The sequence below is a fragment of the Acanthochromis polyacanthus genome, chromosome 20 (assembly GCF_021347895.1).
Source record: "Acanthochromis polyacanthus isolate Apoly-LR-REF ecotype Palm Island chromosome 20, KAUST_Apoly_ChrSc, whole genome shotgun sequence".
NCBI lineage: Eukaryota > Metazoa > Chordata > Actinopteri > Pomacentridae > Acanthochromis > Acanthochromis polyacanthus.
Genome location: NC_067132.1, coordinates 12,043,683 through 12,115,771, shown reverse-complemented (window position 1 = coordinate 12,115,771; position 72,089 = coordinate 12,043,683). Strand labels below are relative to the sequence as shown.

Here is a 72,089-nt window from a genome sequence, read left to right as displayed (position 1 = left end):
GTGCATACATAATACATGCACGATGCAGCGCCGATGTCCGTCTGTGTTCCGTGCTCCGGTCGGACGGAGATTTCTATTGCATTGCGCGCTCACTTCCACTTTTGATGACGTATCCTGCTCAGACGATTCGTCGACGCGTCATTAGTTGCAGCCCTATTATAGCCATAATGACACTCAACGTGAGCTTACTGAAGTTATTCTCCACATCACCATTTATATAGTGAGATTTTCATTTCTTTAATTATTTGTTACATATTTTGCCATTTCATGAGTAACCCTAAAGTTGTACTTTATTATACAATCTTGTGAAGATAATTAAACTCAATCTTAAAGCTGCTGTCCGGAGTTTCCGTTTGTTTTCAATCTATGCATCATTTTTTAACAAAGCTTAAATGTGTTAGTCTAGTTCGATACTATAATATAAAGTTAGAATAACGCGATATGAAAATTTATTCCTGAGCTCCGCCTTCCTCTCATAGACCCCCCATGTTATTCCAAAAAGCGCCGGTTGCTGCCGACCAATCAAGTTCGAGCTTCAGGTTTATCATGCTGTCAATCAACGGTTACGCGCACAGCAAGCAAGCCCATGCAGAGGTGGGCGAGCTACGCACTACGCAACCACGCGCACATTTGTTTTGCTTGTGGAGGAGAGAGCATCAGGGCTCAGCAACTTCCAGAAAAGTTACCAATCCCACGGCTTGTCAGGCCAAGAGACTGCAGGACGTTTTCTGGCTCGGGGTGCTCGCCTCGCTCCCCGACCACGGCCTCCATAGCCCGCCTGACGGCTTCGTTTAGATGCCCGACCTCTGGAGGAAGATGTTGGGGCGTCTGGGACATACTCTTCGTCAGAGGAGTCATGCAATTCTGAACTCTAGATAGAAATAAATAAACAATGTAACACATATACACGCGTAAATGCACTAAGTTTGATAAACAACGTCATCGAGAGGGATACACGAGTGTAATCACATATTGAAACTTTACTAGTTCGTCCTAGCAGATTCATGTTATTTTGGTATTAGGACAAGTTAGACTCAATACAGCATTCTAACGTAATTCCTTTATTATTTACTAAATGTACTAAATGTAGAAGAGGGGAAAACAGCAAAACAGGCGAGATGCTGCAGCACTCCGGGCACTTCTCTCATGTACTGCGCGCGTGCACAAATAAAGGGGCGAAATCAGAGGGAGGGACCAACAGTGTTCTGGGAGACGCTGCGATTCAAACTCCGGACAGCAGCTTTAAGTCTTGAATAAGAAACCTACATCAAAGCAATGAACACTGATCAGCCACAACATTCTGACCACTGACAGGTGAAGTGAATAACACTGACCATCTTGTTATTAAGCAATGCTCTGTTGGGAAAACTTGAGTCCTGACATCCATGTGGATCTTTGACATGTACCACTCACCTAAACATTGCAGCTCAAGCAACCCCCCCAACCCAACACCCCCCATGGTAACAGCAGCCCTTGATGCCAGTTGCCACTCTCAGCACGACAATGCACCACAACACACTGCAAAAACTGCTTAGGAGTGGCCTGTGGAACATGACAGAGCTAAACTGTTCACCCGGGCTCCGCACTCCCTAGATCCAAATCGTACTGAGGATCTGTGGGATGTACCAGGATAAACCTGATCTAGGTAGGTCCCACCTTGCAACCCACAGAATTCACTGACATCCCCAGAGGTCCTGTGTCCATGCCCCAGTTGGTCAGAGGAGTATTAGCAGCACAAAGGAGGCCAACACAATATTAGGCCTAATCAGCGTATACACAATGGGAGAGTGATATTGACAAGCACGTTGATGATGCATTCATAGTCTTTAGTTTTCTGCAGCTTTCCGTCTTACTTTGGCTGCAGCCGTTGTGCTGTTTTTAGTTTGTATTATATGCTAGTATAATTAGTTTTACACATTTTCACAGAGCCTCCTATACGATATGGAAGTCAGTCTACTTAGCATGTAGAATTATGTTTTTATGTAAATGTTCTACTTGCTTCCAAACCGTGTAACACAACCAAGGTTGCAGCTGAAAGACTAAAACGGTCTCAGGGTTCACACCAGAATAGCACACCTAAATAACAAATTCATTTACCAGAATATAGAACTGTAGTGTTAGTCACATCAATTAACACATTCACTCAATTTACAGTTGTTCATGGCAGCTTACTCTCATGCCTTAGCTGCTCTATCTTTGCATTTTTCTTATATTACAGTTTGTTCTTCTTTTGTAATATATGCCACTCTAGTGTCATTGATCCTGTCCATGTTTGTGATTGGCGATTTTTAAATTGCGAATGTATATTAAAAGACAAATTTGGCTTAGCAGCTTAATGAAAGTCAAGTTTGGCTTCAGTGGACACAACATAACTGCCCCCTGCTCATATTGGTTTAGACAAATATAGTCCTTTTGTAATATAGTTTTAATACAGGTTGATTAACTGTCTCTCCCCCACCACAGCAGTTTTAATACACCTGAACAGGTTACACCTTTTTGCAGAATTACAACATAAAATTCCTGGCTACTTTCATACACCTGCTGGTGGGTCGGTTAGATCATTTATTTCTCCTAAATAACCTGAAAATAGGACAGTTTGGGTACTGTACACCTTTGCTGTAGTAAGACAGCTTAAATCAACAGTCAAAATTCCATATTTAAACATTAAAAGCAACTCTCCTGGGGCCCTGTTGCCAACCCAGCAACACGGGGGTTTGCTTTGGTCATCTCTGCTCCCTCACTGTGCAGCAAGCACCCTGCAGTTTCTCTCATCTCAACTCAAAAGTTGATCCTCAAGGCCATCCCGTTTGTATTTGAGAAGATTTGAACTGTGGGCCCTTTTGAGCAAGGAATGACAGCTAACTGACATCAGTTTTACATATTTACTCATAACTGCACAGCATGATGCATTCAGTTCTTTTCTTTTTAATGTGTCAGTTATTACATGGTGTAACACGACACCGTTCACTTTTTTTTTTTTTTTACTTCACTTCTTTGGATTCAACTACAGGATTAAATCAAAGATGTAACTCGGATTAGCACGACAGTGACTGAGTTGAGTAGTTGTACTGACCGGTCAGATCAAAGTGGCTTATGTTCCCCCCATCTCATTAAATCCATGCTACAAGAACTAATATTCTTATTAATTTGATGATGTGTCCAAATTCCAGACAACATACTCCTACTTATTGTAACTATACAGCATTCTAATGTTTAAAGTAAAGGAAGGTTACAGCTCAGAAGGCAAAAGACAAGAATGCTTTGTTTGGTACACAGTGAATTAGGTAATAGTTAAAATCCAGAACCTCTCATTTTTTATCAATTTGACTCAAAATGGTTTTGAATTAAAGATAAATTCTGAACAAAATATTAGATTTTCTCAAATAACTGCGTGTTTCTTTTGTTTCGCTCTCTCTGGAGCCATACTAGTGTATTCCACCAGGTTATGTTCATTTGTTGTAGCTTTAAGTACCAACTCCACTTCTTTTGTGTTCTGTCTTTCTGGACAAGTAAGTAAAGATCAGAAGGGATATTGACTTAGGTCTACTTTTGTCATTTTTCTGGTAGGAACGAACTACATACTTAACCTGCTTACAATTAGCACACGCAGCTTTGATCTTAAACTGACGACAAACCAAAAAGAGATTTTTAAGGAACTGAAAATGAATCTGTAATTTTCAAAGAGAAAAATGGATTCATTGCAGGGCCTTATGTCGCCTAAACCATCAAACACTGCGTCATATATAAGCTGGTCAAGAATTATTAACCTCATGTCATTTCTTCCAATTAAGTCTTAAGTCCTGCAATATTCAAATGGCTCATGAGGACTAATATAAATTGCAGAGGCATCTATATTAATGAAAGATAATACCACTGTCTTAATTTCACAGAGACCCAGGTAACTCGACATCAAAGCTTCAAAAGTCGCACTGTGAAACCGCATGTCATATGTAGTGATTTTATTTCTTGAGTCCAAGTCCTTCACTTGGTTCGAGCCATCCTCCAGGAGCTGATTACCAGTTCAAGGAGGGACTTTGTCTTCCTCAGAGCAAGTAAAGGCCATGGCCCTGTTGAACCATACAGAAGAGGAAGTGGACTCATCAAAGCCTCCCAAGCTCTTTGAAGATACCTTGTTCAGCCCAGCCCCAATCCCTTGCAAGATGCAGCACAGAAGACGAGATGAAAAGGAATTGTTTCAATAATCTCCCTCCTCTATGAAATACAGTAACATTTGGTGCAGCTATTATGTAAAAATTGAGGTATTTAGATTGATGGAGAGCTCAAAGTGTGGTATGAGTGTAATATTTAGGATCTTTGTGTTTCACCGACTTTTGTCTTTAAAATAATGCACGACTCAGAGTATGCCGTTCGTCAGTTTGATGGAAAATGAGTAATTTGTGCAGCTTCCTTCTGGGATTACTCCACAGAATTTCAGCTTGGAGACATTTCCCCTCATGTTGAGGTGTTGATTACCTTAGCAATCACCTCCTGTTAGTATGTAATTCATTTTTGTGTGGCCCTCAGGTAATAACAAGATTGTCTAATATTTCCATCTTTACAGCCTCAGCCTCTTGTACACTTAATCACTGCAGGCACTACCTGCTTTCTATCCACCCACATCTCAGAGTGACTCTGAAATCATAATTTGGCTACTTTTGCCTCTTCCTGAACTATGTTTAGCTATAGTTCACTGGTTATTTATGGTTACTTACATGATACCCCCACACACACTCACACCCCCATCATGACTAAGTAGGCAGCTAAATATTTTATTCATCTACAATTCTTCCTATCAAAGTGTGGCGAAAAAAAGCAACTCCGGAATCGGGAATCATCCATGATCCAGGAAGAGTGATAAAAAGGAGGCTATATATAGATGATGAATTACTGTCCCAAGGAAAAACAGCTTTTTGAATATTTCATGGGATAGACTTTCATTTCTCTGGTGGAGAGAAAGAAGAATTCCCTTCCTTCATCCAGAAAAGTTCCAACATAGATTAGTTAATTACTTTATCATCCTTGTCATGTGTCGTCTACAGACTCATTAACTCAAAACAGAGTGAGACACATTCACATTGTTCTTGTATTTTATTATTTTTGAGCATCTCTGTATGTCCCTCAACTAGATTCTTCATTTTGCAGATTGAAATGGAAGTAAATTTGTGTAAAAACATCAAAAGTAAACAGGTGTTTATAAATCTGCTGTCTCTTGTCTCAAGACTTAATTTCCATAAAATAATGCATTAACATTTTCACTGAATATTCAGCCCTTTCTACAGGCACCCACTTGGTCGGACTTGTTAGTCATTCAAATTAAATTATAAAAAATGCAGAATGGTAGTGTGTCCAAGACACAGTGCAGTGTCCTACACATAGGCAGCATATGGTATTGGGAATACCACCCATTCAAGTGGTTGATTGATTGGTGTGCCATTGCCATTCAGCTGTCAATCACACTTTTGCTACATTAAATGAGACCGCTAGACTCAAAATGACTGTAAATATAAATATTCATGACAGGCCTATGCTTTTCTTCAGAGTTCTTCTTGCTTTGTCTTTGTTCTATACCGCAGTGACTGCTGGCTTTCATTTGAATGTCAGGATAACTTAGTTTCACTCTTTTTTACTCCAAGCTACTTCTATGAAAGTTGTTTGTTGCTATTCATGCTACTGTAATTCTTCCTAGTTTGCTAATTTTTATAGCACCACTGGTGCCAACAGCTCCAGATGGTAACATGTAATCTTCAGTTTGTAATGGTTTTCTGAATATATTCCAAAATATTGCTACTTGTTTACATATCAGATGGAAAAAATAGTTGCGTGCATGTTACCACACAGTAACACATGCCTCATCAGCCTAATACGGTTGCCTGCTAATGTGCAAAGCATGGCACCCTGTGACAGTTTAAAAAAAAAAAAAAACTTAAAAAACCTCTGTCAGCCCCCATGATTACACAGTACCGCATTACTGCAGCTCTCTGCGTACTGCTTTCTCAGCAGCCTTGTTAAAGCCCAGTACATCTCAAGGTACGATAAAGAACAGTTGAAATGCAAGGAGTCTGCTCTCCTTCATTGGCGTGTAGTGTCAGTAGAAGGCAGTTTGCAATTCACCCAGTGGGCACCAGCTGGAAGGGCTGTTTGATTAAAACAGCTCCCTCTGTCACCCAACACTCCCCGCCTCTTTGTGCATCTCCCCCGTTCACACTGCATGCAGGTGGTGAACATATGGGCCACAGACTAGCTTTTATGAAACAGTATGACGTAACCTGTTGATGCCCACTCCCCAGTCATTCAAGGAAAATGAAAGTCACGTCATCTTGCACTGTATTATCTGTGTGAAAAAGGTGATGACAGAATATAATCCTGCAATTTCATAAATAATATCAAGGTCCCCAAAAGGGTGCATTTCTTGTCAGTGATTAACTGTCACTCACGAGGCATTTACCATTATCCATAACAGGACTGATTGCACTCAAAGAAGCATAAAAGCCAAATGTGGTTCTGCTTTGCATTAGGTTAACCTGACCAGAAACAGAACATTACAAAGAAAATTATGCTTTCAAATTGTTAGATGGCTCAAAAATATCGTCATACAACTAATAGAGTCAAATTTATGGGCATGGGTGTGCAACGAATCACTAAGTTTTGGGGGAAAAAAGCCTTAATGTCTGCTGTGGGTAGAGCTGATAAAATTTCTGGGTTTAACTGATCCTTTCAATATTCAGAGACACTTCAGTTTGTATTGTAATTGAAGTTTTACATAGATACTAATCCCCTAAGCTTGAAACATTTCAGTCTTTTCTTATGCAGTTACGTCAAAACAGCAGCCTTTGAAATTATGTAAAAGATGATGACAGTGTATACAGACAAGAAATGGAGATGCATTCTCTGCTTCAGGAATATCTAAAATAATCAACATAATCAAATGTTGGAAAATAATGACTCACGAATGATTCACACAAATTCAGCCTCTCATTAATTGAAAGTAGGCTGCTTGTTCATTTTGGCTCCATCACACATCAAAGTCTTGGCTGTCTGCTTTCTGGCTGTGAATGAAAGTCGATAATGTCTACAAAAGCAGTTTTCAAAAGGTAAAATAACATGTAAGCTCTAGAACTGAGTCGTGATCGGCCTTTAATGTCACAAAAAGGCTACGTTGCTTCACAGTTCAGCTCAAAAGAAAACTCTTGAAATGTCTCAGTGCATATTTGCTGTATTCCATTGTTTTGCTTCCCTATGATGGCAATGACTGCTTTTTTCACTGCCTTTAGGTTCTACTTTACCTTATCACTTGCCAACAGAAAAAAACCCAAGAACATTTGGAAGGAAAAGTACTGTCGCCTTGAATGGTTAACATGGGAATAGCCGCGAGAGCTGTAAAGACAAATGTTATCCATCACATTGATTAAATTCCTCTTAGCTGGTGTCCTTGGCCAAGTAAGTTTGTGTGAGCGGCTCTGGTGCTAACAGCAGTCCCATGGAGAGTTAGTGGATTAATTAGAATTGTACCAAATGGCCAGTCTTGGAAGAGTTAATCTGCTTCAATGTGCATCACATGTCATCCTTCCTCCTGCCCCTGGGGTGTCCCATGATTGCCTCAAATGTAACATACAAAAGCACAGTGGTGTCTGGGATTCTGGACTCGTCTAAACCTTATAAAGTTTTTAAAGACCTCAGAGATACTGTGGAGGCACATATACATTATGCTGTACAACAAAAACATGTTTGCAAAAAGTTTCTGACCTCGCTGACAGCTTGCCAATAGAAACAGCATACTGGGACTACAGTAGACTTAAATGTGAGTCCTGTGGTGGTATGCAATCAGCTGCTGTTAATACATCTTATTCATATTCTCAAGAAGGTTCAAAGAAAAGATTTCCTTTACACGATTAGTCTTCAGTGGGTGTGCCAACTCCACACGAATATTCCGAAGGCACATCTTATCGCAACCCCAATCTCCATCTTTAGTGCCCTCAGGTTACGTTCATATTGAATTAGCTCACATCAAAGTGACTCCACATGACAAGCCTTTTAAGATTAAATGCTTTTTAATTCTCTGATTACAAACTATTTACTCCAATTGGACACTGTTACCCAGATGAAAAATAAGGTCCCTACCTGTGGTTGAAAATGAAAACAAATAATTGGAATAATGATTTTAGCAAACAGAGACCACTGTCAATGCCTCAGACTGCAGGACTTTGTCGTTACCACTGAAAGCAGACAAACTGTGTCAAAGATTTAAAGCATACTGCAACCACATGCCACGTGGTTGTACAATTGTACACAATGCACTCCATGACAGTAGGAGACATTTAAGCATATCTCTGAAAGCAAAGACAAGAAAGGACACAAAGGGGGGTTCAGCATCACATTAGACACTAAAGCTGGAGACTGCCCTCTTGTGATGATCCTTCATATTTTGATTCATGATAGCAAAAGTCAACGATTTATAGAAAACCCTGGTCTAATAGCCCTTCTCAAAAGGCTAATGCTATTAAGTGCCTATGATAAACAAATACAAATGGATGCTAACGTGATCGTCAGTGTTGCATTCAACAGATGGATCACTTAGCTGTCTAATCAGTGGTTTAATATGAGCCTTGAAAATTTGTCAGTGTTGGTTATACAACGAGTCACTTGGACAGTCGGCATCAGTTGTTGCAGGCATTCAGTGAGATTGATTCATTTTAAGAGAGAATTGGGCTCCAACAGTCACCTAATCTTGATAGATGTGACAGTTTTGGGAAAGCTGAAGAAAAGGGTCCAGACAGATTAAAATGGATGATTATTTTTAGATGCTGCTTTTATTGCAGACCAACAACTGAGGCACTTGCTAACATACATTTAGGGAAAATCATGTTGAGATTAGCCACAAAATGCCCTGACTCCTTCAGCTATTCTCCTCCCCTTTGTCATTAAGCTGCCAATCAGAGTTAGGGAGTGGCTTGGGATCCAATCAATCAAGCTGATTGGGAGTGTCAGGAAGTAGCTGCTATAAGCAGCCAGAGGTTGTGCCTGTTGCAAACATCACTTAATCGACACAGCATGTTTAGCCAGCATGATAATTAGGGAAAAGTCCTTGCTCATCTCCCCTCCTAAGCTTTGAACTCAATGTAGCTCAAACTGCAAATGGCTCAGACTATGTTGCTACAAAGGGTAACACTTTTTTCTTCCAAGTCAGTTTATACTGAAAGAAATACTGAACCTGAAAACAATCATATTTTGGAAGTTACAAGCAGTCAAAGGAGAACGGCAAATGCACAAAATGTCTGATCTTTTCCCAAAGCTTCATCTGAATACTAAAACAAAGTTGTTTTAAAATTGCTGAATATTTGTGTGTCTCTGAGCCACAGTGGATACAGGAAATAGTTAGGGCAGTAAACTTTAAAAGATAATTATTTACCAAAACAGAAAAAAGGATTGAGCTGCTTTGTGTTTAGATAGTTGCAAGATAGAATGGCAGCTTCTACACAAGTCTAACAACCCTTTAAGAGCAAGATAATCCATCATGTATTGTATATTCCACATAAGCCAAAAACTCCACAAATATCATCCTCCAGTCCAATCCAACTTCTGGAACATTTACAAAAAGCTGATTTGTAGTTGGCTCTAAATAAACTGACAAGATGTCAAAGAAGTTCTTGGTGTGACTGAAAATGCTTAAAACTAAGGCTGAAAAAAAAAACTTTGCAAAGAGGAATTTATGTATCACATCTCAACAACAAACATCTAAAAACGGTAGGCTAACCCATCTATGTTCTATTCCTCACTAGTTCTTGTGCTCAGTTCACAAATTCAAATAATCTGTGCTTTGAAACCACAGGAATATGAGCAGGTGCATGCTCGCCTCATCCAAATCTGTTGTTGTCATTATACAACAAAAAATAGTAGCTTTTATGTTCATTTATATTTCATTTATGCTCATAAGGCTGGTAGATAGAGTGCATTTAATTAATCTTTTAATCTTTCTTCTACGACCATTTGGGTTCAGTCAGTGTGGCTGCCTACAGCTCTACACTGTGTGCTTTTCTAAACTATGTCTAAATCATTCCATTTGCCACACGTGGGCTCAGATCAGTTTCCACACATCACGGAAAAATTAAGGCAAATAGGAGGCATGTGACTACAATGTGAAGCCACAGCAAGAGATCTGAATGCTTGTAAATTTAAGAATTTTTACACAAAATGTATTTATTTATTTAAATTAAAGATGATTTGCAAAAGCTTCAATTTCATCCAATAAAATTATATCTATGACACTCAAAAAAAGCATGCTAAAAGTAAAAACTTGGGGGAAAAAATCCCCTCTTGCTGTCTTTGGCTGCTGGGGCTTCACTGGTATACAGATTACCAGATTAAAAGGTCATAAAGTTTGCTCTACCATCTCACTGCACTTGAAACATCTATGGCTCTGATTTACCCGTTATTTACAGAAATGAGACAAATACCACCATAACAAAAAAAGGCTTCATAAATGAAAACATTGCCAGAAGCCATGTTTTAAAGTACTATCTCTCATTTCGCTCATTTCTTCTCCTATCCAGGTTAGGGTTTGATAGGTTCATAACTGTAGAACAGGTACTTGCAACAATAATATCAAGGTTATGAACAGAGCTTCGAGCCAGAGAAAGAACAGGTTTGCATTGATTACCAGAGTGGCCAGCTTCAGAGGAGAATATGACCCGAGCCCCTAAGCCACCTCTCCGTCACTCCTCCCTCCCATCTCAGCTGAACCAATGCTGTCTGTCTCCCTGAGCTGTCAATAGAGCCTGATAGGCCTTTTAGACACTTATCAATATTTAACCAGCCTCCCCCATTGACTCAGCAATTACTGCCTAATTGATCTGAGATTGATTATCATTAGCACCATAATGGCAGTGTCGGTCAGAGGCAAGAGCTGATAAAAATCCTCAGTGTAAAATTAAATAATCTTTTTATGCAGCCAGAGTGTGGAGAGGAAAGTGTGTGTGTGTGTGTGTGTGTGTGTGTGTGTGTGTGTGTGTGTGTGTGTGTGTGTGTGTGTGTGTGTGTAAAGGACAAAAAGTGACTGTACCGTGTCGAGGTGGAAACCTCCAGACCATTCTCAGTTGCTTCCAGTCGCGCATCCTATCCGTGATAAAAATGAGAAGAAGGGTGGAACTTTCAGTTTAGCTTGTTGTGCACACTCTCCACATATTTTTCCCTCTGCTACTTCATAACATTGAAACAAAGACAACTTTCCATGAGAAAAGTTAACTCTACGAGAAGACCTGCTGTAAAAATAAACAAAAAGCTTTAATGAAGCACAACAAATATGGAAAACACTGCCTTTATTTTAGAACCTAAACTGTACATTCTTGATGGACTGAGGTCAAACTTTGAGCTATGTTTGCAAACACTGTATGTTTAAGAATGAGTATCCAGCTTGTGTGTTCAAACTATGTCACTTTGTTAACAAGCTAGCAACTGTATCCATTCAGCTTTCACGCTGGTCTTACAAACACATCCTATTCATATCCATACTGAAACACCTACCATGTCACAATAATACAACTTATTAGGACTGCAAGTATTCTATCATTTATTCTGGCGATTAATCGAGTAATCGGATTCCTGTGCAACAGAAATAACCATCCTGGTGGAACACGTGGATATCTGCAGTGTATTGTATATATATATATATATATATATATATATATATATATAGTAAATCTGTATTCAATATTCAACTAAAGCTCAAAGCCAGGAACCTGACATGTATTTATTTGGCAACACAGAAATCTCATAAATATGCTTTTATAGTTGGTGTATTTAAACTGCTGCTATTAAAACTGCAGTTGATAGAACACATAAGAAAATTGGTTAGTTTAGTAGTATCTATTACAAAGAATTGTCAATCAGTTAACTTTAGTCTCATTTTGATTTTGCCACAAATTAATGTGATTCCCTTCATTATGAGACAGTGTCAGACCTACATGCACTTCTATACAAAACCATGTTTGAATATATGAAGTTTGATCGTTTTATTGTGCAGCTGTCTGTTAGAAATAATCAGCTGCATTGATGAGTAAAATAACAATAATGCAGGTTTAACAGTTTTCTATCAGCATTCCTATCTTCTCCAGTAGCAACTTTTTACCGTCATACATTTTTATATTCCTCGTTGCTCTCCACGAAAGTAACTTATTTGTGATTGGCTCTTTTTGTGCAGAAAACGATTCAAATCATGCCTTAAACGCTCCTGTTTGTGTGACGACTTTGATGCTGAAAGTCTGAGTTGATAAAGAAAGTTGAAAACCACCTTCATACCTGTTAACTGTGACTGACGCTTTGGTTTTGGTTGACTTAGACAAAGGAAGTCTGACTATGTTGAACTGTCTTTGCAGTTCAGCCTCTGATCTGATAAATGACGTCAACACTAGAAAAGCTGCAGCGGTTAAAATAAAAGTGTTCCGTCAAATTAAAAATTTCCTTATGATTTACTGACTCTCGGTCCAGGTCCGTATAGGATGAAGTCTGGATCTGGACCATGGTCCACCCGTCAGTGGTCTGGGGTGTAGTATGTAGTGGACTAAATGAAGCCTTGATTCTGAGAATTTTGCCTCAAGGGATTTTAGTAATCAAAGTACTTGAATAACTGAAGGAATTGTTTCAGCCCTAAAACATATTAATGCAAACTGTTGAAGCAGTGCACCTTTAATTTACAGTATCTATGTGACAACAGCTCATAGTGGCAGTTTTAAAAAAATATTGATTGACTGGAGCATTGATGAAGTGGTTCATGTCTCGCAAGACAAACTGGACAATTAAACATGGCTGTGGAAGTTGACTGAAATCTTCCTTTTGATCATTTTTCATGCCGACTATCCATATTGTAAATCTACTGTCGCTGATCTGTACACACATCATCTATTGCATGTCCGTCTCTTCTGAAAGATGAGTCCCCTCCTCAGCAACTCCTCCTGAGACGATTCATGCTTTCCTTGATACGGAGGCTCCTAAATCTACTCATGATAAACAAAAACTTCTACCCACATTGTTAAAGAGTGATCCCACGATCAACTAAATCCAAATGACAGGGCGACATCACATACTTTTACAAAAAATAAAATAAAAATAAAATATTGTCCAAGCTGGGTCATTTCATCTGTGAAAGAGCTCCAAACGACTGATGCCAATAACAAGAATGAACTACAGAGGGCGATACAACTTCTGACTAATCAAAGCTTTTTCCACTGCGTGACTAAGTGCATCTTATGTGTGATCGAACAGCAAAGAAAGGTGGGAGGAGGCTTTCCAGAAGCACAGCTCTCAAAACCATTCAGCCCTGGCCAAAGCTTTAGATGCACCACTGGCGTTCCCTCTGAAATCTTTCTGGACATCATGACTGCTTACGTTCATCACTTCAGCAGAAATGGTTTTCACTTCCCCAGTTATTCATGAAACACTGTGGAGGCAAGTGACTGAATGCATTGTGAAATAAATCTCTTCGTGATTTTTGGTGCAGAAGAAAGTGAAGGTCTAATCACATTTTTATTTCATGTTTTCTGGCCAGAATTGTGCCAAAGAAAGATTCATAGACTGCAAATAATCTCATTAGTTCACACTGCCTAATAAAAAAAATGAACAGCTGTATTTTTAATCACACTGACAGAGAACTCTTTCAAATGGACTCCTGAGCTGCCATATTGGTCACATAGAGGTAAAATGAACACAGGCCAGTGAATCAATCAAAATATGTCCTGTTTCCATAACTCCTAATCCGACAAATATTCCAGCATGTTCATTTCAGATCCCATATTTATTAATTATATACTGTCAACATTACTCAGTTGATTAATTATTAAATTGCCAAATTTGTTTCCTTGGTTATAAGGAGGTTTGACATTTGTCTTCCCTTTCTTTTTTTGACAGAAAATTAAATTGCTCGATTAAAAAATTACTAACAGAGGAACTAGTTATTTGTAAAATCAATTTCTTCCCTATTTATGGGTATTAAATTAAAATATTTAATGCTATGTTCAGACATTCGGTCAAAATGGTACTTCACACATATGTGCAACTACATTTACACATTACACAACAAATTATATTCAACTATTCAGTAATACTAAACACTGGTATTCTACATCCAGGACATGGGCGAAGGTTTCCTGTGAACACTGGTGGGGACACATTAAGCAGAGGTCTGACAGTCCTCCCCTTGAAAATTCCTGCATTGCGGTGAATTTTTACACACTAATTTGTGCATTGGAAATGCCTTTAGGCACCAGGTGATAAAATATATAATTCAAAATGTAATTGTGGTAGTTCAAGCCCCATCCAAGCAGCCACTGTTGGGTTGGATATGTGAAAAGAGAAATTCCCCTTGCGGGATCAATAAAGTATAACAAATAAAATAATGAATAGAATAATGAATTATGCATTCTGTATTTCTTTCAAATATTCTCCTGTAAATTTGATTTTTGATATTTTATTATTCCTGCTGAGTCAACACACAAACATACACACATTCACTCTTCTGTCCTCTGTTGTATATTTAGTTTGGGGCAGTAACCTCTGTGAATGTGCATGTGACACCTTTTCACATCCAGGCTAAATGAATTCATTTTAACTAATATATCTGTATGTTTTGAGATGTTTTTAGGAACTGTAAAAAAAACTTTGGTTATCAACTTTTGAAATCACATTTGGTTTTCAGGACTTTTTGAAAGAGAAAAAAAAACACTCATTTTAGGAAAACTAATTGAGATTAAGAAAAAAATGTGTTTAATTAGGTTGCTAATAAGACTTACAGAAAGGTTCCCTGTTTGCTAGCAGGTCATTTGAAATAAGGGAAGTGCAGAAGACAATGCAACACAAAAATGAAGCTTCACTCAGAACAAACTAACTTTAACTGATGTTACCAAGCAACCACCAGTAGACACTGACGCAGCTCAAAGCACCAAAATATTACACGACAACTGACGAGAAAAGCACTAAACAGCAAACACTGTTGCGAATCTTCCTCCAACAACATTTCAAGGCCAACAATTACCTCAAATTGACTGACCATGCTACCAAAACGCCGCCACGTTTTCACGCGCGAAGCTAATTATTATGTATCAAGCTAGAAGGAAATTTTACACTAACACAGCCAAAAAATAATACTAATAGAACAAACACAAACTTATCATGCGTTACTTACATTTTTATGGAGCACAACGTCGTGTTCATTCACGTTTAAAGAGCGCAGAACAGATTCAGAGCAGGAGGAGCTGGTCTTTAAACGCCACCTGTAGCTGCGCTCTGATGGTGACGACTCACGTGGTGCGGAAGTGGAAGTTTTTTTTTTAATTGAAACAAAGCAGCATCAACAGTCGTACAAGAGGTACGAAGAGCAACAAAAAGTACGTACAAGATAGAAAGAAAAAGAGTAAGTAAAATAAAAATAAAAATAACAAAATAAAAGTAGTCTGTCCGCATGAATATCCAATGGGTTAGGGGTTGTCCATGAGTTTGATATCTTCAATCATGTTAAAAAGTTTCACAGCAGTTCGTTTTTTCATATGTTTCAGTGATGAGAAGAATAGAGACATTTCTTTACGATTAGAAATCTGCATTTGTGTATGAAAAATTTCCCTAATATTACAATGACATTCCCTAATATGTCTAGCAAAAAGTTATTAATTACAAATCCATACAAAATATTTTCACATTCAAAAGCAGGAATTGGTACATACTTAGATAACCGGTGATGTACGTCATCCCAAAAGGCTTCAGAATACATACATTCATAGAATAAGTGATCTGTAGTTTCAGTGTGTTCATTACAAAAGGAGCAGTTATTATTCTCAAAACCAAATCGTTTGCTTAAAAAAATCAGCTGAGGGATAAATTCTATTCAAAATTTTGAAATGATTTTCTTTCATTTTGGGGGCGCGGAAGTGCAAGTTAATTGGCAGACAGCAACAGCAGCACAGGTGGAGGAAAAAACACTAAATGACAACAACAGTGGGAGGACATAGATGTATGCATCATAAGAATATGATTATAATAATACATTATCATAGTATTTTAAAGCATGTATTTTACCTGACAATATGCATTTTCTGCTGGTTGATAGGCACCTTCTACTTCACTTTATTTCACAAGCGTATTGTATTTTTCACTATACTTTATTTATTGAAGTGCTGTTGGGCTTACTTAATTTTGAAATCAAACTCAGAATTTTGGACACAATTACAGATTTCTGAGAGATAAAAAGCACCAGGATAACTGAAGTGCCAAAAAGGAAAGGGTTTTAAGCCATGTTATTTTTCTTTAGTCTCCTATTTTGCCTCTAACCCTTTCTACTTTACCTGTCTGCTTACATTGATTTGATTTTGCAGATTTCACCATCTCCCTCTGAGAAAAAAGCTTCCTCCTTTCCAGATTCCTGAATTTGAAGTCAGAATACTTTAAAAAGTCAGAACCCACCTTCCTCATCTTCATTCTCCGCCATACAACCTTATCCAGCTGCAGTTTTATAGTGCGGATTCGCTAATGTTTTAATAATGTAGCATTTTGCTGGGAAAAAAAATGTAAATGTAAAGATTTACTGTTTCTAATAATAGAGTAGCTTTACGTGAGTGTTCAGTGGTAAAATTGAGTATTTGTATTATTGTGTATCACTGCAGTTGAGCCATAATGTACAATACAAGACTCAGGCAAACAAATCAATGTGTAATGTTGCCATTGTTAGTGTTTTTTTAATTACATCTGTGCATTTTGTACCATGGCATAACAGAGAGTATGTATAATAGCAGAAACAGCAATCCAAACAACAATTCTAATCTTTATTTGATAGAAATGGGTAAATAATTAACAGACAAAAAAAATGCAGCAACAGAAATACAGAGAGCAATGCTCAACATGACTTTTGAAATTAAAAAAAAATTGTATTACATTTGCATTACATTTACTGCAGTCAAACTGTAAAGAACAACACTGAGATGAAAATTAAAACAAGCATCAATCTAACAAGTAGAATAGAGGAGAGCCTTTCATAGAAGCTCAATAAAAAAACATTACTGGCCATGAATCTGGCTGTTGTACAGAATGTCATAGCATGCATTGCTAGCAAGCCTTAAAAATCAAAATAACACATTACACAGGAGCACACTTGCTGGTGGAGCTTAATTCTTTGTTGTACACACAGATGAAGTCTATGTATATTTACCTACACAGCCACAGCACTTGAAAAGGTTAGGAACAAAGTAAGAGCTATTCCTCGCCCCTCTTTGAACATGACAGCTTAGTAGAAGAGGGTGGCTGTGAGGACTAGCGCAGGTCATTAGCCTGCTGAAATACCTCCAGCTTAAATTATTTCTGAAGTGATTATGGCTGCACGATAGGCTAATTAGGAACTCTGCTTAACATTTTACAGAGACTGTTTGTGAAGCATTAACTTCCACTGATTAAATGGGATGAGTGCTTGCCTGTGTGTTTGACAGAAGAACCCGCCTCGGCTGCATGAAAATTCTGCATTTAGGTGTTTATCACATGATGACTTGTGTGTGTCTCAGTTACCATGAAAAGATCTTCCTGTTTCAGAGGACTGCAACACTGTGTAACCAGAAAACGGGGATTGATTCTTCAAGCAAAAGTGCCAAAAAGGAAAGGATTTTGAGTCATCTTATTTTTCTTTAGTCTCCTATTTTGTCTCTAACCTTTTCTGCTTAACCTATCTGCTTACACTGATTTGATTTTGTCCGTTTCACCATCTCCCTCATCCTCCATCTTTTCCTTCCATCCTCCTACTGTCCTTCACTTATCCATTCTTTAAAAGTCATCTCAGGTTAGCCGGAATGTCACATCACTCAAGTGTGCCCTCTGGGGCAGCTGCTGTTATTTTAAGGGGTCATGTACATTTATCCAAGCAATGAATAAAGAAGCACCCAGAGGCTGGACTAAGAGGCTTGAGCACAGCCATCACAGAAAGGATGGAAAACATTTACTTTTGGAGAAGCGCGCCTCAACAAGGAGCCTTTTGAAAGGTCAAAGGTCAAAGACGGTCCGCCACCTGTCATTTGCAGCCTTTCGACCTGGCTCAGTGGATCTTGGACTCTTGGTCATCCACCCAAGTGGCCATAACTACTGACTTAGAACGATTTTTCAATGAAAGGAAACAGGATGAAGTGCTCTCAGTATCAGCAAGTCAACAGTAAAATCCAGTGTTTATGTGTAAACAGCAATATTGCCACCAGGAAAAAAAAAAAAAAACGGAGACAGCACTCAGACTATCACTGCACACTGAACACCACTGGAATTCACACTAATGATATTCTTTCTTTCAGGGTCAGCAGCTCGTCTAGTTGGTCTTACACCTATTCAATCGGGAGAAAAACTCTCGAGAGAGATCGATTAAAAACCATTAATTTGAAATACACGCTATTAAAGTGCTTGTTTTCAGTCATTTCTGTCTTAACTTTTAGAGTCAAATTGTATTATTTTGACTTTACAGTTACTTCAACTTGCATCATTTACAGTATGTAAACATTTTAATTAACTCAGGAGTCCTTCTCGTGCACACGCAGGAAAAAGCGAGTGACAGAAAAAGTGTAGCTTTTTTTGACCATTAGCTGCTGCTTGGAATGCTTGCAGTGGGTGCAGTGCTCATTAAGCAGTGATATAAAGCACAATCTCATAATGACTAAAGATCTGTTGTCTGGTAAGCACTAACAAAACGATTGATTCGTAAGCAGAGGAAGAGAGGAGGCCAAGAGGAAAGGGAGAAAATTATAATGAGAGTGTGAGAGAGGGAGGGAAGGAGGGAGGGAAGAGGGAGAGGCATTTAGTTGGCAGACAGTTTCCTGATTCAGCCAGGCTGGAGAGCAGGGGTAGCTGTCTTCTTCCATGTACCTCATCTATCACTGCCTATTTCTGGGAGACTCACCCGTTTCTCCCACCACACACACAGATGGAAGGGAGTGAGAATTCAATCTTTCCTTGCCTCACAGTCATCTGCAGAAATGCATTCGTTCACCCATCGCGGCAGGGCCCCAAAACCTGCCAATAATCGTCCACCAGGGCGGGAAAGAATGACTGCAGGTAACCAAGCTTTCCTCGTGTGATCTACAGTATTTCCAATCTGTAAAGTCCCACCGGTAGATTAGGGACAAGTGGAAACAGGCTTTGAGAAGTAGGAGCAGTCTTTGGCAGCAGGGATCCTGTGGCACTTGTGGAAAACACACATACAGTATACCAATCAGAAGCTCAGAGCCACATTCATCACGAGGGAATTACTTCTGAGGAAAACGGTTAACGATAATTTGTGCAATTTAGCTTACCTCTGAAGATTTTACTGAATGAAAACCTGAATAATAGAGAATGACAAACTCTTGTGAATTCTCATAAATCTAACATCTAGTCCAACCTTTAAAGAGATTTCTGGACATCAGCACGTCTTCTTGCATGTAAACCTGTTAACCTGAGGGCAGCTTAAGGAAGCTGCAAATTCAACACTCACCTATTAGCTTGATAAGGCACTTGTTAGCGAGCAGCTGGCTATTTACACATCCACTGGATATGGAATAACATTAGCATTCATTTGGAGTGGTGTTGCGCTCTAGTTGCATGTATAAGTGGTTCTAAGTCTCTGTTTCATAAAACTGGTGTTATTTTGATGTTCCCTGCTTCTAAATGTTTCAATCATTGGTCAGGAATTTGGGCACAAGGTGAAAAACATGTATTGTGACCTATGAAGGCGATTGAGTGAACACTTGCTGTAATTGATCTCTCTACACATATATATATTTTTTTATTTTCCTCTGAGAGATATGGCTGTTTAAGCTGCTAAATGCTGCTCGTTTTTCACCAGCGAGCCTCTCGTCTGTCTGCTGTTTAGCACTGTAGAGCGGTCAATGAGAGCACTGAGGGTGAAGCAAAAAAGTAAAGCAACTGCTGGTAAACCTGAGCCAAAAGATGCTAAAATGCTTAGCAAAAGTGAAAAGAACAGCAGATGATAAATTTCCTTCGCATCCAGTTTTCACGTGTTGATATAAAAACAGTGACTACAGCTGTTTTGATGCAATATAAATAGATATTACAACATAATATTAGCACCAGTGTGTGGAGCATCAGTGCATCCCAGCAAACATTTGGGTACTGAAGGTGCTAATAGGACTGCTTGCACCTGTGTTGAAAGCTTGCGAACACACAGTTCCATAGGACCTTACATCTTCTTGATATTAATTCACAGGTTCCCAAAGCCTCTTCGTAATCATTTCAAGTCGTCCTGTGGAAAGTTTGCGGCACATCACCTGCACATTCTTGTTGGGAAAGAAAATCTTTCAAACTCAAGGCCCTCGGGGGTCTACTTTGATGACAATAAACTATGCTGATCAAGATATCATTATATATATATCTTATATTTAGGTTTACACAGGTTTTTAATGTTGGTGCAAGCTGTCACGTCGGCATCTGCTGCACATCAAGATATTGGCTGAGTTATTCATAAGGAAATTCCATATTAACATGCAGTCTGGCTTTTCTGTTTGAAACAACAGCTTGCCATTACACTGACAGCTGAAAACTCCTTTCATCCCCTAACGTAAAGGCGACCTTTTCACCAGAACTGTCTGCGTCAGGTCAGAACAAGGGGAACCATGATCACAGCCACGATCCAACCCTTTCAAACAAAACTATCTCCTTCTGATGAATGCCAACACAAGTTTGCTGACGTCCAGACTCTTCTCTCTTTCCTCTCTGTCTCTCGCCGCTCTTTCTTAGTCATTTGCATAATCCCTGTGACACTCCGATTAATAACTCCTGTGTGATTTGCATATCTGTGCCTGAAATTGAGGACAGACATTCGCACAGTAAATACAGTCCGGCAGGAATCAAACTGTCGATTGTGGTTTTGGTGGGATCTCTGGGGAGAGGGGCAAATGTGGAGTATTTTTGGGTTAAATCCCATACTATGCACACACACAGAGACACACACACACACACAGGATACTTTCTAACTCTTCATCTAAAATCCTTTTCTTAAGTCCTCAGCCCCAGCCAAACATAGAAAGGCTGGGAAAAAGCAGACCTACTACTCCAGCAGTTCCTGGCACCAGAAGAAGATGCAATCCCCCCCAAAAAAATGACCAAGGCAGCTCGGCAGGCTCTGATTAAACCGTCCCTTGGACAGTGAAGGCTGATTAGGCACCAGAGGCTTGTATTTGCTTCAACAGTGCCCCCCAGTGGGAGCCAAAATGGGCTTCTCAAGATTTCTGCTTGATTTACCTTCGGATCATTGCACTCTGCAGATGATATCAACAAGTTAAATGTCCATTAACAATCTACTTAGTGGATGACAGCCATGGAAGATATACAATAGCACTGTTCTACCTTATATATTTATCTTTATCTAATTGATTTAGTGGCTCGAATGGATACATTTCCAAACTGTAGTCTTATTTTAAGTTATATGGTGCCTTTGTATTAAAAAACTTTTTTTAACTTCTTCTAGCTTAAGATAGAATATTATTTATTTAATGCCACTTTCTAAAATAGCTACAATTTTTGTTGATTTTAATATATTAACACATTATTAATGTTCTAATAGAGAGTTTTACAGTTTCCCCAATACTGTAGCTAATAGATGGATATTTTGTTTCCCAAAAATCTAAATGTTCCAGCTCCAGTACTTCGACATTTCAGAGACTTGTTATGAAAACTTTTGTTTTCCGATCAAAAGAGTGAATCTCTCAGCACTCTCTGGGCCATATGAATTTGTGATGGGTGACTGACTCGCACACACACACACACCTTTCCCCACACACAAATCCTCGCCGTCCCTGAGAGACCAAAGGCTGGAAATGACAAGCCTGCAATGAGGTAATGACATTTCCTCCCGCGTAATGTGGCCAAAGGCATCTCTCTCTCTCTCAGACGACAAGACGGAGATATCTGGCCGGCTCCGGTGACAAGCCCCGCTCTAATCTGCAGGTACAGCTTTCACTGCAGCTCAGGACCGAACCACAGAGTAGCAGCTAAATAATTGAACAGGTGCAATATGTTGAGGCAGGGTGGGGGAGGTTCAGGAGTGTGTGGAGGTGGGTGGGTGGGGGCTCAACCAAAATGTCTGCAGTGTCCTCTGCTTGGGGTAAAAGTCATCAAATGTTGGTTTGGGGAAAATGTCAAAGTACTTGCCTCACATTTTGTGGTCCAGAAACATTCTCCCTTCCACTTGATTCCCCCAAAGGCACCAGCTGTCAGCAGCTATTTTTTTTTCTTCTTACCTTTCATGTCTCAGATTCTCCACCACAGAGCCCCTCCATGCCACATTCTGCTCTAACACATGATCTATTATATTTTAATTTTGCACGTTTTCTTACAGGTTTTTTTTTTTTTTTTGTCAAGACTCTGGGTTGCCATGACAACATATTGGGATGTCATGCTGGCATTTCTGTCTTACCTCATGTGACCAACAACTTCACGGTCATACCAATTCCTGATTTCACGGGAAAGGTTGTCAGCGGTGGGAAGTGAGGGGGAATAGGTGTGTGTCTGAGCTGTGTGTGTGGTGCGTTGACTGACCTTGGGAGACTGTCCCTGTGCAGGGGGGACAGAGAGAGGGAGGGATGGATTCGGCTGAAAGCAGGCATCCACTCTCCCAGCCACACATGGCGAGTGCCACAGCAGCAGTGAGCTGAAACCGACGTGGCCTCTTTGTGAAGGCAAGGCGCTGCCCTCTGACACAAACAACAACACTCCGGTGTACAGCTACAGGTATCTGTGTGGACAGGATATTAGTTAAAAGGCTCAAAGATGAAGGGCTCGGGAAACTTGAGAAAGAATCAGCCGAAGCCAGGGCTGAGGAAAATAATGAGAAAGTTTGAAAAGGGAGAGAGCGGTTTAATTCACAAAACGTATTAAAAACAAAGAGAACGTGCCTTCAGAGCTGCTGAGTGAAACCACACTGGTAGAATTTAACACAGATTAAATGCTGGAATCTTTAAAAATGAAACATGATGCTGAAGAAATTCTACTTCTTAGTGGATTTTCTTATTAAATTATTAGAAGGTTAAAGATCCCTGTGTGTGATTTGTTATTATTCTAATCTAAAATAACAACATTTGACAACACCACATCCACTAACTGAGTAGATCAAGTAGCAGCTCCTGCAGCAGAGATTACATTATGGGTTATTTGTGGCTTTAATGTTGCCGGGCTTTTTTCAAGTCAGATTATAATTCATTCCAGCCACTTCCAGGAGCCTGACAGGGGAGTGCCTTTAAGGATGTTGATTATATTCTCCTCGGAGACTCGTTAGGGGCTTCTTATATTCTGGCCGCTATGATGAACAAGACCATAATCTCTTTCTTACCCTCAGCACGTGTGGTCAGTGCCCAAACATAAATGAGCAGAAGGAAACAAACGCATTCCTATCTGATTGTTTTGACTGATGTGAGTCCTCCCGAGAAAACCCCTGTTCGCATCACTAGATATGAATATGCACATGTCTCTTGAGTGTCCAGAAAATACATATTCTGGTCTTCTTTGCATTTGGATAAATCTGAAAATGTGACGCTACATGAGGAAAATGTATTGTAGATTTCTCTTGTAAAATGTTCATATGCTGCTAACTTGAGAGAAGATGTAGATATGACATATGATTTCAGGGAATCCCCCAAAATGGCGTTTATTATACAATTATGAGTAGTATTGTGGGCTGTATTTAAGATTAGGATGCACCTTATGAAGCTCCTTGTGGTCAAAACACAGAGTATTTAGTAAATTAATGGAGAGGTGGTAGATCTACGGAGGAATTTACATTTAAAAGAATAAGTTCAGTGCCATAAAAGCAGTTAACATTGCTGTAGCTGCTACAAACAGATTTTCTCAAATACACTGTCAGATTTCCAAATAGCAGATCAAATTCACACTAATTTGCTGCAAATGATTTTGAATGTGACTATTAGGAGACTATTAGGAGGGTAAATGGGTTTAAATTATGCTCCATAATCTGTTTTTGTTTTTTATCAGAGAGATCGTACATCGTCCAACATTCATGTCAAGTTCAAATCATTCAAATATTACACATATTTATATACACATATACACCATGTATAATATCACCCAGACACGTTTCAATGACATTGATCTTTCAGCTGTATACATTCCTGCACTAAAAAACAAATGAACAAAGAAGCTGTCATTTTTCCATAATGTAAATGTCATGTATAATTTTATACCAATCATCTAATGTTGGGGCATCTGGTTAGAACCACTTCTTAGTCAAGTAACAAGTCATATTGTTCTAAAGTATTTGTCTGCTGCAGATTGAGTATGTAGCACTGCAGCTCCCAAATACAGTGTGAAAAACATCAAACGGAATACTTATTTGAAATACAGTTTCTAAACATTTATGAACTTCTCGCCAAAAAGATGTGAGTTTCGGGCAACCTCAGAATATGTGGTGATGACTGGCTGCAGCTGAACCACACAACCTCCAACAATTTATACCAACGCCTTGATGCCTCTTTTGTGCAGGGGAAATAAAGAATCTCATGATACTTTTCAACCTAAATTCCCTCCAGCTGTGGAAATGAGTAGTTTTCCATTTTAATCTACAAATATTTCCCCCATTCTTCTTCAGATACTCGCACTCCTCCTTCTCTTTCCCATTTACTTTTAACATGTTGAGTGTTTGGGTTTGAGGAGACATGAAAACTTTTGTATAATCTGGATACTATTCCATGTCCACTTCCAAATACATAGGCTGACATTTTAGTATGTCACTGCCCAGTTTTCCTGATCCCTCAGCCATAATCTCATTTAACCAATGCCATATCTGTAAATACCTAAAAAAGTCTTTGTTCTCCAATTCATATTCCGTCTTGCATGTTTCTAAAATTTTTACAACTCCCTTCTGTATGAAACAACAGTAAGCAGTTACCCTTGTACTCCTCCATATTTAAAATCTAAAGTCTGTCCTGTTTGGCATAAAATCTGCATCACATACACACCACCACAATATCTTCTCCGCACCATGATCTGTTTTTATAAGTGCATTCAGCAAATGTTCTCTAAATGTTCCTGTATGTTAAGTATTTTACCGATAATGTCAGATTGTAACACTTGCTAATGGGAATTTAAACTTTTTTTTTTTTTTTTTTTGCAAAAGTAGCTCCACTAGCTGAGGAAGATCTTGAATAACACATTCGGTATTCACAAATGTTCTCTGGGACTCCTTGAAAATAAATAAATAAAGACGTGTCAAAGTCTTCTACGCCGTTTCTCACTCCTGAAAGTTTGACTGTGCCAATCAATCAAATTTGGCGTTATGGCAGAATAATGTGTGTTTCCTCTCAAGAATGCCCGTCAAAGGAGGCATTGTGCTTGAAACCTCCTCTGGACCCACAAAGGTGTCACAGTAAGCAAGGGTTGTCAGAGGCTTGTCACTGCCGGGTGGTTTGAAAGCATGAAAAATACCCTCTCTGGGGATGGAAGGAGGACGAGTGCAGGGAGAGAGAAGGGAGCGCTCTGATGTGTGTGTGCATGTGTGAGGACCTTAACTCACTTTAGCCTGTTGCATCAACCCCTTGTCAATCCTCCAGACAATAGGTCTCCATCCACACGGCGGACCTCTTTCACCTTCAGGGGTGACGGCTATATTATTCAGCCTGACAAGCGCTGCCACGGGGAGATCAAAATCGTTGCCTAATTGAATGCTGACAGTTTAGGTTCGCTCACACTCAGGGCTATATGGAGACTGATTATTTGACTGAATAGGATTATTATGGGGTGCAGATTCCATCAAAAAAGTAATTTTGGCAGACTGAAGTTTCAGATTCGACGTCACTTACCCCTGACAGGACAGCACCTTTCACACAGCTGACAGCTTTGTCTCGGAGACAATATCCTCCTCACAGGAGATTTAGCATAGGATCCTTCTCCATTTTTCTTGGACTTCTAAAAAGTGCATTAGACAGCTTCACATTTTTCACAGCTCAGAGCAGAGATGACTGATGACAATTTCTGTTTTTTTGAACATTTAAAGCTGTCATCATCGAGGAATCACGCAGCATAACAGCAAACTGAACGCTCCTCCTGCTCTGTAGATCTAAACATGTTTTGGTGGTTTGGCTGTAGTGCAGATCAAGAACAATTCAGCATATCAAAGTTGAAAGTTTTAAACTACACTGTACATTTTTGCCAGTGTTCCTGTTACTTACAGTTTGCCCATACTGCTGCTATGAAGTGCAAAAGCAGACTCTGCAAGCAATCTGCAGCAGATATTTTCTGTTTGTTGAACTTTGTGTGGAAATAACTGATAATTCTGACTGTAAATTCTTTGTTTGCCAATATCACCCGATGTGCTGCTATGTTGACAGTTTGTACAAACTGGAAAAGCTTCCACCAGCAAAATCCCACACATCCAACTTGTAATCACATAATTCATGTATTAATCAAAAACAGCAGCAGCAGCAGCAGTCTCAGGCTGCACATCTCCTGCTAAAACAGCTCAGAACAGCACGTTTTGAGATAGAATGTATGCGTTTCAGACAGTCTACAGTTGGAATTTAAATGCAGCTTTAACAGCAAATTGAAGAACCGTTAACAAGCAACAACGAGGAAACATTTTAAGCAAGGCCAAACTTGAAAATAACCTGAATTATTCTGTGAAATGAATGAGTCAACTATACAGCTGTTTGGAAGTACCTCCTGAACCAAGTCATATTTTGGTTAAATAAGAGGTATATCTATTTTAGTTAGTTATAGGATGGTTTTCCTCCATGCTTCAGTTCCACTTTGTGATTTAAAATGATGTGTTTTGCTTCCTGCAGCTTTAATTTTAATCAGTTATTTGTTACCACAAACAGCCTCTCCATAGCTGCTCCCCTGACAGCAGCTCGAGCGTCTGGCTTTTTCGGATCCAAATAAAATGTTCAAACTGTCCTCCAACCAGCTTCATGCCACAGGTACAGCACACTACGCCTTTTGAACCATAAAACTGTACCGTCACAATATCTGCAAATTCAATTTACTGCTGCCAACGTCACCATTAGAACCCCAGACTGAACAAGTGTTAGTAATGCAAATCTAAATTCCATTTGAGGATAAACACAAAAGAAACTGCTTTGATATTCTGATTTTTTTTTTTTTTAAATTGAAGACAATGTGAGCCAATTATAGGAGTATAATAAATGAACATCGCATTAATTATAACATATATAAAGCCATAATTATCTATTACAAAATGACAGTATCATCACAAACCAAAATCCTCCTCCTCGAGCCAAGCATGTGCTATTTTGGTGCGCTTCTTTTTTTTTTTTCTTGTCAGTTTTGATAAGAGACCAGTAGAATAGATTATGCTTCTCAGGGGTCTCAGGGGGTTGGCTTGGCTCCAGTTAGAATTCATTTAGTCAGATAGCCTCTGTGGATTATCCCTGTTTTCAGAGGCTCGCATTTCTGACAGGTCATTATTGTACATCACACTGGGACCTACTGCAGAGAGCACCACATAGTGAGTCCCACCATGCATTCACAGCTCCGCACAGCAGTGTCTGCGCACACACACATTTTCAAACATGCCAAACTGGAAGGGGGAAAAAAAAAAGTCTGCTTGTCTGATGTACGGGTAGGTCAGCGGTGGACCTGAGAGATCAAATGCCCCGGCTCTCCATGATCATTACTGCTGCTTTACAGACCAAGGGCCAAGGCGAGCACTCGCATGTAAAAGCTGCGAGCTACGAGCAGACTGCTTGATGGATGGACTTGAAGCTTGCATTTAACTAATAGGAACCCTGTGTCAATATCAAAGGACAAAGGAGGAGGGGGCTGAGGTTGACATCTCTGTCTTTCATGCATGTACTCCCATACAAACACTGTCAGTGGTCAGAGGCAAAGACGAACGGCTACATACTGCTAATTACTTTTTCCATTGCAGCCTGAATACACTGCGTTTTTGGTTTGATTGTCGCATCAGTCAATGCAGAAAAGCTAGAACAAGACCTGTGTTTGAAACTCAGAGGACAGAAGATTCATGCAACTTCTAAATTCAGAGGATTGTGGCCACTGTAAAAGTGCATTTGAGGTCTGACTCTCTCCTCAGAATTCAGTTTGGGGTCAGAGTTTGACTTCAAACTTCAAAGTCAGAATTCTGAGAAAAACGTCTTATAACCTTTGAATTTCTTCAATAAAACTGCAGCTATACACTTTCATCCTTTTACTAAGGACGAGGATTAGGAAACTGTAAAAAGTTTATTTTCGTGCAGATTTCTTTTTTCAGAAATCTGTCTTAAAATCTGAATGTCTGGAAATATACTAAGAAGCGTACTTTAAAAAGCTGAGGCATCAACATCTCACTAGTGTCGAGAACCATTGGCATTATTGTTTATAAATAACATCTGGTACTGAAAGAGTAACATTGACAGAAATCTGACTTAACAGTCATAATTTAAAATTGAGGAAAAAAAAGTCAAAACTCAAATATATTAGTACTAATACTCTTCTGTACTTTACATTCAATACAAAAGGATGAAGTACACAAACAAGTTACTACATATGCGACATGTGTAAGCTACATAAGCTGTGCAGTCATAGCAATGATCAAACTTATTTTTTCTGTCATAACCAACAAACTAGAATATGTGGAGCTGCTGCAGATTTATCTAATGTTGGTCTTTACATTTACAATCATGTAAACATATGAATATCAACCTCTTCTCTCTCGTTACAAGTGAATTATCCTTCATATTACATAAAAACAGAGATTCAAATTCAAACAAACATTTCCAGAATTAACAGACAAGCCTCAAATAAAATAAAATAATCATCAGATACGGTGAACGCACTTTGAGAAAAGCTATATCTAGGATATCAGCACCTCACTAGTGCCTCGGAATATCGACATTTTGGCTGATAAATAATATCTGGCATTAAAAGTTTAACACACAGGGGCTTGAGATTCTCATGAAACGCTGCCTCTGAGAATCAGCTCAACGGGAATGTGTTTACTCTTCAGCATTGCAAACTAAATCGCAATTACCCTTGGAGAGACAGGCAAGAGGGGCTTGCAATTCAACCAAACACGACTCCACTTGACCTCTCATAAAGTAAAATGATTGAGGCTCTGACAAAGACCTGACCTAGCTGTCTGACAGTTGACTGGCAGACCGACACTCCTGGAGAGTATGCTTTATCTCCCCAAACTGAGACAGGCTCAAGAACAACAGCAGACGGCTCATGGCATCCCTGAAGTAACGTGGAACTGGTCCTCCTCACACACTGCCTTGGCTTGCTGGCTATAGCTCCTAAATAATAAAACGGCAAAGAAGCAGGATTTATGTGAAAGCTCTATGGGAGGTGCGTACGCTGAAGGCCTCTCAATCTGCCGTAGCAGTATTAACAAGTGAACTGACGCCTATTACCAAGAATTAGAGAATTTCCAGAAGCACACACAGCTAATATTCACAGTTAATTAGTGAGTGTTGGCTGACTGTCTATCAAAACCGTGACAATAGAGTAGAATTACAAAGAGCTGCCATGGGAATCAGGGGATATCTAGATGGGATTAATGTAAACAAGTGAGAAATTGTTGATGATGAGGTTCCTGCCTGCTGTGGGACCATACCCCGACAGTGTAGTGCAAAGAATTAAGCAGTGAGAAACTGCAAATTGTGTCACTGAGTACACATCCAGGAACCAGAGCGCCTGTTGAATGCTGAATCGACTCCAGACGGTCAACCAGAGACTCTCTCTGCAAGGTCACTTTTTTCTGAACCTTCCTGGTAATTATTCTTGATACAGGGATTAATATCTAATTCAAGGCATAGGCCTGGATGACTCCTTTGTTATTAACTTTGCTACAGTGGGGAAACCTTTCAGGATTATTTCAATTCAATGATTACTTTGGACCTAGCAGCTGATTGCAGACTGTGCAGGTAGGTTTACTCACCACATTGATTTCCTTGCCAATATTGAGGGTAGAGCTCCCAAGACATATCACCCTGCTCTCCCCGCTATACTCTCTGTAAATCTTATTAGAGATGGAAGCTGATGGAAGCTCCTTCCCTGCACGATACTGAGAAGAGCACAAGGTTAAAAGAAGACACAAGTTCGAGGGAGGTTGAAAAGATGTTGTCTCCAACTTCCTTCTGTCACACGAAGGATTAACACCAACACACACTGAATGCAAACATGTAGGATGGCCTTTTTCATGTGTTAATGGAGAATTTAGCTTAAAATGTAGCTTATTTAGCTGCAGTGATCCAGTCCTGGTACCATCAAACTGTGAAGTATCATTTCTGTATTTTTTCTGAAATTTACTGTCATGACATTCACACGGCGTAACTGGTGACCCCTATTTTTGTAAGAGAAATAAAAACAAGGCTGCACAGTGACTTGGTGGTCAGCACTGTTGCTTTGACGCTACAAGATCCACAGTTTGCGTCCTGGCCTGCTGGCCTGGCTTTGCGTGAAGTTTTCATGTTTACATGCGTAGGTTTTCTCTGGGTACTTTGGTATCACAGTCCATGCTCGGGTTAATTGGTCATTCTAAATCGCCTGTAGGTGTGAATGTGAGTGTGAATGTTTGTCTGTATGTGTAGCCCTGTGACAGACTGGTGACCTGTCCAGTGTGTCCCCTGACTACACTGTAAGTCAGCTGGGATAGATTCCAGCCCTCCGTGGCCCTAATGAGGATTACTTGGTGTACAGATAATGGATGGATGGAAAAAAAAAAACAATGTTATTAATGATAATAAATTCATGAAAACATTAAAGTTAATAATAAACTGTTGCTTAAAGACAAATAAAACGAGTTAGATATTACTGGTTGGAAACTGCAACTGCAGATTTAAGTGGTTTGTTTTCATCAGCTCTATGCTAACCTCCTCCCACACAACTATTAATTTCCACTGGTGTTGGTGAAAGAATTCAATATTCAGATCCTAATGTAAAAATACCCCATTATAAGTCAAAATTCTGAACGAAAAAAATCCTAATTACGTAAGAATACATGAGTATTAACAGCATCTGGTTTGGCCCCTCTACCTGATATGAATACACATGACATGGCATCACTAAATTATCGACAGTAAAGCAGTAGTGTGTCAGCAGCATGTTATTGTAGAAGCAGCTGCAGGTGGAGCTACTTTAAACTACTTTATATACAGGGACAGGAGATCAATGTGAGGTCTTGTTACAGGATTAATAGGAGAGAACAGAAAAAAGTTCAGAAACACAAATCTGTTTGTAGGCTTTGAATTTGTTTTCTAATATTTGATTTTTGTTGAGATATTGAACAATCATTTGTACTGAACTATGTAAGAAGTTTAGAGGGAAAATATCTTTATTTGGTGCACAACTGTTTTGGAAGACATCCATCCATTCATTATCTATACACCACTTAATCCTCATTATGGTCACAAGGGGCTGAGGGCAGATATCAGCTGTAAACTCTGAGCACTTTGAGATTCCTCCCAGGTCCTTAGTGAGAACCTTCTGGTCTCAGATGGTGTCAAAACGGGCCGTCTGGATCTTGTTTCTGTCGTAATGGAGACCCATGTGACACAGCATCATGATGGCGCTCAGCAGCAGGGTGGTTGGGTTGGCCAGATCCAGGCTGGCGATTTCGGGGCCGGTACCATGGACCGATTCAAAGATGGCAACTCGATTGATTCCAATGTTGCCGTTGGGTGTCACTCTGAGTCCTTCAATCAGACCAGCACACAGATCACTGAGGATGTCTCCGTACAAATTGGGCATGATGAGGACGTCGAACTGGGTCAGATCCTGGACCACGCTGAGGCACACCGTGTCCAGGTACACCTCATTGAACTTGGCGTCTTTGTAGTTCTTGGCCACCCTGGACAGGTCACCAGTCTATCACAGGGCTACACATAGAGACAAACAATCACACTCACATTCACACCTACGGACAATTTAGAATCAGCTATTAACCTCAACATGTTTTTGGACTGTGGGAGGAAGCCAGAGAAAACCCATGCATGCACAGGGAGAACATGTAAACTCCATGCAGAAAGATCCCAGGAAGGCCGAGACGCGAACTTTGAATCTTCTATGTATGTAAGTTTATTTGTATAGCACCCTTCATGTCCAAGACAATTCAAAGTGCTCTACATAAAACAGCTTCAAGGCAAAAATGCTAACCACCCCCTTTTTGTAAAACATCCAAAACCAAAAAAAAAGTTAGAAACCCCTGGTTTAATGTTTAACAATGTGTTGCATTTTAAAAGCTGGTTCCATTATCCATTGCGTAACTAAAGCTGTCAGACAAATTTAGTGTAATACAAAGCACAATATTTTTTGAACATAGTGGAAAGTATGTATAAAATTATATAAAGAAATTACTCAAGTACGTACAAGTACCTTAAAATGATAAAACACAGCACTTGGATATAGGTACTTAGTTACTGCCCACTGCACAGGAGTCTGTCAGCAGTAGAAGGAAGGGAAACACCAAGGACGAGCTGCCAGTCCCACAGGGCTCATCCAAAAACAGACACATTTGCACCTACAGTGCAGAGATTTTTGTTGTTTAATGTTTTGTGATGTCCAACAAACATGTGAACACTTCTAACTTGCTGAATTGTTTGCAGAAGAGTATAAAGCCATATTCAACAACAAATGAGGCATTTTCTTCACTTCATAATAAGGTTGTAAATGTCCTACAGCTTGGGTCACAATATTAAAGCCACTTACAGATGAAGTGAATGACACTGATTATCTGGCTCAGCTGAGAAACCTTGGCGATGTTACTTCGAGACGTACCACCCACTGAAACACTGCTGCAGACTTCATACTCTCCTTCAGGACAATAGTACTCCTCAACAACAGCAGCCTCCCTAAGCAGGACCATTTGTCCTGCCACACAGCAAAAACTCCTCAGGAATGGCTCAAGGCACACGACAAAGAGTCCAAAGTGTTGACCCGGCCAACAAACTCCCCACATCCCAATCAGATTGAGCGTTCCCTGGGCTGCACCAAAACAAGCCTGATCCACAATGGCGGGACCCCAGAACCTACAGACCTGCCGACAGCTAACTTTTTGTCTCTTTGAGCAAAGTTGTTTTGATTGTAAGACCTACATTTAGGGTTATATTTGGGAGAATCTCCTGAATTTCCTGAACTTATTGTATCCCACAAGCAAGAAACAAAAACACTACCAGATGAACTTATAGTGCAGTGATGGAGCAGATAAGGACCTAGACATTTATCTGAAGTGTTAGAAAACAGAACCAAGTTTCAGTTTAGTTATATTTATGTATCGCAAGTTCACAACATAGGTCATCTCAATTAATTTCACATAGTAAGCAGAAGATCGTGCAGAATATAAAGAGAAAGCCAACAATCCCAAAAACTGTGGCTCTAATGTGAATGCTGCAGGGTTTGCTCAATGAGTAGGAAGGCAACCGTTTGCAAAAAAATGTATAAGTCACTTACATTCAGCTTGTATTGATGTTTTCCACACCTGTGGCAGTTTTGTCCAGCACACAGTAAGGTGAGAAACAGCACCTCTGCATATGGGATTTACTTTGCTGTTTATACATTGCTGCTTTTTTTTTTACAACTGTAAGCCCAGCTTGCACTGTAACTACAATCCCAAAACAAGCCAAGGACAAGGTGCAAAATGTGATACACACACCCCCACACACACACCATTTGCTGACTCAGGTCCCTGTTGGGTGTTAGCTAATGATACCAGCTCATGGTAGATGGATAGCCAGGCGGTGTCTCACTTCAGAGGCGAAGGCCAGCTTAGCCATATTAAAAGCACAACAGAGTCGCCATAGCACTGTTTGGCATGCTGCTCGGCCTCTGTGCGTTAGTCACATAGAGTCACCCGGGGAATACTTTCTACCTCTACTGATCACCGGCCTGCACCTCCTGGCCCTGAGAAATCAACAGCCAGGATTTATAGATTTACCTTAGATTGGCTGTCCCGCATTTGTACCCCCATAAATACTTTTACAGCTTTGCTAATGCCACTGTTGGGAATAAACAAGGTTACGGCGGACAAGATGAGGCTGAGATTTAGTTGGCAACTCGGACAGCACAGGGCAGAGCAATGAGAAAGGAGGTGTAATGTCAGAAAGGGAAGCAACTCGCACTGGGGGTGAGCGTTTTATGGCATTGCAGGGTGTACTTTTACATACCGATACAGGCTTTACGGGGCTTTGCAATAACTGACAAAAATCATGTGCTCTCGCCATATTTACTGCGTGACTTGGGATGGGAGTTGTCGCCAGGCATTACGAGCTCAAATGGGAGAGCTGGATGATTTTTTCTGTCATTTTGCATGTGCTGAATGCATTCTGTCCATAAGGCTCCTAATGTAAACAAGCCAAATATGCCATTAGGATGAATAAATAAACTTCTTTGCTTTAATAAAACTGATGACCTTGGTTGTACTTCTCATCAAAGACATTATAGATTAATTATTCAAGCACATTACTTCGCTCCAGTTTTAAATGCTACTCATTCGGACAACTTCATGAAACTTGCAAGGTTCAAAAGCATGAAATATGCATGGTCAAGCCATCACTCTCTTCATAATGAATAAGCATACCTTAGAATTGACACATTTGCTCTCGGAAAGACTTGTAAAAAAAAAAAACTGACGACACTCCAGAGTTGACTAAGCAGGGAGCGTCTTCCGTCAAAGTCAGCAAAAACTCACAGTTAAGCTGGTCCAGGCAGGAAGAAAATTCAGTGTGGGACATCAGTTGTTTATGGTTTCAGTTCAGAGAGAGGTCAACAGGACGGACACAGTGATTGTTTCATGGAGAGCTCATGTATACGCCATGATCCGATTGGTCTCGACAGATATCATGTTCTGTCTGCCTCGGTTTAACTCTGTCAGTTTGAGGCGTAAACACGGTAAACTGAAAAAATAATCCAGTCCAAAGCATCCGTAGATGTCTAAGCAGGCCGCTAAAGCAGCTGGGAAACACAGATGTTACATTACAATTACTACAACACTGAGTCAGCCACCTGGAATGAACTATCGGGGAGTTTCTGTTCAGCCTTAAAGGTGTATTTTGGTCAAATTGTTTAACAGGTGAAGGACATATTCACAGCACTGAGTCATACAATCCTAGCTCTGGGTCGCCTCTGCGGTCATTATCAGTCTGTGGGAAAGCACCGCCTTCAGGAAGAGTATCCTTCATTTAAAGGTGAGCACTGACAATGGCGTTCTATTTATTGATGTGTGTTAGCAGCTGTAGGGCTCACGGGGTCAAGCAGGTTTAAAGCATTTAGAGAAAACACACTTTGATTATCTCTCAGCCTACAGTGGGCAGAATGTCTGCAGGGTTGCTTTTTTAGTCCCACAACATCTGACTGGGCTGAATGCAGTCCAGTCATTACACACTGAGAGCTCGGTTCAGTCCAGGTAATTCCTGCCTAACAAACAAAACACTAGTACTTGTACCACAAAGGGCAAACTGTGTGTATTTGTTGCTCCAAATCCTATGTTAATACATTTAATATGAAGCTGTCAGCCGGCTCAACTTAACTTAAAGATTTTTAAAAAAGGAATAAAGTGGCCTGCACCTATCCAAATGTAACACCAGCATCTCACTAATAAGCTGATTTGTTTAATCAAAAATGTCTAATTTTTAGACAACTGACAACAATGTTTAGAGCAAGATTTAATAATGAATGAGTTGACTTTAGAGGTGGTGGTAGGTGGATTTGGTATCTTTGAACACAGAAAAAATTAAAATTTTGCAGTCTTTTGTGCTAAGCTCTAGCTTAGCCGCGCTAGACAACCCACAGCAACGAATTTAATTCTCTGCCAGGGTGGGTCTAGTTACCCTCCATAAGGCTCGAGGCTGGATGCTCCTAAAACTGGCCGGACGAATCACCATGAAGTGTAGAGTCAGAAGGCGGGTGTAACTAAGTGACGACAGAGGCGCGATGATTCTGACAGAAACAACCGGAAACAACTAGCCGTGCCGTGCTAGACAACCCACGGCAACAAATTTAATTCTCTGCCAGGGTCGACAACAAAAACAACAACAGTCGTTGAGCTCCATTAGCACCGACTCTGAATAATCTTTCTGTTAACATGTCTGTAATATACCTGAGCTTCACCCATTGACTGTATAAATAAGGCTTCACCGAACTCCCGCATCCTCTGATTTCCAGCGTTCTAGGAGCCTATTTGTTGCGCTGATTGGTTGTATACCTACCCAATTGCTGCAGAGTGATTTGATAGACAACCTTTTAGCCCGCCTCCCTCCCTGTCGAGCATGCTTAGACCCTTGCGTCTTCAGAGCATGGGTCTAGTGCGGCGAGGCTAGCGAAGCTCATATTTAGCATATAAATGTGAAATGAAATTGGTGGTGCCATTTCTTTAGTAAAGAACTTGGCATAAAAGTGAATATGTGTATTTCCTGAAACATCAAAAAGCTGTTTTAACATTGCACAATTATGGTGTTTGTAAATCCATTTGTTGAGCTATATATTCAAATAACTCTCCAGCTGTTGATTTAACACCTAAAAACTCATCTCTGTGTATTAGTTACATGGAAACAATCCATTATTGCCCTAAAAATGGCTTAGATGTTGCTCTACATGATTGCTTTACTTTTTAGAATTTCAGATCTATGAAGTCCTTACCTCTTCCCACCCATACTTCTGCAGCTCGAGCACACCGGCTCCCCTACGATTCTGCTCAAACTCCCATGAAACTGCTCTGCACAATACGACGACAAGATGTAACACTGGAGTAAGTTTGCCAAACATGTTTGAACCAGAAAGTGATTCTGAAGAGGAATAACGATACAGAATGCAAGACAGGATTGGTTGCTTATTTTGTTAGTTATCCATGTTTTTGAGACTGTCATTAGTACACTGTAGTTACAAGGTGGAAATGTTCAGCTCTGGTGTTGACTGCTTATTTTCATGATTTGTCTTCCAGCATATGGACATGTTGACAAGGTGAGACACTTGATTTAGCATAATTTATATCAACCTAAACTGGCATTTGCATATTATATAGCACACGATGCAAAATGCCAAATCAATGTAGTGTCACTGTCCAACATCAGAAGTGGACAATAAATGACAAAAATAAGCGCCAAACATCAAGATCTAAATTGCTGAAGCATGCCTAAACACAAACTGTGCATACCCATGTATTTGCTATACACCAGTTGGGGGACACGATGGGAGCAGGAGTGAAGGCGGAGGAGGAAGAGGCAGATGGCAAATAGAGGAGTATTACATCCTGAGCAGCAAAAAGAAAGCAGCAAAGTAAAAGGTGACATGTGCGCCATCAAACGAGGAGGCCCGACTGAACGCTTAGAGCTATTGGAAGTTTTTTGTAACTACATGCTGTAGGTGTTGTCTTTGTCTTGCCATCAGCTCTAAGAAACGACTTCAACAACTGCTCATCATGTGCACCCCTGCTGTTCCTTTAACTCATGTTTTCATTTTTGAAGATCTAAACACGGTGGCACGGAGATGTAATTTCCACCAGACAGAATGGGTGTGGGCGGGTTGAAGGAAATCGTGCCAACTTTGAACAAGATATGCCACGTCTCCGTTATACTGCACGGCTCAACATTTAATTGGTTAAAACCAAACCAAACAGAGCGGAGAATAACTCGCCTCATTTGCTCGGATACGTATGCAAATCAAGCTGCGGCCTATAAGAGGCCTGCGCTCCCCAACAGCTCCAGGCGATCACTCGCTGCAGGAGAATTCTACATTAATTCACTACCATTAATTCACTGAGGGAAGGCAATGTAGGTTCACACTCAGCTTTAATGTCATCCAACAGCAAGGTTTCCAGTAACGGTATGCTGACATTCAGGAAGAATGTGTGTATTATTTTTGAACCAAATGCTTTTAAAAATGTTTCCATTAAAGCGCCAGTGCAGATTGAACCAATTAAAGCGTTTTTGTGTGTTTGTTTTGTCATTATAACCTCAGGAAGGGTTTATATGTTGACCGTACGCAGCATGCTGGGTGGGAAAACACAACCAGCATTTCCATGAATAATGTTTCAAACCTACTCATGGCTACAACTTACTTGTTAGCTCAAAATATTTTAGGTTTGAACTCTGTGTGCTGAATATATAATGCAATATAGCTGTGGGAAATAAGTCACCGTCTGCTGGGTAATAGGTTAATATGAGCTTGATGTCGCAGCGATGATCAAAGTAATGATCTACAACACACACACACACACAAAACAACTGGAGAGTTTTAATGGCCATTTTCAAATTCAAATTGATTTTTGCCGTACAAGTGACCAAAGTCATTAAGTCTACGTGCTAAAACAATCATTTAATAAATCACATCCATTGGCTGCCTGCATGTGTTCTTAGCACAAACAGCAGAAATCACGTCTTTGCTAAAAATCTTCAGTCTGAACCAAATTTATGAGCCAAATTATTAACAACTGTGTATAGAAAGCATATTTAATAGACAACCTAAATATTTCAGAGGTAAAATTACGTCTGTGAGAAAAACGCTAGGTTCATTCTGTGTCATCAATTAAAGCTAAGTAGCACCAGTAGAAATGTTGATAAAATTAGACATAATCTTCTACACGGATTTCATACATTTTGCATCAACATGCAGAAGAAAACCAATTACACACTAATTTGATTTGAGCCAGTAGAATTCCAACATCACAGCATTTAATAGAATGCTTTTAAAGTTTTTCTTTCTTTTCTTAAGGAAACAAACTGCCGACGAGGATCAAGTCATTAATCTGTTCTTGCCACTAATTCCCCCTACAAACTAAGAAAGACACACCATTTGTGACAAACTGCAGTGGGGATTCAGATGAAGCACCGCATTCAAGCAGTGGATTGAAATGGCACTTAAATTATCTGATTGGCATCGGCTGTTTCATTCATGCTTCACAGTCACTGGCTCATTCAGAGTTGACTCCCAATACCCGGCTATGTTCATGAGTAGAGATCAGCCACAACATTAACACCACTGACAGGTGAGCTAAAAAAATGCGATCATCCTGTTAGAATTCTTCTTGTCAGTGGGTAGATTAGAGATCAAACGTCACAGTCAGTTCCTGAAGTTGATGTGTTGGATGCAGAAAAATGGGAAGCAAAAGGACGTGAGTGACTGAAATGAAGGCAGAATTGTACATGGGTCATTCCAGAATTGGGGGATATTTTACGTCCCACCCATCAAATTTCAACTAATCCACATACAAAATACTAAAACATGCAATTATTGTGTAAATGGACTTGTTCTGAGACCAAATCTGAAAAAAAAGGATAAAAGAATACTAAAAATGTTTTTAAAAATACCAAGCAAGTCTGGATTTTCCCCTAAAATGCCAATTTTGTCTTGACATACCCTCTGATGATCAAATTGAATCTTAAATAAAACCATTAAATGAAATTTAAATCTCCTTTATTTGGAATAATTTTGTTCATTGATGTTTCTTGTAATTGTGGGAACATTTTTTTAATCAACATAATATTTAAAATAATAATTACTGTGCATGGAACGTGTGTCCCACAACAGCCCTGTTAGCATAACCTTATTAGCTGGTAGAAGAAGAAGAAAACAGTGAATCACATGCAACTCTGGAATCATCATCATCAGTTATTCAAAAGAATGTGTAGAGCAAAGCTGTTTCCTCTCTTCTACTTTTCATATTTTCAGAACATTGTCAGCCTTGATTGAATGTCTCACTCTACTTCATATTATCAGGATAAGACAAACTCTTTTTACTTTTTTTTACATAAGTAAGTTTGTCCTCAATTCAATTCAATTTTATTTATATAGCGCCAATTACAATTCAAATTGTCTCAAAACGCTTTACAGAACCCATGTGCCTGAACCCCTCTTGGTCAGCAGTAACAGCTAGCTAAATACCTAGCTTCTACTGCTGAGAAAAAGCTAATGTTAGCATGGATTAGCAAGCCTGTTACTGTGATTAGAGTAGGGTTAGCAAACAACACATAAAAGATGAAATAAAAATGGTGCCACTGATGTGCAAACTGAGCCAATCAAACGTTCAATAATTATTTCCTATTATTGATAAATATGTAGTGAAGTTTCGTAAAAAAAGGAGGTTTATTTTATCAAAAATTCTGAAGCCCGAATGTCCTCCAATTCAGGAATGACCCACCTATCAAAGGTGGTCTGAGGAAGGATAATTGTTAAACCAGGAAAGACTCTTGATGTTGGCCAGTGAAGGTTGACGATACAGAAAAGCTACTGTAAGTGCAAATCCCTAAAAACCTAAATGTCGGCTGTGATAGAAAGGTTTCACAGTTTGCTGCATGTGGAGCTGCACACCTGCAGCTTGTTCAGAGCGCCCATGGTTACCCCTTCCACCACTTAAAATAGACATGTGAGCATTAGAGCAACACTACTGAGCAATGGAAGACGGTGGCCTAGACTCATTATTCATGTTCTCTTTTACATGTGTACAGCCGAGTGTGTTGTTTACATCATTAAGAGACAGCAACAGCATGTTCTGAAGGCTGAATGGTGGCGGCAATGCGATGCTCTGGGTAATGTTCTGGAAACCTTGAGTCCTGCATTCATGTGATGCTACTTTGACATGTACTTAAAAATTGCTGCAGACTTCTTCATGGCAACAGTATTTCCTCAAGTACAATGGCCTTTCTCAGCAGATAATGCTCCCTGTCACACTGCAAACATTGCTCAGGTATGTTTTGACAAAAAGCTCAAGGTGTTGCCTTGGCTTTAGAATTCTTCATTTCTTATTCCAGTCATACTTTTGTACAGTGTGTTGGGAAAACATTGCAGCTTCTAGTACTTAAAGGAACTGCTGCTAATGTCCTGGTGATACCACTGGAAACCTAAACGTCTGTGGAGTTCATTCTGTGTTCGGTTAGAGCCATTTTGCCAGCAAGACTTCGGCCTACAAAATACTGAGTAGGTGGTTGGTAGATTGCTTTTATGGACATGAATCATAATATGAAAACTCTGTTGCTCATGTCAACACAACCTCTTACTAGTGTGAAACTTCACCTTAAATTTGATGTTCAGGTTTGTGCTTCTTTTGCAAGATCTTCGTCATTTTTTTGATTGCAAAAGCACAGTCTTTGCTTCAAATCTATCGGTGCAACAGTTTTCTGTAGAACTTTGATTTCTAGTTGTCTTTGATTAAACCTTGGACCCTTGATATGGTGAACCAGTGCTTTACCAACACAGCACACGGGCTTGCAGAGAGGCCTGGGGAATGGACTGACAGAAACAGGGATTTATACCAACTTGAAAGTTGCCTGGCAGCAGGCCAAGCAAAACTTTGACAACACCACAAAGAAGCCCACAGATAATTCAGACATGGATGTCGTCATCTGAGGCATCTGGAGATATTTCATAGCCTGAGGCGTGTCGATGTTGACTCGAGTTTCACTGGTATTTTTTCAGAAAAAAAAACACTGAGCAAACATTGCACTCAGTTTGTACAAGAAACACTGAACACAGAGCCAGTTATTTAGCCTGATTCATACAGAGCGACTGGACGTATAGGCCCCATGTACTCAGAGACATTCAATCTACAGCCTGCAACGCTTAATATCCAACACATGCATCCAGAAATCTGAAAGCTAAGTTCCTCCCAACAAACTGCACACCTGGCTGAACCCTAAATATGAAAGACATTATCATGATATTAGTTCTGGGTGCTTGCAGTATTAAACTGAGATGGAGGCTGTGCAGAGGAAAGGCAGAACATACATCTTTATCTGTGTCCACTTACAAAAGGTTATCTTTCATATTGCTCAAATGTTACCTGATAAATGTCCTGGTAACTCTCAATATTTCCACTGTGGGTGGCACATTTGTCATCGTTGAGATGGCGGGCAGAGTAGGGCACAGATGGGAACTCCTCCCTCACTGTGGCGTTGACGTATGAGCCGCAGGTCGAACTAGACGAGCAAATGTGATTGATAACCCCTTGTGCCTGGATCTTAACCAGCGAGAGGCTGAACTCATGGGCAGGGATGGGACCTAATGAACTATAACAGACTATACAGGCAAAGTTACACACAGATAAAAATCACACTGCATGACTTGGGCCAAACACTGCATTCCTGGTGTGAGATAATCCATATTTTGAAATCTTTTCTGATGTAAACATTCCAGTAAATCTATTGATTGGATTTGCATGTCAACAGTGTAGTAACACAGTAAGTACAGTGGTACACTTTAAGCTCTTAAAATGCAGTTAAAGGAAGCACCCATAATTGTTTAATTATGGTGATTTTCCTCTCTGGAGGATATTGAAGTCAATCACAAGCATTAACCCGATACATCTGCAGATTTGAGCTACAATTCTACAATCTCCGTTAAATCAGCTGGTGGCTGCACCGTCGCACGGAGGTTAACAGACGAAACGGGACCGTGTGACGCATTCATGTTAAGTACTCATTCTCATTTACTGACATTGAATCGGCTTCATTGGCCAAGTATGTGTACAATAAATTTGCATTCCAAGTATATACACACACACACACACACACACACACACACACACACACACACGTGTGTGTCTTGCTATCATTGTGGGGACATACCATTGACTCCCATTCATATGTAACCCCTAACCCTTACCCTAACCAAAACAATGCCTAACCCTAAAGAAACGTTTTTGCACTTTTACTTTTTTCAGTAACAACAACATGGCCAAGAAAACACTGTTTAAACTTGTGGGGACCAAAATGAGGTCCCCACGAGTGACATAGTTTTCGGTTTTCCTACAGTTGTGGGGACATTTGGTCCCCACAATATAGCAAAAACATGGACACACACGCATTTAAACAAGGATAACAAGTTAATGAAAGGAAAATAAATATTCTACTACTACAGCCATAAGTTTGGAAACAAGTACCATGACGCTTGTGAATCTTAGAAAATACCACAAAATTGTCACTTACAATACAGTACACAACTCCTGAGAACTATATTAAGTTTCATATTTAAAAAAAACATCAAAAGAGTTTGGTGTCATTTTGTTATTCTTACCAAATTCGGTTGTGAAAGTACTGCATTTTTTTTGTTATTTTCTTCTAATATTATGTTTTGGGAACAAAGTTGTTCCAATTGTTGGAATTTATTGATAATATTATGTCCCTTGTTGATTTGTTGACTAATTAAACTGGTGCTGTCAAAAAATATTAGTTATGTTCTGTAATAGACATCAAAACAGACATAGTAAGTCATGCTGTGTCCAAACTTATGGCCATGGCTGTATGTGCAGCCATATGAGCAAAGCTTAAAGCAAATTCAGAACATAACAACAACTATAGTGTTCTTAGCACTTTACATACATGAGGTAAGCATACAATGTATTTGTGATTAGCAGGTAAATCAGGTAAGTTTAACCACAAAAAATCTAGGTTTTCACAAAGCTTCTCACCGACTGAGTATTGAGAACAATTTTACAATGAATTTATCCAAATCTTCACCTTCTACTGATGAATATTACGTCTAAATCCATAATGATCTCCTGCAAATTACCTTATGTACATAAACTACCGTTCAAACGTTTGGGGTCACCCAGACAATTTCATGTTTTCCATGAAAACTCACACTTTAATTCACATACTAACATAACTGCACAAGGGTTTTCTACTCATCAATTAGCCTTTCAACACCATTAGCTAACACAATGTAGCATTAGAACACAGGAGTGATGGTTGCTGGAAATGTTCCTCTGTACCCCTATGGAGATATTCCATTAAAAATCAGCCATTTCCAGCTAGAATAGTCATTTATCACTTTAACAATGTCTAGACTGGATTTGTAATTCATTTAATGTTATCTTCATTGAAAAAAACTGCTTTTCCTTCAAAAATAAGGACAATTCTAACTGACTCCAAACTTTTCAATGGTAGTGTACATACATTCATAAAATACTAAAACATTTTTTAAGCCTATCAGTTCTTTTTTTAAAGACTTGCACTGTCTGCAGCTGTCCTGTCCACATTTTCCAGATCAGTCACAAAAAAACCTCTATTAGTACAATAGGTGTACTATCAGGTTTTAGTCTTGATTTAAAACAAAACAAACAAAAAGAAAGACTTAACACCACCATAGTTTATCTAAGGCTCACATGTTACTTTGTGTGGGCAAACTGAGAAGACCAGGGGCCTTTTTTTTTTTTAGCTTGAGCTAAAACATAAAAAGATGCAGTGTTGTCACTGTAAGCAGCCAATGCATTGCAAAAATCTCTCTTCCTTCAAACCACCTTCCTACACAACACAGATATGGGCAGCCATTCCACGAAAAATGAATGTTTTTTTCCTCTTTAGATGTTTTTAACATCACACATTTCAAACTTTACCTGTGATTGACATGCACCCAGCACACTTCCTGTATTGCTTATACCCAAAGAGGACAAAAACCAATTTTATTTCCAAATTTCCAGATATTACGGCTGCTGAAGGGAGAAGTCCCCCCTCCAAGGTTTACTCTCTGTAATGACACAGATGGGGCCAGCCAGGGATTGTAAAGGTAAGCTAACCCAGTCCCAGCAATTTCCCACAGACTGCAGTCTGTTTGCTTTGTTTGCTGTCTCTTCAGGACTGTGTTTTTTTCCCCCACTGTTTTGACAACCTACCATCTGCTGCAGGGCCAATCTAGATCTCATATACCTTCCCCCGTCTGTATTTACTCAGCAGACAAGACTTTAAGTTTGGGACTAAAGATAATCAGTTATGATAGTCTGAAGTGTACCCAAAAAATGGTGACATGTGTTTGAGGCTGTGATTGGAAGAAAACATGACAAAAGTTATTTTAATAAAATATTTTATTCAATAATAAAAGAATAGAAGAAGATAACCTCTGACGAACACCACCTGAAATTCAGTCAAACACGGTAGAAATCAATGTAAAAGGATGTTTAAAAGACTCCAAAATAGCACAACACAACACAGTTCAGTAAAAATAAGACACAATAAGCTGCTGAAACAAAGCTCGGTTCTCAGTCCTTATAAATTTAGACTACAATACATGTCGAGGTGTTCCAGTTGTGCCACAATGACTACAATTCAACTGCCCACATTCTCTTATTTTTCTCCAAAGGATATGCAGAATAAGGATACAAACGGTTCTGCTGGGCCACAATATCAAGCCTTGGCATCTTGAATAAATAAAGTGTAAACACAGTTGTAAAATAATAAATTAAAAAAAAAACACCATTACAAAGACTGTAAGGCTTCTTCTATACACACAGATGCACTATGGCATGAAGACAAATCAGTAGTCATTTTAATATTCTCGTCTTACTCACCTGTTGAGGTTACCGCTGTTTTGGTCCTTTTTTGGTCTCAGTGCTATCCTGTTTAGGTCTTGCAGATCTGGCAAATTGCTGTGAATTTATAGTTAAGGTTGGTAACCAGTAATCATGGTCATTTCATAGATAAAGGTGCCATTAATAATAATAATCATGAAATGGGTCAAAATGGATTTAGGCAATCTCGCCCAACTACTGCGCACATCATAGCTCTTAGAATTGTTGAGGAGGTATTAAACCACAAGAAAGAAGCAATACTGGTTTTCATTGATTTCAAGACGGCTTTCAAGTCATCTGACGGAAAGAAAACGTTCTAAATTCTACTGGCATATGGAATCCCTTCTCCTATTGTTGAAGCAATAAAAGTTATGCATGTCAGCACTTCTATGGTAGTCAAGACTCCTGAGGGCAACACAGATCTCCTCTCCATAGACAGAGTACTTCAACTAGACCCTCCAGCACCTTTTCTTCATCATCTGCTCAGACTATGCACTGAGGAATGCAGTCTTGCCCTCCGATGTCCTGACCCTAAAGCGTCGTCCAAGTAGAAGACACCCTAAAGAAGTCCTCTCAGAACTTGCATTCACAGATGAAATCCCCTCCTGGAAAACACTCTCAGTGAAACAGAAGACCTTCTGCATCAGGTAGAGTGAGAAATAAGACTGATTTGACTCTTCCTGAATGCTGGAAAGATGAAGTTCATGCACCTTAAGCCAAAATCTGAAGAGATATTACAGCACTAGATGGGTCCGAAATCGAAAAAGTTGACGATTCCCTATATTTTGGAGGCTCCACCAACACGGCACATGACATAGACCCAAAAATGGATAAAGTTTGGGGGAGCATTAAACTAAAAAAAATGGTTATCTCCAATTAAAACAACCAAAATGAGAGTATTCAAGGTGTCAGTAGAGTCCATCTTACTATATGGATCTGAGTCCTGGCCTCTATCGAAGACTCTCTCAAAAAGAATTGATGGGACTTATACCAGAATGCTACGGAAGGTACAAAACATCTCCTGGAAATCACACCTCACCAACAAGTCGCTATATGATCAAAATGCATGTTTGTCAACCATCATTAGGCAACGTAGACTAGCACTAGCTGGACATGTGGTGAGACACAGTGAAGCAGCTGGTTGAGTACTGGTATGGAAACCTGATGCTGTCAAAAGGGTTGGCAGGTCTAGCACAACATTAAGGAAGGTGCTAGAAGAAGACACTGGTCTGTATGACAGACAACTTTTGGCTACAATGCTGGACAGAGGGAGCTGGACGAAGAACTTCATTCATGTCACCGATTTCGTTGGATGCCACTGACTGACTGAATAATAATAACAAACATGATTGTATTCTTTATGCATCAAAAACTGTATGCCTGTCTTTCAACAAATGTAATACACATATACCACAGAAAACACACACCAAAGCCACAACTTCACTGAACACGCATTTTATCCCCCAAGCAGCTTAAAGCCACGTTGGCCCTCTTCCTCCAACTCTCAATGCCTCATATGAATTTAATTTGAGAAAAGGTCGCAGGTGTTTGTTCATAAATGCCAGAAGACTACTGGCCAAAATTGACCTTATAAGAGCGCGGGTCTCTTGCTTTCCTGAGGTTGTCTCACTTACTCAGTGACAGCTTCTGCCAGTCACTCACATTGATAAAGTGTTTGGCTGTGAGACAGGTTAAATAAAGAGGGAGGAGTCAGATGTGTGAAATTCAGTCTCTGTGCTGCTGTCTGTTAATAAACCTCACATTTTAATCTAGTACGTTTTACCCAGGTTGTTCTTCCAGCTCACTAATTTTTGTAGCAAGCTGTTCGAGGACTCACAGGCTGTACTCTGAGGGAAGCAGCAGAAAAAAATCATTATGAGGAATTTTGTCAGGGACTGGCCTACATCTGTACCAGAACGAACCTCACTTGGCTTTCTCATGTTCCAAATAGACCAAAATAACAACCCAAGTTCAACTTTTAAAATGTGCTTATGCTTTCTTTTTACAACTCTTTCAAGCAGTGTAAGAAACACCTTATAGATTAATGGAATTAGAAATGACACTTACTCATTTTTTTTTGCCAAAAGTAAGATGAAAAAGGTGATGCCAATCGTAATTCCGCTCAGTAAAATGGAGCTGGAGCTAGCAGCATTTAGCTTAGCTTAGTGGAGATGGTAAACACAGAAAAAACAAACATTGCAACCAAATTTGTTACGGTGACTGAGCCCAGCTAGTCGTTTCTCCCTGTTTCCAACCACTATGCTAAGCTAAGCTAATCACCTGCTGGCTTTGACTTCATATTTCTGACCACAGAGACATGAAAGTGACGTCAATCTTCTCATCTAAAATGAAGTTTGATCTTAACCACCAAAAACAGCATTAACCAAAATGTCATATTATTGCATTGATGGGCGGCACACTGAAAAGGATTCGCAACTTGAGTCAATTAAATGCAAACAAAGACAAAAAAAGCGGGGCTACTGGCACTCTAAACACCAATTTTGAGCCATGAAAAACTCTGAAAGGTTACCATGCATCCTTAAACCCAACTTTTTCAGGCCTATCAATGCCTCACAACAAAAAAATACCAAAATCCAGTTAGCAAAACTGCCCACACAGTGACCATATCTCTATAAATATAAAGGATATAGAAATATATTTTTAACATAATGCAACACAGCAGTTCTTAGTGACAAATAAAATATTCTTAAATTACAGTCCAAGTTCTGTCGTCGTTACCTTCCCTGCAATGCAGCTAAATGCAGAACACCACCACAAATAAATGAGACCGCAGACATCTCTGTTCATTCTTTCGGCTGAAAGACTAATACACTGTCGCCAAGCTAATTGGCTACGGGATGCACATTAAAACACCGTCAAAATCAATAGCCTTGTTCCATTAGACAAGTTCAAAAGTTGATGCACAATTATCTGTGTTGAGAGGAGGAAGAGCAGGTGGTGGTTCAGAGCTGCCAGAAATTAGTCCCCGTCCTCCTGAAGGCACCGAGGGCCAAAGCCAGGAACACATCTGTGCAGAGGAGAGTGCACATGGTAAAGCCAAACACACACACCCCGCCTAACTGCCCCTTAACACCCACGCACTCAGTCTGATGTCTTAGCTGCCTCCAGGGATTCATTTTCTCCTTTACCTCTGTTGCCTCTAAGGTATTTTTCCATACCACACAAATGAAGCATTTAAAATTCAATTATTTTTTATCATAAGATGTACTATAATTTAAAAAAAAATGACCAGTGCTACTGTTTTAGTCATTCTAAATAGTTACAATACATTTTAGTAATTCTAAATATTGTTACATTGTACCGTAGTCAAAACCCACATGTCTCTACCTTTGCACACCAGTTAATTAAATCCAACCCAATACAGACCACCTGGATTTACACTCCTTATAAAATCCTTGTCCTTGTTCCGTTTTGTGAAGCGGGGATAAAAGGATACAACAACGAGGGGCTTGTCATAGAGAACGTAGCCGTTGGTTTCCCGCAGGGCTTTCTCTGCACTCTGCTCACTGGGGAGCCCTACGAAGGCCTGCCCTTTCATCCGGCCCTCCTTCATTAACACAATGTCAAACCTGAGGAGCAGAGCAAAGCAGGGACACATCATTATCACTCCGAGCCTGTGGCCTGGCCGAGTCAGCGTAAAACTCCGGCTATTCAGTGTAAAGTATTAGATGATTGTGTAGCACAGACAGCAGCAGCTGTCAGTAATGTATCAGTGAGACCCAACCTCAATGTTTGTATTCTAATTTCTACAGAGTAGTAATTTAAACTCAAGAAAACAAATAAATATGGCTGAACCGCTTCCTCGAGTTATTCAAGTAATTTAAATATGGACCTGGGAATAAAATTAACAAATTATAAAGGGAATTTAAATTTGACGGCACTCTTCTATTTTAATTGGCGCAGCTTTTCTAGTGTTTACGGCGTTTAGCAGATCAGATCACTGAACTATGAAGACAGTTCAACACAGTCAGACTTTCTTTGTGTGAGTTGGCTCAACAAAAACCTCACTCATCGTTAACAGGTATAACGGTGGTTTTCAACTTTCTTTGTGAGCTCAGACTTTCACCTATAAGCTCGTGCCACAAACTGAAGCAATTAATGCTTGATTTGACTCGTTTTCCACAAAATGAATAGATCACAAGCAGGTTGTTTTAATGGAGAACAATGAGGAACATAAAAACTCATGACGATAAAAAGCTGCAACTGGAAATTATGTAAGACAGGAATGCTGGTAAAACACTGTTAAACTTGCATTAATGTTATTTTACTGATCAATGCAGCTGATTATTTCTAACAGCTGCACAATAAAATGATTCAACTTCATACATTCAAACATGATGTTGTACTGAAGTGCATGCAGGTCTGACTGTCTTGTAATGAAGGAATTCAATTTAATTTGTGGCCAAATCAAAGTGAAAATAATGTTACTGATTGAATATTCTTTGCAATAAATACTAATAAACTGATCAGTTTTCTTATTTATGTTCTATCAGCTGCAGTATTAATAGCAGCAGTTTGAATGAGCAAAAAACATATTTGTGTGATTTCTGTATTACCAAATAAATAGCTGTGGGGTTCCCATGGCTTTGAGCAGCCCTACAAATAAACAAAGAGGCTAACTGTACATCTAACATTCAGTACAGGATGGTCACTTTGACATCACATTGTAGAAAACCTCAGACAGTGTGTCAACAAACTCATTTTGGTGTGAAAACTTCACATGTGCACACAAACAGACCTCTGGACACAACTGGAAATGTTCCTCATTTCTTCTCATTTAGCAACATCTGGTAAGCAGTGGGACAGAAAGTGTAGCTAACCAAATCATTACTTTACGGCTGACAAAATCAACATAAATACATGCTAATGACAACAGCTGTGTGATCAGCTACATTAACATTTAAAATAAATGATCACAGGAAAAATTTGTCTTCAACTTTGCTGCCACACAGTGTGACTGAGCACAAACACACACACAGCTCTATTCAACCTCTATCTACCGCCCCCCTCTCTCTGATATCAGCCGTATTTTGTTGTAGTTGTTGATCTCGTGATAAAGTTGTTCTCATCACATATTTTTCTGTTTCCGTTATCAGACAGCTGTGTGAAATACATTATGAAAAAGGCAGGGATTAAACTCGCTGGTGGACGTGCAAACAGAAAGCAGCGCACACCACAAACCTGTAGTAATATTAACTTCTCGCCCTCCTGGAGGACACGTTCTGGATATGTGCAGTGGACAGTAAATAGTATTCCATCCCTGCTTACTGCGAATGAAATGAAAATGACCCACTTTGGTTTTCCAGTGCTTGCACATTTGCCTGCTGCCCAGACTCCACTCAAAACAATACACAGGGGGTTCTCGACTTACGTCGGAGTTCCATTCCTACAGATCGAGTAAGTCAATTTCTGCCGCAAGTCAGAACTCCGGTGAAAATGTAAACAAAGCCGTTGTGTGTATCACGGTATCGATCAGTTCTTCAGAAAACTCATGAATACCAACGACTTTCATGCATGTATGAGTCATTTTACATCAAGATAACAGAAAATGTTGCACTGTTTTTACAACTGGAGTGTCTAACTTCACTTCCATGGAGATGGCTTTCCTTTTCTTTGAAGCATCAGAAGAGTCTGACTTGTGCTTGGGAGCCATAATGAAGGACAAAAAGTTAGTGAATGTAGCACAATGTAATCAAAGTGTGACGATGTATTCATCCGCCCTGCTTGCCAACTAGTTCCATGTAACCAGTTCCATATGTCGAGGACGTCATAAACCGAGGACCCCCCGCATAGTTTAATATGTTGAGCTTTGAGAATTGAAAACATTTAAGACATTTAATGTATAAGGCTTTGAGAAAATTCATTAGACATTGGGCTTAAGACTGTGAGGTGCCACGTAGGCAGACAACATTTGAACAAACTGTGCTGTCAGTAAAGGGAAGTAAATACTGGAAAAGTTTTCCTCTATCAGAAAGTGCTTTACATGCAGACTTCTCACAAACAAAGGCTTAAAGCAAAGCAGAACTGTGATCAGTTTTAGTTTGGCATGTTACAGAATTTATGTTTTCTTTATTTCCTTGTGTAAGAAATACAACTGCTGCTACATTTCAATGGTTCTCTCCATACAATGCTGATGCTATTTTTGCACTGTGCAATAAATGTGTGCAGATGTGTATGTATGCAGGAGTTTATATGTGTGTATATATATATATATATGTAGTCTGGTATATTTTTACACTATTTTGAACTTAAGTGTCTTATCTCTCCCATAGAGAGTTTTTGAAGAAGTTTCATTCAAATGTGCACCAGCTGGTGTATGTTCTGTTTGACAATAAAAGTTGCTATTCCACTCTATTCTGTACTTGTACTTTTGTCAATTAAAATGCTTCTGTACATGGTAAGAATTGGATTCCACTATTTTTGCTTCTTGTTTTTTGATATTGACAATTATTGTGCATTCTTATTATTAAATAAATAAATAAATAAATATGCACATAAACAAATCATGCAGATGTCTACCCACACCCTCCCATGACAACATTTACATCACTCAGACCTATCAGAACCTCACATACTCTTGGATACAGAAACCTTATCATCAGCCATGGTGTTATGATGCCAGCTCATTTTCACTACCTGTTAGCAGTCAGTCTGGAGCCACGTTCTCCTATATTGACATTTAAAAATGAAACATCACAAGCTAGGTTAGATGTAAAAGGAAGTTCGACCTTCTCTGGGCTGACTTATGTCACTGTTTCACAAAGGCTCAGTTTTCTTGGTAAATAAGCCAGTTTAATTATGAAGATTTCTACACTCTGGAGTGTTTGGGAAAAGTAGTTTTTTGAGTGTGAAAAAAGCAGGTTTAGTGTGGACTGAGGGCTGAAACAAGATAAACAAGTTTAATATAAATGTACTCTTGGTTGAAACTTAGTCCCTGAATAAGAGAAGCCAGAGCTGCTCGGACATTAGTTTCATATATTTATTAATTTAAATCATTTTTATCTTTTGCATTTATTTGTTTTCCACACCATAAAAACTATTAAACATTGACCTCAAGACCTATGCAACCGTAAATTTAGCATCTTATTGCACCTCTGTCAGCAACTGTTCTGCTCTTGCATTTAGCTGAAATGAAAATCTGCGGTCTTCTGGATCGCAATGGGACACCCGAGGTCTGGAAACAAACAAGTTAGAACTTCTGAGAGATTATTAAGCTCAGAATTCTTAATCACAAACCAACAAACTATACTGACCCATAAACAGTTAAAAGAAAGAAAAAAAAAAAGCACCACAACTGAGAAGCAGGTCACCAAAGGACAAACTGATCCCCTGGCAGAGCTGCACCTTCCTGTTTATCACCTACATCTGTGTTCAGAGTCTGGCCTCAACATAAGCTCAGTTTGATGACTCAGGTGGAATGTTTATTTGAAGTACTGCTGATGCACAAACATAAAAACGTCCCTCATGATCCCTACATCAGTTTAGATACTTATTAATAACACAAGACACAGTCAGCATGAATTACTAAAAACTCTCAGGAGAAAGTGACAAATTGCTAGAGTCAAAAATAGCTCATGAGGAGGAGACGGGGTGAAGCGACGCACTAGTTGTACCAATGAGAGATGAGGATTAACCCAGTGGATTTTTACATACATGTTTCTTTCGGCTTCTGATGAAAGATCAATGTATCTCCCATAGATGTACTTCAGGTCCTGAAAAACAGATGAGCATCAGTTAAAGCATCTATATATAAATGTCTGTACCTTTAATGAAGCTGTTGTAACATCAAACATCACACTCATTAACAAAGGACACTGATGACACGTGCTAGCGCTGAGCTAACTAATAAAAAAATAACTAAAACTCCACATCAAGCATCATATCCAGCAAACCAAACACGTGCTATAAATGGACTTGCCTTCTCTTCCACTTGCTTTGCGATGTTCTTCACGTACAGTCTGCAGGTTGGCTCGCCCGGTTCATAATTTTTAAACACAGACATCCTTTTTATCTCTGTTTTAAAAGAGAGAGGGGGAAGAAAAAGAAACGTGATGCAAGGTGAATTTCAAAAACAGGTACAAAGGATCACAGAGCTGCCCATACCAACATTAAAATAAATTCAAAGTCACTGCAACTCAATAGCATCCACTCAATGTTTTATTTAAGAGAGAATGGAGGAAGAGCTCGGCTAGGAGATGCACCGAGAGCGATGATTACATGTCTGATCTCCTGAGCGCCTCCCATGCAGTGTATTTTAGATATTACTTGGATGTATCACGTCTCAGCGGGCGTGTACTGTATTTGTATGGAAAGCATGCCTGAACAATGTGTGTCGGAGAAGAAAAATTACACTGCATCTCTGCTCACCGAATGAGCTAGTAAGGGGATACTTTTCTGTCATATTTGCTGTCATGCCAAACAATTCCCACTGTCTGAAATAGTCAACATGTTTATAAATAACATATTTTTTTCCACATTCCACGCCGTTTTGTTTCGATCTACATTATAGGAATATGTTAGAAATAAAAGTATCCTCTATTCTGTTAGTTTGTTAGCTAAGAGGCAGCTAAAGAAGACATGTTTCTGTCCACCTGATTTATATTTAGCTGCTAAATGATCCACTATGCTCACCAGTCACTGGCTGACACTGTCTGTTTGCTGTTTTCAGTCTGGGCAAGGAACAAATCTATCCAAAGGTTTTAGCTAAAAATTGTTTTTGGAAGTGATGCTGATAGGAGCAGTGAGTCTGATCCAAAACAGTAAAGAAAAAATGAACAAAGGGATGTTCCTGTAAAGCTGATCAGAACAGCAGACCAGAGAGATGATTCTCTATAAGTTAGTCCCTGTATGTAGTCAATAAGCTGTTTTAGCGTGAGTGTTCTCTGACCCCAAGAACTCTATCACCTCTTTACTCTGCCAAGGAACGCGGCTCGAAGTACGTTTAACTGTTATTCCGTCGATTATTCCAATGACTGGGGTTGGCTTGTCTGTTAGCAACATTACTGAAAAATGGACTAACAGATGTGGTTGAAATTTTCAGGGAAGATCAGAAATGACACAAGGACCACCTGATTAGATTTTAGCAGTGATGTTGCTTGTAGTCTGGATCCACTGATTTGCTAAAGATTTGTGTGTCACTGCCAGACAGCAGCACGGTGACACTGTAACTATGACAAGTGAACATTATGTCAGCTGCCTGCTGACGATCACATGATTGTGATCCTACTACAATCAGCCGCTGCGGACGTATTGGGACTTTTCTGTTGGAAATGATACAAGGGACAACTGATTAAATTGTGGGGGTGTTTCTGAGTCCCACCAATTCCAGTCGCCGCATATTTAGGTAACGTGATTCGGTATCCGTACATAACGTACACATACATAACACAGTGCTCAGCTGTTTGTGGGTACATCTATAACCCCTCGACGCATGAATTCATTTAGAATTAAAAAAAAAAACATTTTTTGTGTGTATTTTCTTTCCAGATGATGCTAAAACAAGTGGAGATTGTTAATCTATTGCACATTGAACATAGATACATAGTAATAATAACAGATATATAATAATTAGGTCCCACTTCGACCGGTCCTATGAGAAACCAGTGCTTGCAAAAGGTTCTGAGGTACATAGTCCATATGGACAAATCAGCATTGAAGGAATGGATACGCTATCTCTGCAGTCTGAATGAAAGTGGTATGTTGCAAATTTGCGACAATAGGCGGCAAGGGGTTAAATGGTCACAATCTCTTTTGCCGTGATTTCTGATCATCAATAACTAATAAACAAATGCTGCATTTCTAAAAAAAAAAAAAAGCTGCATTTCTGACAATGCCATATCAGGGAATGAACAGCCTTGATGGAGTACTGCACTCTCTGAGTGCTTTTCTTGCTTAGCACTGTTTTTAGAGGAGAAAAATGTACCTACGTCCAGGTAGGTACTTCTGCGTGATCCTGAAAAACTGCTGGGAGGGACTTGATGCTAACTGGCTAAACATGGAGAAGACAACAAGTGGCATTTTTTTTCCTCTATGTTCCTATCAAGCAGCAGTTTTTTTTTTTTCCACAGTCTTTAAAGTTAAATCCACCATACATGCCGATATAACAAACCCTCTATTGTTCTATTTCCTCATGGAACTGGGGTTACATCCAGCATTTCCTACATGTCACTGCTCTGGTGCACTCGGAGTGAACATTGCTGTCACAGCTGCAGCAATGCAAACAGAGAGGCTAAATGGACTGATTAGAGGCTGTTTCTTCCCTGACTTCCTGCAGTAGGGAGTCACATATTCTATCTACTGCTAATATAAAAACATTGATTAGTTACTTGAACTTGTCAGTGTATTCCTGACTCCTGACAATTATTTTGACCTACAGCAATCAATATTGCCAGTTTGTAGCAAGATTCAAGTAATATTGGTGTTGTTTCGCCTTTGACCAGATATCTAAGAGGTGGAAACCTTTACAGACCAAACTCAGACACCAGAGAAGTGTTTCAGTCAGGTTTCTGTTCCTCCACATCTCTGTACCATCCTGTCTGAACATAGTTTGAAGCAACAATCCACAACCATTTTACATTCGGTGACACTGCTAGTGACAAGCAGTCCTTGCTTTGATATTCTGCACTCAAAATTGGGCACACAATAGCAGACGGTCATGATGGGTAGCAGTGCATTACGGAAGGCCACCGACGATTTCAAAAGGAAAAGAAGATTCTACATCTTTCCTCAGTTCTTGTCATCACGGGGGGATCTTAGGAAGGTAATGCTGATGTTACATATTTACCACGAGGCTCCTCTTCCTCTGAGGGATTTATCAGTGTCTCATTTCAACTTCCATTCTTCACAGTTTGCACTTTTTCTTTTTTGTTTAGCCATGAAGACTCTCAGCTAACTGCCAGTTTATTCTAATATGCATTTCAAACAAACTACTGCCTCTCCTCTACCTGCACACCTTCTAAACAGAACAGGGTTTGTGAGAGGGAGTGTTACAGCTGTTCAAAATGGAAAATGAGAAAGATTTGTGGACCTTGATGTGGTTACTGTTGAACAGCATTACACTGCACCAGGAGAAAAAGCTTCCATGCACGACAAAGGATGAAAATTCCTATTCTAAGCATGCACTTAAGCTGAGAATTATTCCTCCCAGTGTTTTCAGTGGCTTTTATTGATTTGAGAAACTTGTAAGGTCAGGTTTTTCTTTTTCCCTGTCTCTAATCACCAGTTTGTGATAAATACTGACAATGTTCAAACAAAGGACCAAGGCACCCACTGACTCGTCAGATTTACCATCTCTTGACAGCCGTCCCTTTTCCAGCTCCTTCCTAGAGACGACTCCTGATGTGAGATCCTGCTCGTCGTCGCTGTGCTCCTCCTGCTGCTGGGATGTCTGGGTGCTGGGGTAAAGCTTCCCGAAACCTTCAGCCTTTGCCGCCTCCTCGCTCTCATCCACTAGAATCAAGGATTAGAAGGTGTTGAAGGAGCAAAATCTAGTTATCACCTTGTTACTACATTAATTCTGGGTGTATTTCATATTGTGTGCCACCTAGTTGGATCTGCCTGATTGCTTTATGATATGAAACAGAAGGGGACACTCCCTCCAGCACAATGGAAGTTTTCAAAGAGTCTACCAATAGCAGATGGTGAAATAATCACTTCCAAAATGTTTATCCTCTTCAGTAAACAACACAAGCTCAGGATGAGAGAGCGGAAGCAAATCCTCTTGGTCACAATTAGTTTAACATATTGGTATTTAGAATTTCTCACTGTGGAGTCGGAATAATGTGAGTGAATTAAAAATAATAGTTTAATAAAGCGAAAACGAGTGGCGACGATAACGGCAAGAAGACAGTCACAGAAGTGAACCAGAAGCACATTCAGTCTATTTCAAACAAAGAACTGTAATCAAAATCCACTCCTGTTTTGCAAACATGAGTCTGAAAGGCAGTGGGAAGGATAACTCTTTTGAGGAGCGCATGAATGCGCGCACACATGTTGTAGATGGAATTACTAAGAGCAGTGAGCCTGTACAAATCCGAGGAGGAAAATAAAAGCTTGTCATCCACATAAGGTGTATGTGTGTGTGCACCGGAGCAAGAAGTGTTGGGGAGCTTTTCCGCTCTCTGCAGAGAACTAGATCACTGCTTTCAAAATTATCCTCCTCCTTATCTGTCCCCCCCACCTCCCCTTTTCATTTAAATAGCTTGTTTATCGGATCCCACACCCCCACTTCCCCAAAACAAGACTAATCCAAAAAGCCACCTGTCATAGTTTATCTTTCCCCTGCCTTTAGGAAATCTTTTGTGTGTGACTTTGAGATCTATTTTATTTCTCAGAGACTTGCCAGGGAGTGAAGTTGTAGCGAGAGAGAAGGGAGATAAGGCAAAGGGGGAACTGCACAGCTGACAAGTAACACAGACTGTGCCCTCAATGACATTTGCTCGTACAGATAATGGTAAAACCTTTTTTTGGTGCAACTTTCTGCCGTGATATACCGCTGTGTAACACTTGGCACCGACTTCACCCATAGTAAGAGCTTTAACTTATGTCAATACGAGCATCAAACCAGCTCCTGCTTCAATGCGATAATAAACATGATGTATAGTAATAATCAACCCCTTAGAGTGCCTTTCCTGCACATAAGAGGAAGCATGCCCCTTTATATATGGATTCCCTGGATGAATTTGCAGGTTATAGCGTTGGTCAGATATATTTTTACTGGCCAACCATAAAAGAAGTAATTTTTTTGTATTACTTAACACAACTTACAAGGCTATTCACATTTGGATGGATGGATGCATTTCATTCATGACTTACATGTGTGGAAGTGGGCATTTGAGTACATCACACTGGTAGGTAAAGATAAATTTAAGATATATAAGTATTCCCAGTATTATTTAGCTTTGTCTCACGATGCTAAAATGTGATGCCAAAAGCGCACAAAAAGCATGAAATTATATCCTTCATGGTTGATGGATCATTTCTCTGTAGAAAATATTGTCTTGTCAAATTTTCTACATGGAAATTGTAGTTGTACTGATGTCCAGTTGTTTAATTTAACTGTAGGGTGTGGTTACAGGTTCAACAGATCACACCTCTGATCATAAATCTCAGTGATGCTTGTGTGGTGAAACAGGTGTAAAGCACTCAGAGACGGCAGAAAAAACCTGCTATCTGTTAAATGTAGCTCACCTACTGCTAACTGTAAAACAAAGTAACAAATGAAGCAGCGAATATTTAAATACAACTCTAAATTGCATATTATGTGCGGCTTGTTTTACATTATTTTATGATGACTGCATCGCATCTGAGGAGTTTCATGAGCGATCTAAATTTATCGGTTGTAACAGTTCACAATCATCATTGTCGTAAAGCTGAGAAAATGTATTTTCTCTGCTGCCACACTGCAAAAACTAAAAATCTTACCAAGTCTATTTGTCTTATTTTTAGTCAAAATGTCTCATCCCACTTGAGTTAAGATAAATTCACTTAACAAGTGACATTTCAGCAAGATGCAGGGACTTGTTTTAAGACAACACATCTTAAATCTATTGTTAGGTCAAACAATCTTGAAATTATCTTGTTTAACAATTAACCCTTGTGTCGTCCTGCAGGTCTAACTAACCTGTTTTAAGCTTTAAAATATGGGGGGGGAAAATAAAATAAAATATATATATATATATATATATATATATATATATATATACATAAAAGAGCGAAAACTTGCACATTTTCACATTTTTTGGGGAGAACCAAAATCCAGCAAAATTTGCTGGATTTTGATTGATTTTTTTCTGAATGTTCTTAAAGAAAATATTATAAGTTTTACTGATATATGTATGGATATTTTTAAGATTTTTTGGAAGATATTTATTTTTTGAAAATATTTATAATTTTCTTTTTGTATTTGTTTTTTAAATTTTTATTTCTTGCTAAAATTAGGGATTTAAAAAAAAACTTTCAAGGGAAACTTTTAAGGAATTTTCTTCCTGAAGATTTCGCAAATTTTTATAAATTTGAGATTTTTTTTGCTGAATTTTTGGACTTTTTTCGGACAAGGAAACACAATTTTTTGGTGCCGTAAATGAGGACAACAGGAGGGTTAAGACACCTAAGCTTGACAATCCTGGTGAAATATAGCTTAAAATAAAATTTCCCTGCTAATTTTAAGATCTCAATATTCTAAATATATCTTATTTCCAGAAATCTTACCAAGTTATTTTCACTTGTTCTATTGGCAGATTTTTTCACTTATTTCAAGGTAAAAGTTCTTTGAAATAAGTTTTTTTTTCTTCTTGTTTTGAGAGGGGCATTTTTTCCAGTGCATAATTTCTGCTTTGAGGGCCTTTGATCCGATGCATCTTGAGCAAGATGGGTAAAGAAATAGCAATAAATATTTCTCTTTAATGCTGTATAAGATACAACTAAGTTAAGTTAGACAAGCTGTTAAATTCATCTCCTTGTGCTAAAAGTCGGACCCAAAACTGCAGCTCTGTGAGCAACAAGTCTCTGCTCTAATTGGACATTTCCTCTGGTTGAATTCTTGCAAATCAGTATAATCCACAGAAAGACTTCATTTTACACATAATTAGTGCCGAAATAAGAAGTGGATTAATTAGTCAATCAAGAGCAGAACCAACAACAATTTTGATAATTAGGACATTCAACTCTGTAATGAGCTTTCATTTGCTACTTCTGTGAACTTGCTATCTTTACTCTTATAACATCTTAATTGCTCTCTGCTCTATTTGTCACTTGTAATAACAGAATATGACTCATTTCAACAAGAATAATCAATTAACAAGCCTGAATTCCAGCCGCATGTCTGGACTTTCAACTGCAAAACTGTGTTGGGCTCTTTGTGTTTACAGTTTTAACAGTAGAAACGATCTAATAGACTGACTCAAAGAAATGCAGCTTCAAGTGAATATCTTGGTTAAAATCTTACCTTTGCCTTCATCATCAGGCTGACCCGGCCCACCTCCTTCCACAATAGCTGCCACCTCTGGAGCGGAAATGTGGAATTCAATTTTCTTGGGGCCAGCAGGGTGGGGCTGCTCAAACACATCAGAGGGCTGCAGCACCGGAGCACTGAGGACAGCAGAGACAATCGCCACTTCCCTCAACAACAGTCAAAAAAGACAACGCAATAAAAGTGGAATCTGAGCGGCTCACGGTTCGGGATATTTCGTTCTGGTCAACCGGAGATATTTCCCAGTTTGCAAATATGCGGCCTGGAGGCTGTGTGTGTGTGTATTTATAGTTCAAAAACACAGTTTGTTGTGTGTTATTAAGGGAGCGTGTGCATGTGTGACGCTGAAACAATAAGTCTCCCAGCAACACAAGGCTGTCTTTATGAGGAAGACTTATTGTCTGGAGGTTTTTTTGTCCTCCGTTTTTAGCTGCCTATGAATACTGTCTCGAGATGAGCTGTGCGTGAGGACTGGTGACATGCATGAGTGGCTTTGCTGTACCTCTGAGAGTCTGCTTTGGGAGCATAGAGTAGATCCTTGATCTTGGGCTTCTTTCTCTTTGAAGCTGTTTTTGGTCTCAAGGGTCTCTTGCATGCTTGGTTGACCAGGCCCATCAGACGAACAATCCTGAAATAAAGCAAGCATAGGGAAAATGTCTAACTTGGAGAAAAACAACGGGGAAAAAAAAAAAAGCCTGCCCATCGTCTGGAGTTTAAAGACATTTCCTGTCAAGCCACTTGTGTTTCTAGAAATGTTATTACTGATGAAAGCTGCATTAACATGCTGGAAACAACCACAGCAAATAATGCAAAACAGCACAAAGTCAGTGAGTACAACTGTTGAAGGGAATGTTTGTGTTGACTCTGCCAGACGATCTGCTCCTCACCTCTCTTTGTCTTCATCATCTCCACTCTCATACTCCGACTCTTCCTCACTGGACAGCTCCATCTCCTCCTCTGGTAACGGGGGATATTCAGGAGGGAATGGAGGAGGCATGGGGATGGGTGGAGCAGGAGGAAGGTGCTCAAACTGCAGGAAACATAAGCACATGGTTTAGCTCAGCAACGAATCTTGGTTCATGCTGACCGCCAGAACTGCTCCTCCAGAACGTCTTTTAGCTTTTACACAAGAAACAATGGAAGAGCTTAAGAGCTTATCAAAGTTCTCCCTGCAGCAACATCTTCTCCCATTTAAGATGATACATTTTGTCCACTGCCTGCCTTCTGTATTCTTTCCCTTTCCTTGAAAATGACTCAGCACTGCTTTACTCCATGACATTTTTTAAATGGTTGAAAGCTTGTACATTCTTTGTAAAGCAAAAAGTCTCTCTTTTATGCTGCTAGCAAACATGGAGGTGATGGCTGACTACTAAATGCCTCCCTCAGAAACTGCACAGATTTGGTGACATCACAAATAGTTGAGAAGCCATTAAGTCCCATAAGTGTGATATGGAAAGCTGAAAGCTCCAGTGTACATAAAGTCAGTATGGAACAAATCTTCTGTTTAGGAATCAAACAAGCAAAACGAAAGCATTTGCATATTCATACAGTATACTATAGGTTCTTGCAAAAACGGTCAAGGAGCACAAACAATATAAAGCATTTTCACCCAATTACTTTCTTGTTTTTGTGGAAGCCCCTACATAACACACAAGTTAATATCCTAGTAGCAGTTTCAAAATATCTGCCTCTTTGACATTAGCTTCATTTTCTTATTTAGATAAAAACATAGATTCCTTTTCTCTAAAGCTACTGTGGATAAAAAAAGTGAACACAAGGTTGATGTAAATACAATCACATCTAATATTGAATCCATCTGTGTACAAGTCACGTTTTTCCTGAAGAATATGAAGATGCTCTGTGTTTAAAAAGCAGTAGAACCACTGGCTTTATGAATCAATTTCATTCTTAAATGAATAAACAAAGCAAACATTAAACAACCTCAAAACATACCCTCATCAAGCACTTTATTAGGAACACTAGTGTGATCTGTGGTGATCCAACACAACAGCTCAACTTCATGAATTCGTCTTTAATACGGCCCGAATATTCGGAGGCCAGAAACCACTATTCGGGCCAGTCCTACAAAATAAAAATTGCAGGAGCTGTAATTTCTTCATTGTGGAATAATGCAAAACTAAATATCATGGCAAATGAAGGATGGTGGTGGTCTGCAAATATATTCTCCTGACATAAGTAAACATGCTTGTTTGTTAAAAGTGGCTGCAAAATCCAAACGCCTTTAAAAGAAAAAAAAAAATTAGAGTGTAAAAGAAATGAAGAAATAGAGCATTTTGATTGAATGTCAAATCATATTGCAATCTCCATCCTATTATTGCTTTTTTGTTCAGCCTCACAGTCTTGTACGTTGATGGTGTGGACATCAGGTGTAAAATGTCCACTGAGTTTACACACTTTGGCTTCCCGGAAGAAAAAAAAAGCTGTCTCACAATTAAAACTAATTGCAAACCCCTGATTTGTAGTCTTTTTGGGACAAAAGTCCTCATTTCACTACTTTACACATGCTTTCTTATGCATGTCCACGAAGGAACTTTTAGTCTTAAATTTTATATCTGGCAAAATAACTTCCGCATTATTTGATAATGTCCATAAAAGAAAAAGCAAACAGTTAAGTTACAGCGGCACAAAGGCAGTGTTGACTGAATGACCACACAACTGAGTGTTACCAACTCAATAAGCTGCTGATTGTTGAGGGTACTCAGCAATCTAAACCGGGGGCTGGTTCACTCCAGAAGTCGAATTCCTTCCTTGGAAATAAATTATGTTTCCTGGCACATTTGAATCCTGGTTTCCTTGCCAAACAGTTTTCCACTATTTTGTTGCATTTTCTACAACAGTTCTAAATAGAAACTTACCACGGGTGGTCTAGCAGTGATCGGGCCAAAGGGACATGGTAAATTCATCTTGTTCATCAGATGAAGTACCTGTGTATAATTGAGATATGTGCATGAGAAACGGTGCTAGTTGTATCTAAAGATTCATTCCTCAAGCTGGGTGGGAGCTGGTAATATAAATACACTGCTGCTCTCAAACAGGCAGCCTGTAACTCGGGCTCCATATGTAAAACAGATTGCCAGGCTTTTGCATACAAATACAAGGATCAAGGTGAGATTGAGGCTGAAGTGAGATACCTACACCGAGGCTGAGCATTACGCCGGCTCCTCTGCGACACACTAGCACCACCAAGATGCTAACACGGGAAGCAACAGACATGAAAATTCAAGCAGCGCAGCTCCCAGGGAAATGTTAAACCCATAACTCATGCCTCCCACTTATGGTTTATTATTAATACTTGCTCTCCAAATTGAAATTTAAAAGGCAAATGTTTGCTGTTTGATCTTTAAGAGCTTGGATGCAGTTCAAAAACCTCTGGGACACTTATTCCAGAATATTATTTCTATTTTACGAGATGAATCTGAAGGCTACACATGGCGTCACATTTGCATTTTTTTGTGCAAATTCCCACCAAAAGTTACCACAAGGACAGCATTAAAAGATACAGTAATACATACATGCAGATGTCACATGGATAAAATGATATAACAGACGCAGCATTTACTCACTTGCACATAAAACTTTGGCACAGCTATCAGGGCATGTGTGATATTTGTCAGGATGCTGGTAGAGGGTGGTGGGTATAAATATTTCAAAGTGGGGTTCGATTGAAACTTCAACCTGTAGGAGAGAGGAAAAGGAAAAAGCATTAGTTAGAAGCAGTTCATTGCCTTAAATGCAATAGCAACTTCACTGAAATACAGCGAAAATATGGAAAAAATAACAACATCCCATGAAAACGGTGATTATTTTAACAGAACTGAACAAACAACAGCTGAAACTGAGGCAGCACTGACAAATAAAGCTGATCTAACACAGAAAAATGACATTTTAGAATTGAAATAGACTATCGGTCAAAAGTTTGGACACGCTTTCTCATTCAATGCTTTTTAATTATACATATTAGTTTCTATATTGTAGATGAATACTGAAGACTTACACTGTTTTGTTTACAACATAACTTCATGTGTATTCTTTTATAGTTTTAATCTACAACGTATAAAAGAATTAAATAAAAACCAGTGAATGAGAAGGTGTGTCCAAACATTTGACTGGTAGCATAAATAAAATAAAAATGATTGTATACTTTGTATAGTTTTTAGCAGTTTTGTTGTATTTCTTTCTCTCGTAAAGAGAACTTGGGTTTCAAGAAAGGCGCTTACAAATATAATTACATCACTCACACGGAAAAGGTAAAGAGAGCTCAACATTTATCACACCCTCAGATTCATGAAATTACAATCAGGGGTTCCAGGTTAGGCGCTAATGATTAGAATCTCCTCAGGGAGTAACAGGTGGAGCCTGTTTTATTTAAACCTCTTCATCTGGGGTTCTCTTTGCGTCTGAAGTGTGGAGTGTCATCATGACAAGATCTGAAGAGCTCCCTAAGGCCCTCAGAAAAAAAAAAAGGCTGTAGATTATTTATTCCACTGTAAGGAAAATCATCTACAAGTGGTGTAGATTTGAAAGGACCGGCGGTTTGTCCAGGACTGGAAGCTCGAGCAAAATCAGCCCAAAAGCAGACTGCTTGACGTAAAAAGAAGTCTCCAAGAACCACAAAATTTCCTGAAAGGATCCAAAGATTACTCTTTCAACAAAGACCTTCATGGGATGCGTGCCAGGGAAAAAGCCTTTGGTGTCCTAAAGGAACATCAGAGCAAAACTACAGTCTGCCAATGAACATACAGACAAAGAGCAGGCTTTTTTGGAATGATGTGTTCTGGACAAACGGATGAAAGATGGAGATGTTTGTCCACAGTAAAACAGACATGTTTGATGCAGACAAAAGGAAGCTTTTCAACACAAAAACCACAAAGCAACAGTGAATGCTGGTGGAGGAAATATTACGGATTGGGGTTGTTTTGCTGCCTCGGGGACTGGGCATCTTGCAGTTCTTCTTTTAATCATCACTTTGCATCATATCAAAGAATGCTTGAAGACAATGTGAGGCCATCTGTCTCAAAGTTGAAGGTGAACCAGAAGTGGGTCTTTCAACTGGATAATAATTGCAAACCCACTCAGGAATGGCTCATAAGGACGAAATGGGTGGTAATGATTACGGCTTAATCAAAACACAGATTTGAATCCTGTCGACATGTTGTGTGGGATTTGAAACGGGCAATAAATGCAAGAAAATCCTCAAACATCTTGTAACTGAGAGAAATTTGCAGTTAAGAATAGTCTAGAATATTTGCAAGCTGGTGGATAATTATGCAAAACACCCAGAGTAAATTATTTCTGATAATGCCAAGGGTGTACTTAGCTTTTCCACAGAACAATATTAAATGATCTAATTTTGATTTTGTCTATTGATATTTTTGTTGAATAACTAACTGTAAAAAGATTATCTTCCTTGTGGTTACCATGGGATAAACTTACTTTTTTTTTTTTGCTTCACTGCATGTCAAAAATAACAGACACATCAATAAGTGGCCCAACCAGTCAGCTAAAGCTGGCTGTCTTAATCTTTGGATGACAAGCACTCAGTCAACACAACGGAAGATTCGGCCATTAGGGGACACTGGGAGCAGCGTGCCATGTCAGCACTGCAAGGCTTGTCCTCATGTAATAACAACTTTCATAAGACACCGGCCTGCACAGCATGAGAGAGCAAATTTAAATGTAGCCAAGCTTAATAAGAAAAGGCTGAAGGTAAGGGTACAGTGTATTGGATTTAATTCGTCATTTAGTTAGATTGTGACAAAGTTTGATAGCTGCTGGGACAGACAGAGAAGATAAGTCTGTTAGGAGAGGTCAGGAAGTCTTTGAAAGCTAAGTAGTGTTCTAATGTATTTATTGATTGTTCATTGTTTGACTGTTTTTTTTCTTTTATCAAATGATTTTGTGGCTCTGCATTTGATTTGTTGGCCTGAATCGGAGCTTCTCAAAGGCACTAGTGTAACCATACAAAGCCAAACAGGATCTCCATGATGATGAGTTGTTACTGGCACAACTGTGCGTGCCCACAGTGCGTTCCAGTTTTTTCAGCTCAAAATGCAACAAAGATGGTTCATTTCACTACATAACCTCTGGATCTAGGCTCATTCTAAGTGGGCTGTTTTGCTCTGAAAACCAATGAGCTGCTGCTGGCCCCGCCTCCTTCAGGAAGAACCCGTTACCCTCATTGGTGATTGGCAGCTGGAGTTGTAAATCACAGTTTTGAGTTTGAAGTAAACATCTTCATATCTAAACAGTAGAGCTGCCCCCAAATAGCAATTTCAGGGCTCTGGATAATCGGTCTCAGTTAACTCCAAATATCCTGATCAGATCGTTATTTATTTATTTTTATTCAAATGTTCTATTTGCTGCTGTACACTGTAAATTTCCCCACTGTGGGATTAATAAAGGTTTAATCTATTTATCTATCCATCTATATAACCCCTGAGGGGTGGGGGGGATGAATATTCAGATCTGTAAATAAATACTGGGATACCACCGTAAAGACCGGATATTTGGGTCCAGCCCTACTAAACAACTTTAACTATACACCCTTAAGTTTACAACAACCTCAAAACAAGAAAAGCACTCAGAGAATGGAGAACTCCACCAAGGATGCTCAGTTGTTGTATCATTTCTGACGGCTGAAATCTTGACAAAAGTCGTGGCAGAAATCACAGCATTGTAGAATGTGGTCATTTAATATAGATGTACCCACAAACAAAATGACCTTATGCTGAGCTCAGACATGTGTTATGCATGTGCAAATTATGTATGGATACCAAATGGCATGAGCTAAATATGCAGCGGTCGGGGGGGAATTGATGGGACTCAACCCACAACTTACTTAATTGTTCTTTGTATCATTTCCCACAGATAAGTGCTGATAAGTCTGCAGCGGTCCAATTATAGTCGGATCACAATCATGTGATCGTTAGCAGACAACTGAAGCAATGTTTACTTGTTGTCATAGGTACAGTGATGCCGTCCCACAATGACACAGAAATCTTTAGCAAATCCATGGATCCAGACTGTAAGCCGCATAACTGCAAAAATCTAATCACTTGGTCCTTGTCTCATTTCAACCTTCCCTGGAAATTTCACCCAAATCCATTGGTCTGTTTTTGAGTAATGTTGCTAACAGACAGACAGACAGACAAACCAACGCTCATCGCCACGCAACTCCGCCAAGGCTCTGCCTCCTTGGTGGAGTAATAAAAATGGATTTTAACCATATAATACTTTCAAAAGAAACTGCTAATTGCAAATATTTTAACAGTATTACTATAAATAATACATCTAAATACCATGTTGCTGTGTCAGTCGATGCAAAAAGCAGAAAAAGTGCAAAAAAATTAGGAAAAAAGTTCAACATAACGCACATGTCATTATCATTAACTTCTTTTTATGTTGATAAATTTTCAATGACCTGCATTGGATCTCTGATGGTATGTAAAATTCATAAGTAAACATTAAACTAAAAGGTTTGAGTATCTCTTGACATAAATATATTAACAATAAATGTGTAATAATGCTGAAGACAATCTGCACTTGTCTACAAAATCAAAAACACCGTGGTAAAACCAACATAATACACTCTTCATTACTGAACTACAATTTGCAAAATATCAAACACTGAAATTTAAATGTGGTTAAAACAGAGTAGTGTAATCTGGTGGATAAATGGATGAAACAACAAAAAGGACAGCAATTAATTATTATTCTGACTACCTTTTTGGTCTCACTTGATTAAATCCCTCCTATTATTAATAAATGCATGATTTGTTCAGAAAATGCCACACACAGTTCCTCTCAGCAAGTTTAGACAGCAGAGAACAACATATGGCTGACAAATGTGACATCATGATGTACATAACTGAAAAGTACAACCAATACTGACAGCTAAATATTCCATGAATCCTGCCATCTCCTGATTCTGTCAGATCAACCTCAATATACCGCTCTAACCAATCAGTACATCTCCTCTGTGAAAGTCTTACTTAAACTAGTTTGAGAATTTCTTAAGTATGAGAGAAGGCAGACTTGGTTGTTGTAGCCGCAGCAGGGCCGACTGTCAGCGTTGGAGCGAGAGGTATCAAAGACCACCTGGTCTCACCAACTGGCAGGACAGACGGCCTGTCAGGCGCTCAGTGGCGGCCTGGCTATCTAATTGGACACAAGGCCTCTGACAGCTCCAAACTACAGCTCTCAGATTCTCATCCAGGTTTACTGTCAGCGAGCCTCCAGGCAGTTTCTCCAGAGCCAAACTGACAACACCCTGACCAGGCCTGGAGAACATGTGTCACACATGCATATTTAATTGCATAAGGTAAAGTTTGGCGGGGTATTGACTGACACACTCCGAAATGAGGGTGACAGGGCCTGTTACCTGTTAGTCTTATTTTTACCCCACAGACAGGGCAGAAACATAGAGCAAGAATAATGTACTGAAGAATAACATGAGTTTGTTTAACTAAGGCACCAAAGATGAAACATTTCAGGAGATGGTGGAATGAGAGCATTAGCAGCCAAAAAAACAATCCTTATAATAACATAGTTCACTTGTTGATATTACAGGAAAGCCACACCACAACAACTGCATTATCATAACAAATTATAATGCAGTAAATTATGACCTGCTGTCATTCTTACCCAAGGCTAGGAGCAACACCAGTTTCTATGAGTGGAACATCTGGCTGCTTGGTCTCCTGTTTCTTCTGCTCCTCTTTGACTTGGGCACCACTGTAGGAAAACAGAGACACATTTATACCGCTAATAAGAAGTCTATGCATATAGGTGCAAACTTAAGTAATTTGATAGTTTAATTCTATGCAGCATTGTTTCTTTTTTTGTTATTTGACTAACGTACCTGTCTGCCACTGGTGGGTCCTTTAACACTGTGATTTGATCTTGACCTTTCGCGAACTCTGCAACAAGCGTCTGATCAAGAACCTCCAACTGATGGATTCTGCTGAGAGCCTAACAGAGACGTGATGGTGGGTGAGCAACAGCACACAGAACAAAATGTCTTTTAGAATGATTCTATACACCGAAAACTCACTGCAGAAACAAACACTCACCTTTGCTGCCGATTTCTCGCTTCTAAATGTTGCAAAGGCTGCATGTTTCTGTGGAGATGGACAAACCAGTTCAGACTGGACGACAACTCGAACATTTCAGGATGTGAAAACTCACAAGGCATCCATGACGTGCAACCTACCAGACGACCCCTGTTTGATAAGACCCTGACTGACTGAGCTCCAAAGTATTTCAAGAGGTCCTCCTTCTCATCCTGGGTGAGCTCAGCCGGTAAGTGACGGACGAGCAGCGTTTTACTGCCGTTTGTTTGGCCCTGGTCTTCATTCCTGTCCATTTCCCTGTGGGACAGCTGACAGACAAATGAAAATATTAGACAGTTAGAAAGCAACAACCAGCTCCTGTCACCTAGCCTAGCCAGCTAGACCCATGTTTCTGAAGGCACAAGGGTCTAGGCACGCTCAACAGGGAGGAAGGCGGGCTAAAAGGTTGTCTTTCAAATCACTCTGCAGCAATTGGGTAGGTATACAACCAATCAGCGCAACGAATAGGCTCCTAGAGCGCCAGAAATCAGAGGATGCGGTAGTTCGGTGAAGCCTTATTTATACAGTCAATGGGTGAAGCTCAAGTATATACAGACATGTTAACAGAAAGATTATTCAGAGTCGGTGCTAATGGAGCTCAACGACTGTTGTCGTTTTTGTTGTCGACCCTGGCAGAGAATTAAATTCGTTGCCGTGGGTTGTCTAGCGCGGCTAGGCTAGTTGTTTCCGGTTGTTTCTGTCAGAATCATCATGCCTCTGTCGTCACTTAGTTACGCCCGCCTTCTGACTCTACACTTCATGGTGATTGGTCCGGCCAGTTTTAGGAGAATCCAGCCTCGAGGCTTATGGAGGGTAACTAGACCCACCCTGGCAGAGAATTAAATTCGTTGCCGTGGCTTGTCTAGCGCGGCTAGGCTACCTGTCACCACTATTATGCACTAAATAAGTATTTTTAAATATATTCCTTAAGAGTCACATGTCTTACTTGTCCTGGGTGATAAAAGGATAGTGATATGTAACAGAGATTAACACTTAATGAGTAGCAATATTTAAACTGTTTAATAGAAGGTTTGATAGGGTCACCTACATAGTTAGATGCAAACCACCATAAAAAGAAAAAGATGAAGATTAGCTGAATGAACACGTCATAATTGTGTTTCCTCCCTGGCTCATAAATAACCCACCTAACACTGATAATGGAGCCTCTTTGCGCTCTGATGCCCTCCCCAGATAGAAGCGACTGTGGCTTGCAGGGACCCATCCTTTCTCTTACAAGACAGGCTTTGCAGTCTATGAACAACTACTACTACCAACCCTGTCTCACAAGTTTCCAGTGGCACTTCAACCTCAGCAAAGTGCAGCAGCTTCCCCCTGGTCTCCCTTAGTGCACTTCCAGGTTTTACTTTATCTCTTTATAGATATGTTCTTTACTCATTTATTTCCATTTATGTGCAAAATTATCTATCTCTGTGTTTTCAATTAATGAGTTCGCATTGAAATAATTACCCATGTACCTTGACAAATGGTTCATTCAAAGTAAGGTGGTTAAAATCCAGATAAACCTATCTTCTCTTTGTCTAGAAAACCTTTAATTATGACACATTTTTCCGTCCTATCTCAGGCTAACTAGGGTTCTACTCTGCTCATATGTTTCAGTAGCACTGATAGATGTGCCAGTATGATAAGTTACTATCTGTACTTTCATAAAATTTCATTTGTGTTTTCTAACTTGATGCCAGTTTCCATGTATATACCTCCAGTCACGGCAGTGCAACACATGTCCCTTGAGAATAAAGTGTTTATTGGTCGCTGGTAATGACTGTATTCAAACAGAACACTGTAGAAACACAACACAGGTTTTATAAGTTGCTACGTTGGACCGCATCTTTATACATTTGTCCTCCAAGTAAAGTTAAACCAGGGTTAGAGAAAACGAGAAACGTATTTCAGTATCATAATCCTGATAAGATACAGAGTTAGGTGATTAAATAAACGATAAAGTGATTTATTGGAAATGTGTGGATCCTTTTAAAAAAAAAAACAGGTGCTGCCGAATGAGTTATTCAACCTTATCCATTTCTTAAGTAACTGCAATAACGCTCTATATGATACAGTCATTTGTTGACAACCAAGACAAAGTTAAATTCTCGTTTCTTTTAATGGAAGTTCCGCTCTCCAATGTGCTAGCTCCACGTTAGCTCGATGCTAATGCTGCACGAGCTAACGTGAAGTAAATTAAAGACTCGTCTGAGCTGTTTCACCTGTTAGCTCTTAGCACAACCGAGATAAAGACACTGCATTTAGAGAGCATAAAGCAAAGCATTACAATGAGATAAAACAAACATTTAAAACCTCAGTGAACATATTTGGTGGAGTACCTGTCTTCTGCAGCAGCCAGTAAACAAACTCACTTACGTCAGCTTCTTCGTCTCCGTACAGCGGCGCGGACCTGAACGTTACTGCCCCCGTGTGGACTGGAGGACGAACCAGACCCACTAACAGCAAGTTTCCTCACTTCATCTTCATGTGCCAATTGTACATAAAGATTGAATAAAAATATAACGAGTAAAAAATGTAAGGAAATTCACTGCTGTCTTATGTGTGACTTAACGTGACCTTTTTTTTTTATTTCCGCAGCCGTCAGTGTTCATCCTGAACACTAGCGGAAAGAAACACTTTATTAAACATGTTTTTCAAAAAACAAATAACAACAAACAAATAATAAAACGTAGTGTGCCAATACTTTCAGTCTCTTTTAGCTTTGCTCCTTTTTTATAAA

The 72,089-nt window shown here is 39.5% G+C and overlaps 1 protein-coding gene and 1 pseudogene across 3 annotated transcripts; both read right to left on the bottom strand.

Annotated features, from left to right (window-relative positions):
* Nucleotides 1-29,188: 29,188 nt before the first annotated feature.
* Nucleotides 29,189-36,608, bottom strand: LOC110970218 (isocitrate dehydrogenase [NAD] subunit alpha, mitochondrial-like; annotated as a pseudogene).
* An 8,120-nt stretch (nucleotides 36,609-44,728) lies between these two features.
* Nucleotides 44,729-71,816, bottom strand: rnpc3 (RNA-binding region (RNP1, RRM) containing 3). 3 transcript variants are annotated; one of them, XM_051940518.1, is made up of 16 exons: nucleotides 71,726-71,816; nucleotides 69,451-69,618; nucleotides 69,311-69,358; nucleotides 69,100-69,209; nucleotides 68,883-68,972; nucleotides 63,803-63,914; nucleotides 63,095-63,163; nucleotides 61,106-61,248; nucleotides 60,721-60,846; nucleotides 60,195-60,337; nucleotides 56,537-56,698; nucleotides 53,169-53,263; nucleotides 52,904-52,962; nucleotides 48,687-48,819; nucleotides 45,230-45,307; nucleotides 44,729-44,795 (listed from the first exon to the last, which is right to left on the bottom strand). In XM_051940518.1, the coding sequence occupies exons 2-15, from the start codon at nucleotides 69,601-69,603 to the stop codon at nucleotides 45,239-45,241; spliced, it is 1,512 nt and encodes a 503-aa protein (XP_051796478.1). In that variant the 5' UTR covers nucleotides 69,604-69,618; nucleotides 71,726-71,816; the 3' UTR covers nucleotides 44,729-44,795; nucleotides 45,230-45,238. The 3 variants fall into 3 exon arrangements, with proteins under 3 accessions (XP_051796478.1, XP_051796476.1, XP_022076402.1); XM_051940516.1 differs by having other exon boundaries at nucleotides 44,729-45,079; nucleotides 71,726-71,815; XM_022220710.2 differs by having other exon boundaries at nucleotides 44,729-45,079; nucleotides 71,689-71,765.
* Nucleotides 71,817-72,089: the final 273 nt, after the last annotated feature.

Excerpts from the sequence above, each read along its gene's own strand:
- rnpc3 (XM_051940518.1), bottom strand. The coding sequence starts at position 69,603 with ATGGACAGGAATGAAGACCAGGGCCAAACAAACGGCAGTAAAACGCTG. Across the intron at positions 68,973-69,099 it reads GACCCACCAGTGGCAGACAG|TGGTGCCCAAGTCAAAGAGG; the intron begins GTACGTTAGTCA and ends GTTTTCCTACAG. Across the intron at positions 45,308-48,686 it reads ATGACAAGCCCCTCGTTGTT|CAATTTGCCAGATCTGCAAG; the intron begins GTATCCTTTTAT and ends ATAAATTCACAG.